Source organism: Microcebus murinus, chromosome 19, assembly GCF_040939455.1.
Source record: "Microcebus murinus isolate Inina chromosome 19, M.murinus_Inina_mat1.0, whole genome shotgun sequence".
NCBI lineage: Eukaryota > Metazoa > Chordata > Mammalia > Primates > Cheirogaleidae > Microcebus > Microcebus murinus.
This window is the reverse complement of record NC_134122.1, coordinates 25049107-25118320: the sequence shown is the minus strand read 5'-3', so window position 1 is coordinate 25118320 and position 69214 is coordinate 25049107. Positions and strand designations below refer to the sequence as shown.

The window sequence follows — 69214 nt, the reverse complement described above, 5'->3', positions numbered from 1 at the left end:
TGGTGACCCTGTGGGCTCAGAGAGGTTGAGTCACTTTCCAAGGACACCCAGTGGGTAAGTGGCAAAGCTGAATATACTTGACACAGGCGAGAAAGTGGCTCAGAGGAGGAAAGACTGGGATCCCCGAAAGACTGTTCGGGAGGTCTCACAGGGTAGGAAAGGTACCCTGCCCGTTCTTGGAGCACCCCACCTGCTCCGGGGCTGCACAGTGGAGACTGTGGCTTCATGAGCTAAGAGGGCCTGTGTGCCATTGGCTTGCTGTGAAGTCCCTCCAGGCCTCCCTGTCCTGGGTCACAGCCTCAGGCACGTCTGTGTGCCCCCACCACTGTCACCCCTGATGTCTGAGCAGCCCAGGTGGGCCCAGGGGCATATAATGGGGGTCCCAAGACTGGGTGTTGGTCATCCCTCCTGGCTGTTAGAGACCCCAGGTGGCCTAACTGCACAGCCAAAGTTACTGGGACCTGGGAACAGAGCAGGGCTCCCCCATGCTGGGGCAGGAGCCCCAGCTGCTGCCCGTGGCCCCACATTGGCAGGGGCCAACGTGCCAAGGAAAACCCCCACCCTGCCCCATCAAAACCCCAGCTCGAGAGGCCTCTGGCTGTCCCTGCTGACCTGAGCTGGGTTTGGGACTTTCTCTGGGCTGAAAGAGGACCAATCTCATGGGGTCAGAACTCTACAGCCCTGTGTCCCAGTGTATGCTGGGAGGGTCCCTCATGTCCCCAACAACTGGCATGAGGCCAGGCATGGGGGAGGCCTGGGGCAGCCGGGTTCCTGGCCAGCCCAACACAGCAGAGATTTCTGGCTGAGGAAAGCCTAGTTACGCCGAGTGGCCACGGCTGATCGAGTTTCCACTTGGGCGGGCCCCAGGACCCACGGCTGGAGGAGCTGGCATCAGCCGGAGTGCCCCATGTGGAGTCCCGTGTGCTCCCCAGGGCTGGGCAAGGCAGTCGAGTGCAGACGCAGAACCCAGCTCTGCCACTGCCCACTGGCCGCTCTGAGCCTCGCTTTTCCAAACCTCTCACCCTCAGTGGCCTCAGTTTGCTCATCTGAGAAATGGGGAGATGGCTGCTTGGACAGCAGAGGTGGGGAGGTCAGATACACCCAGTAGGCCCTCAGTGCCTTGGCCTTCCCTTCTCCTCTGGGAAGGTGGGGGGTTTGGGTGTGGAGGTGGAGGAGGGGGAAAGTGGGGGGAGGCCAGGCAGAGCAAGCTGAACCTCCAGACGGGTGAGCCAGAGGCCTTCTGAATCAGGCGCCCTGCCCACCCCTCTACCTTCTGGGACACTGCCTTTCTCTCACCCCTGAGGGCCCAGGTGATGAGGGGGTCGCCCCCAGCCTCCCTGCACCCACCAGGCTGTCTGGGAGGGTCTTTGGGGAAACAAAGATCTGCTCCCTCTCAGCACTTGGGGTGAGAGGGAGACTTGGGGTCTCTCAGGGCTGCTGCAGTTTCTCGTCTGGAGAAGGGGGACAATTAGCTGTCCTGGCAGGGGTCAGGGGTAGGAAGAAAGGGCTCAACCCATGTGCATGTGCGCGCACGTGCATGTGTGTGCGTGTGTGCGTGCGTGTGTGTGTGTGTGTGTGTGTGTGTGTGTGTGTGTGTGTAGGGGAAGCCCAGGGAACCTCATTCCTTTTCTGAATGATTCAATCAAATTACCAAGTCTGGGAACTCCCCGGGAGGGCTGGGTGGTTTCTCCAGATACCCTGGGGGGCAGGAGACAGAGGGTAGTTTTTAAGGATTTTTAAAAACTGTCCCAAGAAGTGTCAGAAGTTCCCACTTCCTCCAGGGCAGGGATCCCCCTTGTCCGGAGGACTCTGTCAGGGAGGAGGGGGAGGCCCAGGGAGGGGCTGCTGGAGGCTGATGACCCCTGGGGAGAGGCTGGGTCTGGAAGCCAGGTGTTCCTGGGGGCCAGGCCTCACTCAGCTGGCTGGTCACCTCCTCCGAGGAGCACTCCCTGACTGCCCTTTGAGAAAGGTGCTCCTGTTACGGAAGCCTGTTGCTATCCTTCCTGGCCCCACCAAACTTGTTCTCCGGCTCTTTCCTTTGTGGGCTGGCGCCAGGCTCGTGCCTGCTTTACCTACGGTGTTTTCCCCACTTCTCGACACAGCACTGGGCAAACCCCGCACGCAGGCCTGGCTGGTCAGTGCAGGCGTGTTGGATGCAGGAGCTTTGTGATCCAGGAGCTACTTCAGTGGAAAAGTCCTTCGGGTTTAGCTCCTGGCAGTGCCCTTGCTGGGTGATTCTGGCTGGGTCACTTTCCCCTCTCTCAGCAGGAAAGCTGCTGCTGCTATTAGCAGAGGACAGAGGAAGTCACAGCAGGCTTCCTGGAAAGGGCAGCTGAAGTGGGCCTTGAAGGCTGAGGAGAAGGCAAGCAGGAGGCAGAGGGATGCCACACACAGGGTGCCACACTCAGGAGCCCAGACCAGCCCAGGAGGAAGGCGGGGGTGGGGGGGGCAAAGAGCAGGCCTAGGGAGGCCCTGGGGACCCCCTGGTGTGTGGCTAAGGGCTGGTGGCTGTCCTCTCTGGGCCTCAGGAGATAAGAGCAGGGAGGTGGGGCCCAGGAATTCAGATTGCAGAACGGCTTTTGGACCCAGGCCCTGCAGACATTCCAAGGGCCACTTTACTCAGGGAGGAGCAGTGGGAGGTGCGGCTGGCGCCTAAGGGGACATTGAGCCTGGAGTCCTTCAGGCCCTGGGTGCTTTACCAGTCCTGCCTCAGTTTCCTCATCTGTAAAAAGGGTGTGTGTTCTCCAATGTTTCAGGCCCTCATTCATTCATTCATTCAGTTATGTCCTTATTGAGCACCTACTGTGCACAGGGCCCTGCCCTCCTAGGGTTCACTCAAGTCTAGAAGGGGCAGTCTCTCCTCGGTTTCGTCCTCTAGCAAGGGGAGCTTGGGGTGCCTCCTGGCAGGGCAGGGAGGGGCTTGAAAGCCCAGGGCAAAGGTGGCTGGGAGGTTGTTTAATGGAAGAGGGCCAGGGAGTGGTCCTTTGGTTTGGACTGTCAATGTCCCCTTGCCCAAGGCCTTGTAGGGTGGGGGAAGCACTGAGTGGAGGAGGCGTGGAAAGAAAAAGTCTCAGAGCAACAGGTGGACCCGCATTGGCTGCGCACAGCTGAGGGCTCTCTGTGGCTGGGTGCCTGCCCAAGTGACAGCTCCTCCGAAAACTCCCTGCAAGGGCAAAGTTCCCAAGCGAAGAAGAACCTGTTCACTTCCTCTCCTGCGGGCCCCACTCCCCCAACTGCACTTCCTCCTCCCTTGGTCCCCTACTGGCTTTCTCTCCCCAGCTTCCCCCTGCCCCCACCCAGGCAGTCACTTAAATCACTCAACAGAGGAAAGCCAGGGGTGGGTGTGGAAGGAGGAAGTGGGGGTGATGGACAGCCTCCAAGGGCTTGTAGTTTGGTGGGGGAGGATGAACTACAAATGCCAGCCCAGTGCCTTGGTCTGAAGTGGGGAGGAAGCTGTGCGTTGCAGATGCTAAAGGGCTCCCCCAAGGAGGGGCCTTCTGGGGTGGGCCTCAAAGGATGCATAGGAGAGCACCAGGAAATGGCCCACTGCAGACAGAGGGAACCACAAGCCAGCAGGAGTGTTCCAGCTTAAGGTCGGGTGGGGCTGGAGCTGCTCTCCCTTGGCCAGTCCCTGGCTGAGAAGAGCCAAAGTGGCAGTGCAGGTCCTGCTTGGGTATCAGGTCTGCTCTCACCCCACGAGCTACCTCGCCCTGCAGCCCCATCCCATGCTCCCCAGCACCCCCTGCCAGGTTCAGCAAATAGCCAGAAGCAGCCCTTTTCAACAGACAGCAAGAGGGTGACCCCACAATCCCTGGTGAATTGTAGGGCTGGCAGGTCCTAAGGCAGCTGGCAAGATGCCTGCAACTGAGAGCACAAGGCCAGGGACAGGGCAGTCCCATCTCCCGGAGGCAGGGAGTAGATAGGCTGGGAAAGTTCACTCTGGCCTAGGGCAGTGACAGGGAGCCCTGGCAAGTCTCTGGGAATGCTAGCCTGTGGCTTTGAATCTGAGGTCTCCACTGAGTGCTGGGTGATGGTCAGCATTTCCACCAGGTTATGACTTCTGCAACCTTCAAAGTGCCCTGCCACCAGGCTTGTACTGTGAACTGGACCAAGCTACCTCTTCCCTGGCTGCAGGTTCCACATCCATATATGGAAGAATCTTGACGGGTTTCAACACACTCATTCAAGAGCACCTACTACGTGCTGCAAAGCCCTGGGCCAGCCCTGGGTGGCTGCAGACAGACCAGTGGTGACAGGCCAGTGCCCCTACCTGGACCACCCCTCCCATTTTTCTTCATGTGAAAATCCGGCTTCCTGTCACTACCCCTAAGGAAGTGCATGTTCCTCTCGATTGAGCCAGATCCCCCTCTGGGGTCCCATGCTCCTGATCACTGTGTGGCCACCGTCTCGGTGTGGACTCTGCCTCTCCTGCCAGACGGGAGGCTCCTGGAGCAGAACACTCCTGGACACCCAGGTCTTGTCTGATGTTTGGTGGACAGACCTGGGGCAAGAAAGGGTGGCTCTCTTTGAGCTCCTGGGCCCACCTCACGCCCCAAGTCCTTTCTGGCACATTGAGTGTTGCTCCTTAGGGTCCCTGGCGGCCTCCAGATGGTCCAGGAGGGCAGTTCAGCTGTGAGCACACTTGACAGACAGACAACGGATGGTGGGCCCCAGGCCCAGAGCTGTGTGGAGCAGTCCCAGCCCTGCAGTGCCTGCAGCAGCTTGGGTCACCAGCTAATGGCCCAGGCCTGGTCTTGGCCGGGTGTGACCACACAGCCCTCAGCAGTAGCAGGCTCCGGGGGAAGAGTTTGCCCACTCTCTTCACAGGCCTGCAGCAGGGGAGGTTTGGAGCCTTCCTCACAGGCCACCTCCAGCTACTGGGACCCTGACGCCTGCCCCGTCCCAGGAGTGTGGCCACAAGTCCCCTGACTCCCCCACTCCACCTCATACTCTGCCCCTCAACCCCAGATCTCTCCAGTAACCCTTCCACACACTTAGCCCCCTGCTAAAGGCCCCCAGCCCAGGTTCTCCGGGCAGTTAAGCTAATGCTAGGTAGGGGGAATGACTCCCTGGCCATTCCGTGCCCACAAATGCTCCTTAAGCATGAGCCCATGGGACCCAGGGCCCCTGGCATCTTGCTGACCCTTAACCACCTGGCTGCGCACTGTTCGTGTGACACCCATACTCTGAGGGTCCCGGGGTTGGTGGGAGACACGAGAAACAGACAGGCCGGGTCCGGGCCTGGCCACGCGGGGCCGCACCAGGCACTGCCCCAGGGGCGGGGGCACGCGTGCACCCCCAGCCCATGGGCCCAGCACCCAAGGGCGGCCAACGCCAAAACTCTCTCCCTCCTCCTCTTCCTCAATCTCGCTCTCGCTCTCACCCTCTCTCGCTTTTTTTTTTTTGCAAAAGGAGGGGAGAGGGAGTAAAAAAAATGCTGCACTGTGCGGCGAGGCCGGTGAGTGAGCGGCGCGCGGCCAATCAGCGCCCGCCGTTCCGAAAGTTGCCTTTTATGGCTCGAGCGGCCACTGCCGCGCCCTATAAAACCCGGCGGCGCGACGCGCAGCCACCGCCGAGACCGCGTCCACCCCGCGAGCACAGACGCCTCGCCCTCGCCGCTCCGCCGCCGGTCCACACCCGCCACTCAGGTAAGACCGGCCGCGCAGCGCGCTGATCATCCGGCCCGGGCTCCGACCTCCTCCGGGCAGGCGGTGCCCGGGCACGGCCGTCCCAGACCACGGCCAAGTCGCCGGTGCAAAGCGCCCGGGCCGCGACGTTGGGTGCAGGGGGCCCCCAGGGCCGCGGCGCTGGGCCTGCGGGGAGCCCGCCCGAGCGGCGGCGCGTTCTCTCCCCGCTCCGGGGGCAGGGGTAGGGCTTGGGGAGTGTGCTCCGGGGCTGCTGCACTCGGTGCCGCGGCGGCCGGTGGGTCTTTGTCCGAGCCGGCCGCCTGCTTGGCTGGGCAGTGGGTGGGTGGGCGCGCTGCGGGGTCGGTCAGCCCCGTTGGGGGCTGGGGCTGGGCGGCACTGCGCGTGCGCTGAGCCCAGGGCTCCGCGGCCGGGCTGGGACGAGGGCGGGGCCGGCCGGCCGGAAGGGGTGGGGTCGCCGCGGCGCAGGGCGCATGCGTGCACTTCCTCCCCGCGCTGCCGGTCGCCCGAGGGTGTGGCTGCCGCGCGCGCCCGCCCTTCTGCTTGGCGGGCGCTGTTTGAACGGGGCGGGGGCGGGGCCAAAGCCCGGTGAAGAGGGGGCGGGGGCCTGGCTTCCTGCCGCGCGTCGCGGGGCCGCCTTCGACCAGTGTTTTCCTTTTATGGTAATAACGCGGCCGGCCGGGCTTCCTTTGTCCCCAATCTGGGCGCGCGCCGGCGCCCCCTGGCGGCCCGAGGCCGCGGCGCGCCGGAAGTGGGCAGGGCGGTGGCGGCCCCGCCCGGGACTCGGCTCACGGCTCGCTCTGCCCGCAGCTCGCCATGGATGACGATATTGCTGCGCTCGTCGTTGACAACGGCTCCGGCATGTGCAAGGCCGGCTTCGCGGGCGACGATGCTCCCCGGGCCGTCTTCCCTTCCATCGTGGGGCGCCCGCGGCACCAGGTAGGGTGGCCAGCCTCCTGTGGAACTTGGTGGGTGGGGCCTCGGGAGCGGGTGGGGCAGGGGGCCCCTCCTCCACGTGGGGGGCCTTATGGTTTCTGGGTAGGAGTGGCGGTGGTCCAGCCTTTGCTGAGGGTGCCTTGTCCCTCCCGTAGGGCGTGATGGTGGGCATGGGCCAGAAGGACTCCTACGTGGGCGACGAGGCCCAGAGCAAGAGAGGTATCCTGACCCTGAAGTACCCCATCGAGCACGGCATTGTTACCAACTGGGACGACATGGAGAAGATCTGGCACCACACGTTCTACAACGAGCTGCGTGTGGCTCCGGAGGAGCACCCTGTTCTGCTGACTGAGGCCCCCCTGAACCCCAAGGCCAACCGTGAGAAGATGACCCAGGTGAGTGGCCAGCTGCCTTCCCTGAGTGGCTGTTTCCATACTTTCTTGCACTTCTTTGCCACGCCCTTTCTCACTCGAGTTCTCTTCTGCCGTTCTCCATAGGACTTTCTTCTCTGAGCTGAGTCTCCTTTGGAATTCTGCAGGTTCTATTTGCTTTTCCCCAGATGAGGTCTTTTTTCTTGTGTTTGCATTTCTGACTAGGTGTTTAAAACATAAAGTGTTGTGGGTGTAGGTACTAACCCTGGCTCGTGTGACAAGTCAGTGAGGCTGGCATAAAGCAGCCTTGGAGTGTGTATTCAGTAGGTGCACATTAGGTCTGAACAGAACTCCCCATCCTGAGACCCCAGCACACTTGGCTGTGTTCCTTGCACTCTCTGCATGTTCCCTGTCTGGCCTGGCTACCCCTGGAGGCTTCCTGAGCATGACATGGCCCATCTTTCCTTGCAGATTATGTTTGAGACCTTCAACACCCCAGCCATGTACGTGGCCATCCAGGCTGTGCTGTCCCTGTACGCCTCTGGCCGTACCACTGGCATTGTGATGGACTCCGGTGACGGGGTCACCCACACTGTGCCCATCTACGAGGGGTACGCACTCCCCCATGCCATCCTGCGTCTGGACCTGGCTGGCCGGGACCTGACAGACTACCTCATGAAGATCCTCACGGAGCGTGGCTACAGCTTCACCACCACGGCCGAGCGGGAAATTGTGCGTGACATCAAGGAGAAGCTGTGCTATGTCGCCCTTGACTTCGAGCAGGAGATGGCCACAGCAGCCTCCAGCTCCTCCCTGGAGAAGAGCTACGAGCTGCCCGATGGTCAGGTGATCACCATTGGAAACGAGCGGTTCCGCTGCCCCGAGGCGCTCTTCCAGCCTTCCTTCCTGGGTGAGTTGAGAGTGCCCACCTCATCCCTGCCCTACACAAGGACCACCCTTGGGGCCACGCTGTGGAAATTAAGTCCGGCTTCCATTTCCCCTCAGGCATGGAATCCTGTGGCATCCACGAAACCACCTTCAACTCCATCATGAAGTGCGACGTGGACATCCGTAAGGACCTGTACGCCAACACAGTGCTGTCTGGTGGCACCACCATGTACCCTGGCATTGCCGACAGAATGCAGAAGGAGATCACTGCCCTGGCTCCCAGCACGATGAAGATCAAGGTGAGAGTCTACCTAGCCTGAGGTGGCCTAGTTACTTGAGCTGTTGGGATGGGAAGCTATTACATCCTGGGTCTTCAACAATTGTCCCTTTCCCTCCACAGATCATTGCTCCCCCTGAGCGCAAATACTCTGTGTGGATCGGCGGCTCCATCCTGGCCTCGCTGTCCACCTTCCAGCAGATGTGGATCAGCAAGCAGGAGTACGACGAGTCTGGCCCCTCCATCGTCCACCGCAAATGCTTCTAGGCGGACTGTTACTTAGTTGCGATATACCCTTTCTTGAAAAAACCTAACTTGCGCAAAAAACAAGATGAAATTGGCATGGCTTTATTTGTTTTTTTTTTGTTTTGTTTTGTTTTTTTTTGGCTTGACTCAGGATTTAAAAACTGGAACGGTGAAGGTGACAGCAGTTGGATCAAGCATCCCCAAAGTTCTACAATGTGGCAGAGGACTTTAATTGTACATTGTTCTTTTTTTTAATAGTCATTCCAAATATCGTGAGATGCATTGTTACAGGAAGTCCCTTGCCCTCCCAAAAGCCACCCCAGGTCTCTAAGGAGAATGGCCCAGTCCTCCCAAGTCCACACAGGGGAGGTGACAGCATTGCTTTTGTGTAAATTATGTAATGCAAAATTTTTTTAAACTTCGCCTTAATACTTTTTTATTTTGTTTTATTTTGAATGATCAGCCGTTGTGGCCCCCTTTTTGTCCCCCAACTTGAGATGTATGAAGGCTTTTGGTCTCCCTGGGAGCGGGTGGAGGTGTAGAGGCAGCCAGGGCTTACCTGTACACTGACTTGAGACCAGTTCAATAAAAGTGCACACCTTAAAAACAAGGCAAAGCGTGACTCTGTGGGTTTGCTTGGGGTGTTAGCAGGAAGTGGGTGCAGCCCAGGAAAGGTGGGGCTGTGGGGGGTGAACTGAGGTGCCTTGAGCAGTCTCAGGGGGAGAGGAGTTAGGACCTCTAGCTGCTTCTGTTGATCTGGCCCCCAGGTATCCCTATTTCTCTGGGCTCTGAGGGTCCACGTGCTTGAAGAGAGTGGGGAACTGGTGTGCAGCCCACCAATTCCCAGGTAGTCTGGTGGGCTGGCTCCATGCCTCTCACTGGCATTGGGTAGGTACCTCTCCACCGATGGTGAGTGGAGGCGCTTCCAGAGAAGGATCACTTTGAGCAAGGTACTCTCCTGAAATGGGGTGGGTAATTGGGTGTGCTTCTTGCCTTTATTTGTGGGACTTAGCCTGTTCCAGGGTCAGCAGCTGGGGGAGGGTCTGCGACCCATGCCTGCCAGGTCACCTTGGACTCAGCCTTGTGGCTTTGTGGGTACCTGTCCTGTGTCCTCTCAAATCCAGGCCCTGCCCTGGTAATCAGTCCCAAGGTGCAGTGGGGAAGCAGCCAGGCTACTGGAGGGCAGGGTCTGCCTGGTGGGGCAGGTTCTGTTCTGACTTGAAACCAAGCCTCCCTCCCCTGTGCTAGAAGAGAACTAAGGAAGGGAGCCAGGTGAGGCTCCCCATGGGGGATGCCTCTTAAAACACTACCAGGTGCATAGGGGTTGTTCCAGAAACCACCCTGTCGCCATGGGAACTCTGGACTGCCTGTCCCCTGTGCACCGCAGCTTCTGGCAGAGAGGAGGTGGTCCCTTCCCCCCTGTGCTGTCTTAGAGGTCCCCAGGAGGGTTTATTTCGGAAGGGCCTTCTAGGGACAGTTGCAGCTCTTGTTCTGATCTTGGAGCTGCAAAAAAGTTTCCACCTTGGGCCACTTAATCTTGTTACGCAGTTTAGTGAGTGCCCACTGTATGTGGTGGGCCTGAGGCTACCAAGATGACCTGGACAAATACCCTACCCTGAAGGATCTGCCAGTCTGGAAACAAGGGTCCTATTCATTTACTCATTTATTCATCCACCCATTCAACCACTTTGTGCCAGGTACTGGGGGTATGGCGGAGAACAAGCTAGATGGGTTCCCTGCCTTCCTGAGGCATCTGGTTTAATGGGAAAGATGAATATTTAGGCAAATGAGTATGCACTTAGCAGTTGAGATAAGAAAGAGCAGGTAATACAGGCTCATGGATGAACATCAGGTGATTATTATGTCAGTTGTGGTTTCACTGGTGTAGACATACACCAAAATTCATTGAATTGTGCTTTAGGAAAGCTGGAAAAACGAAGAAATACAGATTTTTTTGGTGTGTGGAGTGTTGTTCTATCACCCAGGCTGGAGTGCAGTGGCACAGTCAGTTCACTACAGCCTTGAACTGGCCTCCCAAAGTGCGAGAATTACAGGCGTGAGCCGCTGCGCCCGGCCCCAGCCCAGGTTTTTAATTTATGGTTTATTGGCACCAATGCTAAGGCCTTGGGTCCGCGGGGCTACGGTGGGTCCAGCCGATCCTTCCGCTGCTACTTCTGGATCTTCAGGTTCTCAGAACTTTTTGGGGCCACAGATCCAGAAGGCTTGTGCTTCTTGCCGTTGTAGAATTTCCTGAGCTTTCTTTCTGCCTCTGGTTAATGATGGTGAGAACACAGGCAATGGATTTGTAGACAACTTGGCAGTGGGAGAGCTTGGACACTGTCACTTTTGTGACATGCATCTGGGACAGATACATCCTCAGGTCATCCAGCTGTTTCAGCAGCTCCTTGCCACAAAAGTCCCCAGCCTTAACCTCGTCCATGGCTGCACAAGCTGTAGCCACCACCTGCACTAAAAGTCTTTTTTTTTAAATTAATTTGTTTGTTTCTTTTTCTTTTTTTAACCAATGAAAGTATGTGTTTTGCTGAATCTAAAAGTTTTTAAAGGGGAAGAGGTCCACCAGAAATACAGATTTTTAAAAAGTAATCATTTTGCCTTTTAGGGATCAAAAAAAGTAATAACGGATCATCGAACTGGGCAGACTTGGGATGGAGAGAGGGGAGTAGGCTTCCCCACAAGTCCTTGTCAGGGAAGGGTGCATGAGCTGGTCCCAGAGGCCAGAGGAGAGTCACCTGGACAGGTGGCGTGGCATGTGTGTCTCAGACAGAGGCATGGATGGATCAGTTGGCTCTTGAAGAAGAGACACAACCCTTCTTCCCCGGACAGAGTGAGATATGAAATGGTTGTCAGACATTTTATCTATGTGACCTTGGGAAGTTGCATCACTATCCATGTCCTCATCTGAGAAATGGGCACATCAATAACAACTGGAAGGGTGATTGTGAGCAGGTGTTTTGTTTTTGTTTTTTTTTTTTTTTTGAGACAGAGTCTCGCTTTTTTGCCCAGGCTAGAGTGAGTGCCGTGGCATCAGCCTAGCTCACAGCAACCTCAAACTCCTGGGCTCAAGTGATCCTTCTGCCTCAGCCTCCCGGGTAGCTGGGACTACAGGCATGCGCCACCATGCCCGGCTAATTTTTTATATATATATATCAGTTGGCCAATTAATTTCTTTCTATTTATAGTAGAGACGGGGTCTCGCTCTTGCTCAGGCTGGTTTTGAACTCCTGACCTTGAGCAATCCGCCCGCCTCGGCCTCCCAAGAGCTAGGATTACAGGCGTGAGCCACAGCGCCCGGCCTTGTGAGCAGGTGTTGAATCAATCTGTACCTCTAGAGGCTCCGGAAGTGCGGCCCGGAACACATTTTGCTTTGAGAATCCTTTGGCCCCACCCCTTCCCTCCCGGGGCCAGGCTGACCTGATGCCTGGCTTGGGGCAAAAGCCTGGCATCCCAGAACCCAGACAGACCTAAGTAATTTAAACAAAGAGAGAATGCCACACTCTCTCTCTTTCTCTCTCTCTCTCTCTCTCTTTTTAAGACAGAGTCTCACTCTGTCATCCAGGCTGGAGTGCAGTGGTGTCATCACAGCTCACTGCAACCCCAAACTCCTGGGCTCAAGCAATCCTCCTGCCTCAGCCTCCAGAGTAGCTGGGACTACAGGTGTGCCACCACATCTGGGTAATTTTTCTATTTTTAGTAGAGGTGGGGTCTCACTCTTGCTCAGGCTGGTCTCGAACTCCTGACCTTGAGCAATCCTCCCGCCTCAGCCTCTCAGAGTCCTAGAATTACAGGTGTGAACCACTGCATCTGGCCCACATTGCCTTTTGTCTTCCTCTCAGCACCTATGTGACAGGCTTGGAAACTGAAGCTTAGAGAGGGCAGGTGGCTGGCCCCAGGTTCCCCGCCTTGGCAGTGAAAAAAACTGGAGTTAACCGGTTTGTCTTTGACCCTATTCCTGTGAAGCTGGATCAACACCTCCCCAGACAGATCAATGGGCCAGACAAATCAAGGTTCACACCCTTGATTCTCTTGTTTTACAGAAATGCAGAAAGCTGTACACAGCCTGTACACTGACTTGTCTGCAAGGCCGAGGGACCCCTCTGCAGTAGGTTCAGCTCCTCCTGGGCTTGCTCTGCCCCTGGGACAGGAGCTCCCCCCTTTTTCAGGTGGCCGGGTCCCCCTGAGGCAGCTCTGAGGGTCAGCTTTCTTTCTTTCTTTTTTTTTGAGACAGAGTCTCGCTTTATTGCCCAGAGTAGAGTGAGTGCCGTGGTGTCAGCCTAGCTCACAGCAACCTCAAACTCCTGGGCTCAAGCAATCCTCCTGCCTCAGCCTCCCAAGTAGCTGGGACTACAGGCATGCGCCACCATGCCTAGCTAATTTTTTCTATGTATATTAGTTGTCCAATTAATTTCTCTCTATTTATAGTAGAGACAGGGTCTTGCTCTTGCTCAGGCTGGTTTCGAACTCCTGACCTGGAGCAATTTGCCCACCTCGGCCTCCCAGAGTGCTAGGATTACAGGTGTGAGCCACCACGCCTGGCCTGAAGGTCAGCTTTCTAATGAGCTGAAACCCACCTTGCTGGACTGTCCCTCTGCAAAGCATCTTGTCTGCACAGAACTGCAACCCCAGCACAAGCAGGGGCTCTGGAACTCTAGGCCGCCCCTTCCTCCTGACACCTCTTCATGGAGCCCAATTCAGAGCACTTCTGGTGTCAGGATTTGGACAAAGGACTTGGAGTGGGGTGGGCTGGAGACGTGGCCACACGGCAGATCCTCCCTTGTAGAAGGCACAGGGAAAAGGATATTCAACTGGCCTGAAATGACCCAAGGGAAATGGGGGCTGGAATCATTCAAAGCCCTATGCCATGGATCAGTCCCTTCATTCATTCATTTGTCATTCAATGTGTATTTTGAGCAGCCACACAGTGTTAGGTTCTAGGGGTATGGTATAGCAGTGACATAAAGACATTGTCAGGCCGGGCGCTGTGGCTCACGCCTGTAATCCTAGCTCTTGGGAGGCCGAGGCAGGCGGATTGCTCAAGGTCAGGAGTTCAAAACCAGCCTGAGCGAGACCCCGTCTCTACTATAAATAGAAAGAAATTAATTGGCCAACTGATATATATATATAAAAAAAAAAAATTAGCCGGGCATGGTGGCACATGCCTGTAGTCCCAGCTACCCGGGAGGCTGAGGCAGAAGGATCACTCGAGCCCAGGAGTTTGAGGTTGCTGTGAGCTAGGCTGACGCCACGGCACTCACCCTAGCCTGGGCAACAAAGCGAGACTCTGTCTCAAAAAAAAAAAAAAATAAAAAAAATAAAGACATTGTCCCTGTCCTCATGAAGCTTGCAGTTTTGCTGCCCTGTCCCATATGGGAGCCACTGGCTATCTCTGGCTATTTAAATTAATTTAAATTTAATAAATAAAATAATTTAAACCAATTACAATTAAGAAGTCAGTTTCTCAGTTACACAAGCCACATTTCAAGCGTTCAGTAGCCAGTGCCTGTAGATGATGGATATGGAACATTTCCATCATCCTGGGAGGACAGACGTTAACCAAAAACTCATACTGATGATGATTTAAATATCCACTGTGATAAATGCCACCTAGGGATATTCTGAGGGCTGGTGGCAGAGGATATGACAGAGGACTATGGCCCGGCCTGGGGAAGGGTAGGCTTTCTGCAGAAGGGATGTTGGGAGAGTGAAGAGAAATTAGCCAGCGTTGGGTGAGAGCCATCAGACAGAGACAATAGCATGTGCAAAGTCCCTGAGCAGGTGTGAGTGGGAGGACCTTTGGGAATGAGAAGGTCAGATAAGCAGTTTTCAAAAAAATTAATAGGCTTTATTTTTTAGAGTAGTTTTGGGTTCATAGAAAAATGGAACAGAAAGCACAGAGAGTTCCCAATTCCTCTCTGTGCCCACACACCCACAGCTGCCTCCTCTATCAACACGGGCACCAGAGTGCTACATTTGTTACAACTGATAAACTTACACTGACACATTAACACCGAGAGTCCACAGTTTGCTTTAGAGTTCATTCTTGCGGTTGTATGTTTCACAGCTTTGCACAAATCTATAAGGACATGTATCCACCATTATAACCCTATACATACACGGTGCTCTGCCTGGTCATCCTTCCCTTGCCCCTTAACCCTGACCACCACTGATCTCTTTATTATCTCTGTCGTTTTGCCTTTTCCAGAATGTTTTATAGTTGGAATCATACAGTATGTGGCCTTTTCAGTTTGGCTTCTTTCACTGAGTAATGCGCATGTCAGTTTCCTCCATGTCTCTTCCTGGCTTGAGGGCCCGTTTCTTTTCAGTGGAGGTAGCACAGTTTGTCCACTCGCCTACTGAAGGAGATCTTGGCTGCTTCCAGGTTTTGGCTATCAAAAATAAAGCTGCTATAAACATCCGTGTGTAAGTTATCGTGTGGACATAAATTTTTAACTCTAGTCGAAATGTAGTTTTAAGAGGTCATTGTGGATTTGGTGGGAAGAGCCTGGATCCTTGAAATATACTTCTGGGGTGAGGCTCTCTCTGAAGGTGGGGACAGGGGCTATGTGGGTGGTGGCCTGTGTCTGGCACAGGAAGAGTCAACCATGGACAGGTGTGGAGGTTCTCCCAGCAGGCCCCTTCGAAGACCCTGTCCCCAGCTCCACCAGGCTCCACCTACCTCTCACTGTTGCCCCTAAATACCTGGGAGGCCCCGCCCCCCACAATAGCTAAGGAGGCTGAATGGGAGAAGTTGCTCTGCTTCTCTTGGTGGGTACTTAAGTAGAGATGACATGAGCTCAAACCCACCTTCGCTACTCAATTGGACCTGAGTTCTTCTCTGCAAGATGGGTGATAGGACATACCACACTGGGGCTTGGTGATACTTAGAGTGCAATGCTACATGGAAAGTGTCAGTTACATGCAGAGGCTCATGAATGGTGGCTGTTGTCATTTTTATTAGGAAAGAGCTGCTTTCTCCAGACCCCACTGTAGATGAATTGGAAGGGGGGCAGGAAGGGAGAACCCCCTGCTATGGCCCAAGTTGTTTCCGGCCTCTACTGCAGGCTCTCAGGAAACTCATGTGGCCTAGTGGCCTAGCATTCAGCCCTGGCCTCAGGGTCTCCTTTGCCACCAGGGCCGGACAGGCAGGCACTGCAGGGGAGCTCTCAGACCATGAGCTATTGGGGATGCTGTGAGGAGTGCACTTGTGAGAGGGTGGTGGTTTCCATCTTAATTGTTTCTCAGAATTGGGGCCTTCCTTGAAATGTGGGACCCCTTCCTCACTAGAACTAATATTAGCAGTAGTGGTTACAGCTTCTGTTGATTGAATCGCTCCTCTGCACTGGAAACTTAGATGCATTATTTCATTTAATCAAGAATTTATTTGGCAAATATGTATCAAGGGCCTGCTACTGCCAAGCACTGTTCTAGTGGGGGACAGAGAAAAAACAAGTCAGCCACATGAAAAATATACCTAATGAAAAATTGTACGGGAAAAGAAGGAATGAGTCAGGGAGGCTAGGAAAGATCATTCCAGGGAAGACCTGCTGGGAGGATGTGACATTTGATTTATGATTGAAACCGTCAACCACCAGGAACAAAGCATTGCCCCAGAGAAAGAGCCTGTGCAATGAGTGAGTGTTTCACTGTCACAGGCCAGAGCAGCTGGTGCAGACGGGTGGAAGGAGGAGGAAGGGGGAGGACAGGTGGGGGCTGGGGCATTGCAGGAGAGTCCTGGGCCTCTGTGAAACTCCCCCAGATGCCTGCCTGGTCCAGAACTCTGCTCCTATGGGAAACAAGGGGAACTGCACTAAGGATCACTTTTGTTATGCTTGAAGTTGGACTTAACTGTCCAAAAAGCCATGAGCTCTTTGAGGGAAAGGACTGCCTTGCCCCTACTGCCATGATCCACAGTTGGTGCTCTTTAGAGGATTCTTTATACTCAGTAACTGGCTCAATCCTAGGAGGTGGGAGGGAAATGAGCCCTGGGGGACTATGATATGAAACCTGATGTACAGGGGTGAATAGTGTCCTCCAAACATTTGTGTCCACCTGGAACCTCAGAATGTGACCTTATTTGGAATAGGGTCTTTGCAGATGTGACTAGTTAAGGTCAGGTCATACTGGGTTAAGGTGGGCCCTTAAGTCCAACATGACTGGTGTCCTTATAACACACACAGACACAGCGGAGAGACCACCACAAGAAGACAGAAGAAGAACTTGGAGTTTTGCTGCTGCAAGCCAAGGAAGTCCAGGGATGGCTGGCAACCACCAAAAGCTAGGAAAAAGCAAGGCAGGATTCTTCCCTAGAGCCTTTGGAGGGAGCATGGCCCTGCCACCATCCTGATTTCAGATTGCTGGCCTCTAGAACTGAGAGAGAAGAAATCCCTGTTGTGTAAGCTACCCAGTTTGTGGCACTTTGTTAGGCCAGCCCTAGAAAACTAACACTTGCTCAGGGTCACCCAGAAGTCAGTATCTGTATGCAAACCCAGTTTTTCTGCTTCCAGAGCAGGAGATTTCCCCATGAATTTCTACTAATAAAGTGTTTTTAAATGCAAATGCTTCAGAGTAAGTGCACAGACATTCATTTACTCAGCAAATATTTATTCAGTGTCTACTACCCGCCGGGGGTAGTTCTAGGTTCTGGAAAATCCTGTTCCTGTTTACAACGTATTAGGGGGAGGACACTCCCCTCCCCCCGGAAAAAAAAGATACAGTAGGTCAGACGGTGCAAAGACCTATAGAGACACAGAACACGGGGTGAGGGGCGATTCAGATGCGTGTGTATGTGGGTGGGGAGGAGGAGCTGCTATTTTATACAAGGTGCTGGGGATCTTCTGACAGGTGGCTTTTGAAAGCGGCAGGCAGTGGGAATGGCAAATGCAAAGGCCTGGTGGCGGGGACGTGTTGGGCCTGCAGCAGGCCAGCGTGGCTGGAGAGGAGCGTGCAAAGGGCACAGAGCTTGGGGAACGAGCTCGAAGAGGAGGCGGAGGCCACAGAAGACCTGTAGGGTTCCTCCGTGCCCTGGCAGAGCCCCGTACGGCGCCACACCCAACATGGCGGCAACGCGGGGCCTGCCTGTGGGCGAGAGGAAGTGCGTGTCGGCAGGCGCCGGAAGTGGCTAGAGGTCCCGCCCCTTGCTGGGGTCTCTGTAGAGCCGCGGCCGCGCCGGCATCGAGCATCCCTGGCCCGGCAGGCTGGAGGCCCCGGGGCTGCGGCTCCGGCAGCCGCGGCACGGCCCGCCCGCGACATGGCCAGCTCCGGAGAGGTACATCCCGCGTCTTTCTCCGCTCTGCTCCTGCCTCGGCGGCCTCGGCCCCCCAGGTTCTTCTCGTCTCAACACCGGTCCCCATGCGTTCTTTCTGTCCCGACCCCTACCCCACTCCGTCCTCCGATCCGGACCCTAGCCTTGCATCCTTGCCCAATCCTGACCCCCAGGCCCTCGCCCTGCCTCCCAAGGCACACACTGTTTCCCTCCTTGGCTTTCCATCCCTTTTCCAGCCCCACATTCCTGACCGCCAGAGTTGCTCCCCGCCTCTCTGCCCTCTGAGTTTCCGGGCCCTTTCTCCCTGCCCCTTTTCCTCGGCTTAGTGCTTGCAGCTCTAGGACGTTCCTCTCTGTGTCCACTTCCCACCCTGTCTTCTGTCTCTGGATGCTCAGTTTCAGTCCAGCCCACTTGTCTCTGGAGCCTGCTTGTTGACTTCGGTGGGGGGGGGGGTGGTGGTAGAGGAAAAGACATTTCACCTGGGGTACTTACATCTTATCTGGAATTCATTTCCCAGCGTTCCACAAATCTGGGGCCGATGGAGAATCCCACCGCGTCTGCCGTTATGTGGTGCAAGGTGTTTTCTCTGCACACAAGGGTATAGGGGGACTGGAGTTGGACTACTGGCTTCCCTTTTGTTGCTTCCTGCCTACCTGGGTATCTGTCATCTTCCAGGACTCAAACTGTTGGGCACACTTCTAAGTTTTAGGAGGTTGCCTGGGTTCTAGAGAACAAGTGTGAGAGGTTCAAGTCTTTTCCGCAGAGTGGATGGGACATGAGTATGTGGAAGGAGGCCTGGGCTTGCTGACTGTTCTCCAGCCCCAGTGGCTCCTTGATTGACAGGGAAGGGTGTGTGCCCAATTGCAGACTGACGATAGAATTGAAGGGCCAGACAACTCCAGCTCCCTGAGGAAGAGTTCTGGGGTAGCCTGGCTGTGTTAGCAGATTGCAGTTAGTTGTATGTACCTTGCAGAGTGGGTGGGTCTGGTACCTTGGTCTTACGGAGTCCTGGCTCAAAGGCCCCTCTGTCCTGTGAAGCACTTGGGAGTGACCTGGCTGTTGAGGCCTGCTTCTTTTTGAGACAGAGTCTCACTTTGTTGGCCAGGTTAGAGTGAGTGCCATGGTCAGCCTAGCTCACGGCAACCTCAAACTCCTGGGCTTAAGCAATCCTTCTGCCTCAGTCTCCTGAGTAGCTGGGACTACAAGCATGTGCCACCATGCCCGGCTAATTTTTTCTATATATATTATTTGGCCAATTAATTTATTTCTATTTATAGTAGAGATGGGGTCTCGCCCTTGCTCAGGCTGGTTTCGAACTCCTGACCTGGAGCAAACAGCCTGCCCGGCCTCCCAGAGTGCTAGGATTATAGGCGTGAACCGCTGCGCCTGGCCGAGGCCTGCTTCTTGTTGGCATTGCAGACACCTTTTAGGCTGAGAAGGAGAGAGGTGAGTGTGGATATCAAGGTCTCTTTTTCTGGGAGAGTCAAATTATTTATTTATTGAGATATAATTCACATACTACAGGCTAGGCATGGTGGCTCTTGCCTGTAATCTTAGCACTCTGGGAGGCCGAGGTGGGAGAATAGATCAAGGTCAGGAGTTCAAAACCAGCCTGAGCAAGAGTGAGACCCCGTCTCTACTAAAATAGAAAGAAATTAATTGGCAAACTAAAAATATATAGAGAAAATTAGCCGGGCATGGTGGCGCATGCCTGTAGTCCCAGCTACTTGGGAGGCTGAGGCAGAAGGATTGCTTGAGCCCAGGAGTTGGAGGTTGCTGTGAGCTAGGCTGACGCCACAACACTCTAGCCCAGACAACAGAGCCAGACTTTGTCTCAAAAAAAAAAAAAAAAAAAATTCACATACTACGAAATTCACACTTTTTTTTTTTTTTTTTTTTGAGACAGAGTCTTGCTTTGTTGCCCAGGCTAGAGTGAGTGCCGTGGCGTCAGCCTAGCTCACAGCAACCTCAAAGTCCTGAGCTCAAGCAATCCTTCTGGCTCAGCCCCCCGAGTAGCTGGGACTACAGGCATATGCCACCATGCCTGGCTAATTTTTTCTATATGTTTTTAGTTGGCCAATTAATTTCTTTCTATTTATAGTAGAGATGGGGTCTCACTCTTGCTCAAGCTGGTTTCGAACTCCTGACCTCGAGCAATCCACCCACCTTGGCCTCCCAGAGTGCTAGGATTACAGGCGTGAGCCACCGCGCCCGGCCGAAATTCACACTTTTAAAGTGTACAATTCAGTGATTTTTTTTGTTGTTGTTGTTTTTTTTTAAGAAAACTATATTCACCAAGGTTGTGCAACCATCCCCTCTCTTTGATTCCAGAATGGGGTGTCTGATTTTGAAAGTCATTGCTGACTTTAAAATTAATGAGTTTAATGAATAACTAAACTCTTTAAACCACTTTCATGTCATCATTATAGCCAGGTGGCTCCCAGTGTGCCTGATAAGGATCACTTGGACCTGTTACAAGCACATTCTAGGGCCTGTTTCTCACCCCTGAATTGGAATTTCAAGAGGCTCCAGAAATTCGGTGTCTGGTCAGGACCTCTCAGGAGGCCCCAGCCTCTCTTTCCTGGTGCTGGAGAGAAGGACAGTTCCTGGCTCCGCACATCGGGCCCTGCTTTCTGCATTGATTGCCCTCTGACCTTGGGTTAGTTACCTGGGTTTTTTTTTAAGATGGAGGATGAGTCTGCCTCAGTTTCCCCTGTGGCTAACAACATATTGTCTCAGAGATAGATGGAAACAAGTATGAATTTATTTGGGTATGTGTGGAGGTAGGCATATTTGGGCCACGTTTTTATTTCACAGATTAAGAAACTTGGGCTGAGTATGGTGGCTCTTGCTTGTAATTCCAGCACTTTGGGAGGCTGAGGCAGGAGGGTAACTTGAGGCCAGGAGTTGGAGACCAGCCTTGGTAACATATAGAGACCCCATCTCTACAAAAAAATAGAAAAATAACTAGGCGCAGTGGCCCATGCCTGCAGTCCCAGCTATTGGGGAGGCTGAGGCAGGAGGATTGCTTAACGCCAAGAGTTTAAGGCTGCAGGGAGCTATGATGATGCCACTGTACTCTGTCCTGGGTGACAGAGCAAGACCCTGTCTCAACAGCAACAATAAGAAAAGGAACTCGGAGGCCCATTCGCTCCCTCTTGTCATCCTGGTGGACACCTCTGGTTTGTTCTTGCTTCTCCAGAGCTTGCAACCTTTTCTGGGTGCCAAGGGTAGATTTACCAAAGTTGTCTAAGAAAACTAAGTTCCAGAGAAATGACTCAGTTGTTGCAAACCCAGCAGCCACCTCCCAGGATTAGCTGGCCAGAGATTCAGGGGGTGGGGGGGCCATCATGAGCTGTTGCCCCGCCCAGCCTGTGTGCTGCTGGCCTTGCCACAGCATTTGGGGTCTGGCCTGAGATGAAATTTTTCTTTTATTTGAGGCACAGCATGTGGAAAAAATGATCCTGTGGAATGTGCTGAGGCTGGATAGAGGGAGCTGGGACTTAATTCTTGGTGCATTCTCTCTTTCTTTCTTTTTTTTTTTTTTAATTCTTGTGATTTCTAGGTAGTTTTAAGAAAAATTCAGCATAGTAGCATAGCTGGAAATTATATGATGCTGGAGTTTTTTATAGTGTTTTGCTCTTGTTCTTCCTCTTACCCATGAGAGCACACCAGTGGCAGTCTTTTTTTTTTTTTTTTTTTTGAGACAGAGTCTCACTTTGTTGCGCAGGCTAGAGTGCCGTAGCATCAGCTTAGCTCACAGCAACCTCAAACTCCTGGGCTCAGGTGATCCTCCTGCCTCAGCCTCCTGAGTAGCTGGGACTACAGGTATGTGCCACCATGCCTGGCTAATGTTTTCTATATAGTTTTAGTTGTCCAATTAATTCTTTTCTATTTTTTTTAGTAGAGACGGGGTCTTGCTCTTGCTTAGACTGGTCTCGAACTTCTGACCTCAAGCGATCCTCCTGCCTCGGGCTCCCAGCCTCCCAAGAGTGCTAGAATTACAGGCGTGAACCACCGTGACTGGCCTCCAGTGGCATTCTTACTTCATAAATCTACAAATTAGGGATGGGGTAGTGGGGCTCAGGCCATTCAAAATAGAAGTAAACCCAGTCTTGTGATTTCATAGCCCCAAGTCCTCTGCAGAGCCCTATTTGCCAAGGCCTCCTGATAGGGGTTGTCCCTGGTTTTGGTAGAAATTATCCCTGGTTCTGACAAGGATAGTCCCTGGTTCAGGAGCTTGTCCCTTGGGGATGGATTCCACAGGTCTAGGTTGGGAATCCAATTGTTATGAGGTACCTGAGTGATCCCCTTGACTGTTCTCTGGGAAATACTATGTGACGGGAAAGTCATCGGACCCAGAATACGACACAGCACAGCTGTGGACTTGGGTCTGAGGGCTGCGTTCTGCCCTTGTGACAGAGGAAGCAAGGAGGCAGGCTGGGGGGCAGGGGAGGGCAGATGAAGAAGGGCAGGGGGAAGAGTCGAAGCCGTCGAGATAAGCTTGACTCTCTGACCCTCGTGATAAATACACTATCTGAGTTGGCCATGTTCTTTGGTGTTCCTTGTAGCTTTCTTTTGGAGGATGGAGGAATATTCTTTAAACATCCCTGGACACCTGTCTTGGGCCTGGCAGGACAGGAGCCCACTGGAACAGGGTGAAAGGGCTGCACAGTCAGCGTTCCCAGGAAACCCCTGACGCCTGCGTGGGGTGTGCAGATAGGCTCTTCCCCTACGGCCCTCATGGTTGCCATGGCAGCAGCAGAGCTTTCCAAAACTCAAAGTTTCTATCCATGCACATATGTACGGGAAGCAGGGTGGAAGACAGGAGGCTGGAGGTGAGGGCCGTGTAGACACAGTTGCTGGAGAGGCAGCAGGGGTGGTTCTGGGCGCTGTCTCCTGGGTGCCTAGAGAGAGGAGCACCCTGGAGGAGGCAGGAGGAGCCTGAGGCGGGAGTGGGGCGTTGCAGGGACTCATCCTCCACGAACCCTGCTTAGTAAAGTCTTGTGTATTCCTCTGTTCTTTTTTTTTTTTTTTTTTTTTTTTTTTGAGACAGAGTCTCGCTTTGTTGTCCAGGCTAGAGTGAGTGCCGTGGCGTCAGGCTAGCTCACAGCAACCTCAAACTCCTGGGCTCGAGCGATCCTTCTGCCTCAGCCTCCCGAGTAGCTGGGACTACAGGCATGCGCCACCATGCCCGGCTAATTTTTTATATACATATCAGTTGGCCAATTAATTTCTTTCTATTTATAGTAGAGACGGGGTCTCGCTCTTGCTCAGGCTGGTTTTGAACTCCTGACCTTGAGCAATCCGCCCGCCTCGGCCTCCCAGAGAGCTAGGATTACAGGTGTGAGCCACCACGCCCGGCCATATTCCTCTGTTCTTGATTTGGGGATTTTATATCACATTAGCGTGGGTCCAGCCCTTCTCCCTCTTGATTGTACAAGTCAAAAGGGCATTGAGGCCGGTCGCGGTGGCTCACGCCTGTAATCCTAGCTCTTGGGAGGCCGAGGCGGGCGGATTGCTCAAGGTCAGGAGTTCAAAACCAGCCTGAGCAAGAGCGAGACCCTGTCTCTACTATAAATAGAAAGAAATTAATTGGCCAATTGATATATATATAAAAAAAAATTAGCCGGGCATGGTGGCGCATGCCTGTAGTCCCAGCTACTCGGGAGGCTGAGGCAGAAGGATCGCTCGAGCCCAGGAGTTTGAGGTTGCTGTGAGCTAGGCTGACGCCATGGCACTCACTCTAGCCTGGACAACAAAGGGAGACTCTGTCTCAAAAAAAAAAAAAAAAAAAAAAAGGGCATTGAGGCCGGTCGCGGTGGCTCACGCCTGTAATCCTAGCACTCTGGGAGGCCGAGGCGGGCGGATTGCTCGAGCTCAGGAGTTCGAAACCAGCCTGAGCAAGAGCGAGACCCAGTCTCTACTATAAATAGAAAGAAATTAATTGGCCAACTAATATATATAGAAAAAATTAGCCGGGCATGGTGGCGCATGCCTGTAGTCCCAGCTACTCGGGAGGCTGAGGCAGCAGGATTGCTGGAGCCTAGGAGATTGAGGTTGCTGTGAGCTAGGCTGACGCCATGGCACTCACTCTAGCCTGGGCAGCAAAGTGAGACTCTGTCTCAAAAAAAAAAAAAAAAAAAAAAAAGGCATTGAGCATTTGGACCAAAGCTCACGTTAGGAAAGAACACCTGGTAGCTTGCTGGATAGCTACAGCACAGCAAATGAGATCTACACATATCTTATTGGAAATGCCAACATGAGTCTCTAACCAGAAAATATGAAAAATGGAGATAAATTGTGTCCCTATTATTTAATACTGATTTTAAGATTTGAAAACCTCATTAGTCTAGTAGATACTGTCTTCTTTATAAGGACTTGTGTAGTTTTATTCTCAATGGTGGTTCCTCTACTTTTGCTTAATGGCAATGCTGAAATAGCTGTTGTTGTCAGACATTGTTCTAAGGATGTGATGTGTGATAACTCATTTAGCTGTTAAGGCAGCCCTGCGAGGTGAAGACAGTGTTATTGTCCTCATTAACTAACTAACTAACTAACTAACTAACTAACTAACTGACTGACTGACTAACTAACTTCCTTCCTCCCTTCCTCCCTCCCTCCCTCCCTCCCTCCCTCCCTCCCTCCCTCCCTGGCTCAAGTGATCCTCCTGCTCCAAGCTCCTGAGCAGCTGGGACTACAGGTGTACACCACTGCACTTGGCTTTCAATAAGTTTCTTTTTTTTTTTTTTTTGAGACAGAGTCTCGCTTTGTTGCCCAGGCTAGAGTGAGTGCCGTGGCATCAGCCTAGCTCACAGCAACCTCAAACTCCTGGGCTCAAGTGATCCTTCTGCCTCAGCCTCCCGGGTAGCTGGGACTACAGGCATGCGCCACCATGCCCGGCTAATTTTTTTTATATATATATCAGTTGGCCAATTAATTTCTTTCTATTTATAGTAGAGACGGGGTCTCGCTCTTGCTCAGGCTGGTTTTGAACTCCTGACCTTGAGCAATCCGCCCGCCTCGGCCTCCCAAGAGCTAGGATTACAGGCGTGAGCCACAGCGCCCGGCCCTCAATAAGTTTCTTGATAGCATTCTCCTACTGAAGGGTTTTCAAGAATATATGAATAGTTTGACGTCTGGGACAGAGTCAGGGAATAGTGGCTTTCAACAGTGGAGAACCTTGGTGCATGGTTACATTGTTGAGCCTAAAATTGTGCCACAGTTGACCGGTGGCCTTTAGTAGGAAAAACTTCTTTTAAATGCATAATGATCTTTTTACTAATCTTTTACTTTTGAAGAGAGATTATGGTTTGCAGATCTAAAAAGGAGTTTTGAAGCTTTTCATGAATTCTTTGCTATGCAGTTAAGGTTTTTCATGAAAGCACCTTCTTTCCCCTGGACCATGGTGAGGGCTTCTCTTAGCTTCTCTCCCTGGCTGGGGAGGCCAGGCCGATGGCTGCCTTTGGGGATCCTGTAGGAAATTGGTGTCCCCCTTATTTTCAGGACATGTCCAACGATGATGACACACACTCTGCTGGGATGGCGGGTGGCGCCCACCTCCTGGGGTTCTCTGACGAGATCCTACTGCACATCCTCAGCCACGTCCCCAGCACAGACCTGATTTTGAATGTCCGGTGCACCTGCCGGAAGCTCGCAGCCCTGTGCCTTGACAAGAGCCTCGTGCACACCGTGTTGCTGCAGAAGGACTATCAGGTGAGGTGGGTGAGGGGACGGGAGATTGGAAACAACCTAGATGTTGTCTTTGAGGACTGGCATAGCCCTGCTGTGCAGCTGACAAAGAAGGGGTCTTGACTGGAGCAGTCTTCAGGATGGACCAAGTGACAAAAGCAAGGGCAGAACAGTGTGGATGATACGACACCTGGGGAGGAGAGTGCAGGTATATGTTGACCTTGTTCTGGGAGGAAACCTAGGGCCTCAGGCCTGGAGGGCGTAGGAGAGTTACTTGCCCATAGACACCTAAGGAGTGGCACTGCTGGGTCACAGGATAGGTTTGGAAGTTTCTTGTAAAGGAAAATGCATTGCCCTCCAGAGGCACAGTGTGAGGACACCATCTTACACCCCACCAGCAGTGGGCGAGAGTTCCAGTTGCTCTGTATCCTCACCAACATTCAGAGGTGTCAGTTTTTTAAGTTTTGGCCATTCTAGTGGGTGGGACATGGTATCTCATTGTGGTTTTAACTCACGGTTTAACTGATGAAGGATGCTGCCTGTCATGTTTTGTGAAGTGTATGGGCCATTTTCAGAAGTGTCTGTTCAAGTCTTTTGCCCAGTTTTTACAGAGTTGTGTTTTCCTTAGTAAGTTGTGGGGTTCTGTATATCTTTTGGGTACCCATCCTTTGTTAGATATATGTGTTGTGACTTATCTCCCTGGTTTTTTTCCCAGTCTGGCTTGGTGTTTCATTTTTTAACTGTCTTTTGAAAGGCATAGATATTAACTTTTGGTGAAGTACGATTTATTAATTTTTTTTTTTTTTTTACCTATTGTTCGTGAATATATATTTTTTTTATTTTTTATTTTTATTTATTTTTTTATTTTTTTAATTTTTTTTAATTTTTAATTTTTTTTAATTTTTTTATTATTTTTATTTTATTTTTTTTACGATTTATTAATTTTGAATGTGTGCTTTTTGTGTTGTTTTGAAGAAATCTTTTGTTAAACCTGAGATCATGAAGATTTTCTCCTGTGTCTAGAAGTTTTATAATTTTTCTTTTTTTTTTTTTTGGAGAGACAAGGTCTTGCTCTGTTTCCCAGTTCTTGAGTGCAGTGGGATGATCGTAGTTCATTGTATCCTTGACTATGCCTCAGGCACACACCACCACGCCTGGCTAATTTTTCTATTCATTACAGAGATGGGGTAGATATGGGGTCTTGCTATGTTCCCCAGGCTGGTCTCAGACCCCTGGGCTCAAGCGATCCTTCCACCTCAGCCTCCCAAGTAGCTGGCTGTGTTTAAAATATGCCTCTCCTTTGAGTGCGCAGTCCTGTGTGTAGACCTTTCCTGCAGAGAAGAAATCCTGTGTGCTGAAGCCTGTTGTATGTGGATACTCGAAGCAGCGTTGCTCACCACAGGGTTATGCTGGAAACAGCCACAGCGTGCGGCTGTAGGTAACTGGCTGCTGTGCTCTCCCCACTGAGTATTTCATGGTTCACCTAAGCCAGTCCCAGCTAGATTCATGAGCAAAATGTAAGAATGTGAAAACAGCTTCGTAGGGCACGATTCCAGCTCTGCAGCGTGTGTCAGAGAGAGGGGCCATGCCCAGGCAGCCCTCTTGTGCAGTCTGCCGCGGGAGGCTTTTGCGGGTGGTCAGGCTCCTCAGCTAAGGACCCTTCTTCTTTTTTTTATACGCTTTATTGAGATATGATTCACATGCCATACAATTGACTCATTTATTTAAAGTGTACAATTTGATGTTTTTTGTTTTTATTTATTTATTTAATTTTTTTTTTGAGACAGAGTCTCGCTTTGTTGCCCAGGCTAGAGTGAGTGCCGTGGCATCAGCCTAGCTCACAGCAACCTCAAACTCCTGGGCTCAAGCAATCCTTTAGCCTCCTGAGTGCTGGGACTACAGGCATGCGCCACCATGCCTGGCTAATTTTTTCTATATATATTAGTTGGCCAATTAATTACTTTCTATTTATAGTAGGGACGGGGTCTCGCTCTTGCGCAGGCTGGTTTTGAACTCCTGAGCTTGAGCAATCCGCCCGCCTCGGCCTCCCAGAGTGCTAGGATTACAGGCGTGAGCCACCTCGCCCAGCCTGATGTTTTTTAGTATATTACATTATTAATTTTATTGAATTGTGGTAAAATATATATGATATAAAATTTGTCGTTTTAACCATTTTAAAAATTGTGACTGAAAATAAAATTTACTGTCTTAATCATTTTTAAGTGTGCAGTTCAGTGACTGTAAGCACATTTCACAATGTTGTGTAACTGTCACCACCATCTATCTCTGGAACTTTTTCACCATCTGAAAGTGGAACCATTAAGTAATAACTTCCCACTGTCCTCTCCCTTGGCCCCTGGTAGCTTCTATTCTACCATCTGTTTCTGCGGATTTGCCTGTCGTAGGCGTTTCGTGTCAGTGGAGTCGTGCACATTGACCTTTTGTGCCTGGCTTCTCTCACCGAGAGTCATGTTTAAGTTCATCCATGTTGTCGCAGGTGTTGGAACTTTGTTCCTTTCTGTGGTTGAAAGGTATTTATTCCATTGTATGGATAGACTGCATTTTTTCATCCATTCTTCTATTAATGTATGTTTGGGTGGTTTCTGCCTTTGGGTTATTGTGGATCACAGGTGAGTGGGTATCTGTGTGACTCCCAGTCTCAGTTCCTTTGGTTGTATACCTAGGAGTGGCATTGCCCTGTCATGTGGTTCTTCTGCTGCCCACTGCCCCATGGCAGGGTGGTCTTGACTGTTGGCTTGAGCTAAGCGTGTGGGAAGGGGTAGGGTTGGCTTCCTCTCCTGGCCGGAGGCATGCCTCTGCAGGGCCTGCGCGGCTCCCTGATTGTCGTGGGGGAGCATGGGGGGAGCGTGCATGCTTAGGGGTGAAGGAGATGCCCAGCTGCTTTCAGCTCCTTTCCCTCCTCTCCCTGCTCTGCCCTGTCCTGCAGGCCAATGAGGACAAGGTGAAGCAGCTGGTGAAGGAGATCGGCCGGGACATCCAGCAGCTGAGCTTGGCCGGCTGCTACTGGCTGTCAGGCTCCACTGTGGAGCACGTGGCCCGCTGCCGCAGCCTCGTGAAGGTGAACCTCTCGGGCTGCCACCTCACCTCCCTGCGCCTCTCCAAGATGCTGTCGGCCCTGCAGCACCTGCGCTCCCTGGCCATCGATGTGAGCCCTGGCTTCGACGCCAGCCAGCTGAGTGGCGAGTGCAAGGCCACACTGAGCCGCGTCCGAGAGCTCAAGCAGACGCTGTTCACGCCCTCCTATGGCGTGGTGCCCTGCTGCACCAGCCTCGAGAAGCTGCTGCTCTACTTCGAGATCCTGGACCGCACGCGTGAGGGGGCCATCCTCTCGGGCCAGCTCATGGTGGGCCAGAGCAACGTGCCCCACTACCAGAACCTGCGGGTCTTCTACGCCCGCCTGGCCCCGGGCTACATCAACCAGGAGGTGGTGCGGCTGTACCTGGCTGTGCTCAGCGACCGCACGCCTGAGAACCTCCACGCCTTCCTCATCTCTGTCCCTGGCAGCTTTGCTGAGAGTGGGGCCACCAAGAACCTCTTAGATTCCATGGCCCGCAATGTCGCCTTGGATGCCCTGCAGCTGCCCAAGTCCTGGCTGAACGGCTCGTCCCTCCTCCAGCACATGAAGTTCAACAACCCGTTTTACTTCAGCTTCAGCCGGTGCACCCTGTCTGGTGGCCACCTGATCCAGCGGGTTATCAATGGCGGCAAGGACCTCCGGAGCCTGGCCAGCCTGAACCTCAGCGGCTGTGTCCACTGCCTCTCCCCGGACTCCCTGCTCCGCAAGGCAGAGGACGATATTGACAGCAGCATCCTGGAGACATTGGTGGTGTCCTGCTGCAACCTTCGGCACCTGAACCTCTCAGCCGCCCACCACCACAGCTCCGAGGGCCTGGGCAGGCACCTCTGCCAGCTCCTGGCCCGGCTGCGCCACCTGCGCTCCCTCTCCCTGCCTGTCTGCTCTGTTGCGGACTCGGCACCTCGGGCCGACCGGGTACCCGCCCAGCCCGTCATGCACGCTGTGCCCCGCGGCTTTGGCAAGAAGGTGCGCATAGGCGTGCAGTCCTGCCCCAACCCCTTCTCGGGCCAGACGGTCCCCCAGCCTTCCTCTGTGTTCTGGTCTCTGCTGAAGAACTTGCCCTTTTTGGAACACCTTGAGCTGATTGGGTCCAACTTCTCCTCTGCCATGCCGCGCAATGAGCCTGCCATCCGCAACTCCCTCCCTCCCTGCAGCCGGGCGCAGAACGTTGGGGACTCGGAGGTGGCCGCCATTGGCCAGCTGGCCTTCCTGCGGCACCTGACGCTGGCCCAGCTACCCAGTGTGCTGACAGGCTCTGGGCTGGTCAGTATCGGCCTGCAGTGCCAGCAGCTCCAGTCCCTCTCACTGGCCAACCTGGGCATGATGGGGAAGGTGGTCTACATGCCCGCCCTCTCGGACATGCTGAAACACTGCAAGCGGCTGAAGGACCTCAGGTGAGGGGCCTGGTCGGTGTCTCCCTGGCCTCTGCTGGCTCTCCCCCTAGAGGCTGGCAGAGGGGAAGTGAGTAGCACTTGTTGTTTGCAGACCTGCTGTGGGCCTGCCAGGTGTGGAGCTCAAAGATGGATGTGACACAGGCCTGTCCTCTTGGAGCCCAGATGCTTGTGGTCAGAGCATCGCTGTGTACAAGACGGGGTTCAGGGGCAATCTGGGGAATATGGCAATCTGATGGAGCTCCCGTGGAGTGCAGGGGGCAGACATCTGAGCTTAATGTCGTCGTCTTTATTTCTTATGGTTATTTAAGTGACTGCTATGTACAATACTGCTGTTGTACATAATCTCATTTAATCCTTGTAATAATCCTTGAAGGTGGGTAATAATTGTTCCTATATAGCAGAGCTGGTAAGGGCAGAGTCAGGATTTGAACCCACAACCTTCTTGCTCAACTTTTTGGTTTTTGAAGGCTGTGTAGGAGTTAGCCAGGGATGCAGGGCCAAGGCTTTCTGGAGTAGTAAGTAGCATGTGCAGGGGCCCAAGAGGCTTAAAATATGCCAGAGGCCAATGGGTTCAGCATGCACAGGCAGAGTGGGGAGGTGGGAGGGAGGAGGTGGTGAGGTGGGCGGGGCAGGCAGGTGGAGGTGCTGCAAGACGTCTGCCAGGGGGGTCCTTGGCATCCCCGTGGACTGGAGGGACAAGATGGAGAAGACAGGGATTGGTTTGGGGTCAGGGTGTGGTCTCCTGGGGTGGGTAGGACCGGGGCTGGGGTAGCAGGACCCGTCTGAGGGAGCAGAAGGAGGTGGAACCCACGGGCCTCAGAGGCTGTTGTCAGGGAGAACCAAGCAGAGATGGATTTACACTGAATTATGGCTCGGGGAAAGCATGTTCTTTTGAGGTCCTAGTATTTAAAGGATAAGAATTCGTTAACTTAAGATATCTTTGAAATCTTGACACATAGATCTGATCTTGAAAAATTACCCCAAATGTAGTGAAGGCATCGACCCAGCGCCCTGAGGGACTCAGGTCAGGGAGCCAGGAAGGAGGTGTTGGAAGGTCGCTTTCTGTGAGTTCCTCGCTGGGTGAGCGCATGTGAGGCAGCCGTGGGAGCATGAAGCCTGTCTCAGCGGAAGGGGCACTTGGGCACATGTGTCACTGTCCCAGAGTAGTTAGTGTTCACTTAGTGCCTCTGCCGTGGGCCAGGCCTCTGAGCCAGTCATCCTCACAACCGTCCCCTGAGCCAGGTGCACCGATGCTCCCATTTCACAGGTGAGGCTGTGGAAGCTCAGAGGAGCAACTGTGTCTCACCCAGAGCTTGACCTTCGCCCTCGAGCCAAGGTCAGAGTAGAGATAAGTGTGTCCTGTGTGAATCTCCCCGATTCCCCCTGGAAGGCTTGGGCACCACAGGAAGCAGCCAGACCCGAGTGGAGGCGGCAGAATGCTTTGCTGCTCACACCCTGGAGCCTTCCAGAGTGGCTCAGCCAGGCCGGGTGCCTCCCTTGAGGCCTCTGAGTGCAGCAGTGCTGGGACTCCCTGCTGGCATCGGGGCAAGAAGCCAGGGACCAAACCCAGGCCTCCCAAATGGCAGAGCAGATTGCTCGAAGCCTCTTTTTTCTGCCCTGTTGAGTCAGCGTGTCTGGGTCTGGGGAGGGGCAGCCTCATGCTTGCTCCAAGAGCCGGGCTGCCGGCTTTTCAGCATCCCCTGGTTTAGATGTTTGAGTCTAAGTTCATGTCAATTTTGGGCTAAATTGTTACGTTTGGGGAGAACATTGTCACCACGTGTAGCTGAACGTGTCACCTCTGACCACAGCAGTCAATCCCCTTCACCACCTCCATTTTGAAGCCTTTCTGACCTCGGAGGATGCCTTCCTCCTCCTCCTCCTCCTCGGAGTCTCTGCAGCCCCCCACAGCCCCTGTCTCTCACTGGCTCATCTCTCTCCAGTGGCTTCTCCCACCCCATCTCCTCCTGGCTTTCCCCAAGGCTGTGGTGAGGAGCTGCAGGTGGGCCTTGAAGGACATTCAGCATCCAGAGCCCCTGGGGTCTGCTCTCTGTCACCCTGTTCGTGCCTTGTGATTGGGAATCGAAAGTTTCCTAACGCAGACAGCCCAACCGGCCCAGACTCTGGGCTGAGCTCTGTCTGGGTCTGCCAGTCTGGCTGCTGGATTTTTGCTTTCTCACCAACCCATAAAAGCTGGAGCTTCTCATAGCTGAGTGGTTGATAAAAACAGAAACCAAGGAAAAAAGAAGAAAGTCCTACATTCTTATAGTTTAACATGCCAGAGCACTGGAAGGTCGAGATGCCGCAGGCCGGGCCCCAAGTGTCCCCAGAGCGGCTATGCGCAGCCTCCCAGCGGGCAGGCCTGAGCGAGAGTCAGGGCTGCTCTGGAGTCCTCGGCTCATCGGTGGCTTTTGGCCTTGGAGCCAGAGGAACCCCCAGATGGGCCAGGGAGGGTACTTGGCGAGAATTGGTCAGGAAGAGGAACAAGAATTGTGAAGGAGGGCTGGGCGAGGTGGCTCATGCCTGTAATCTTAGCACTCTGGGAAGCCGAGAAGGGCGGATTGCTTGAGGTCAGGAGTTCGAAACCAGCCTGAGCAAGAGCAAGACCCCATCTCTACTATAAATAGAAATAAATTAATTGGCCAACTAATATATATAGAAAAAATTAGCTGGGCATGGTGGCACATGCCTGTAGTCCCAGCTACTCGGGAGGCTGAGGCAGCAGGATTGCTTGATCCCAGGAGTTTGAGGTTGCTGTGAGCTAGTCTGATGCCATGACACTCACTCTAGCCCGGGCAACAAAGTGAGACTCTGTCTCAAAAACAAAAAAACAAACAAACAAAAAAGATTTGCGAAGGAGGTGCTTGGGGGGGGTGCGTTCTGGAAGACAGAGGAGGAGGTGACTGTGGTATGTGTACCTTTGAACTTAAGTGCTGTCAGCCAGCTACTTCACCTCTTTCATGTGCTCATAGGTCTTGACCCCTTTGATATTCTCAACAACCCCATGAGTGTAGACCGTGTCACCCGCTTTACAAGGCCCTGAGTGTCAGTGAACTTGCCCGGGTCACACAGCTGGTCCGCACATGTAGCCGGGAGTGTTTCCTGCCTCACAGGGCAACCGGGCATTGAATGGGGCAACGTGGCAGCATTTAGTGGTTACCGAGTGACCTCCAGGGTTTGGGACATGGTCCTTGTGGCTAAGTGTCTTCCCCAGGACCAAGGTCCTGCGTGCAACCTGGGGAGGCCTGCACGACTCAAGATGAATGGGTTTTGTGGGCTGGCCTGAGAACCTGCCCGCCACTCATAATGGCATCTCTGTGCACAAACTCAAGCCTGTGCCCAGCAGCCGCTGAGAACCACGTCTGCTCTGAGTTGGGTACTGCCTGTTCAGAACAAACTCCAGTTTCTAAAACGTGGCCAAATGGCCCTGTTCCTCTGGATGCCTGCCTTCTGCGGCAGGGGAGCCCAGGGAAGCTGGAGCGAAAGGAGCAGGTGGCGCTTGCTTGCCTGTGGGCAGGAGCTGCACAGAAGAAATGGTGTCCGGGGCTCAGGGGAGGCTGGCACACCACTCCTGGGGCTGCCAGGGCAGCCGGGGCCCTGCACTTCCCTGGGATGTTCCTGAGATGGCAGCCCCCGGCAGTCCCAGGCGACTGGCCACTGCACCCCCCACCATTGTGACCCAGAGCACTGTGCCTTCCTGGCTCCTGGTAGGGAGGAGGTGGTCAGGGACAAGTTGTTCTGGTCCAGGCCTCACACAGCTTAGGATTCATAACACACCTCCCTAGCAAGAGGTCTCCAAGTTGGGCGGAAGAGGGCACCTTCTCTCCGCAGACTGATTAAGCCCTGCCTTGCGGTGGAGGGAGGGGGAGAGCATTACTCTGAGTCACCTTGGGCTGCTGTGACCTCGGAACCAGGGCAGCATCTGGGCGGAAGCAAGAGCCATTTCAGAGCCAGGCCCTGGCATGCTGTCCCAGGGATACCTTGGAGGCTTGGGCATCGTTCATGGGACCTGTGATCTGAGTGCCTTTTCGTGCCCACAGAGCCACAGGGAGACCCAAGGCCCACTGGGGAGTGGGATTTGGAGACCAGATCCTCCATGGTTGGAAGGTTGAGGGACGGCTGGAAGGGAAAGGGCCACAGCCCCCCTAAGGTGAGGCCGGGCACAGTGGAGACCTCTTTCACACCCCCTGCCCTCCCTGTAGATGCTGCTGGGCACTTGTGGTGGGTCAGCTCTGTCACCGTCCTGGGCTGCCTGCCCCAGGAGCTGGGAGGAGGTTTGGACATGCAGTCCCCGCCCATCCAGGCCTCTGAGGGAGCAGGAGTGGACAGGACATTCCCCTATGGGCCCATCCCTGTCCAGAACTCCTGTGAATGGTGACTCCTCTGGGGTGGAAGAAGCTGGAAGTGGCTGTTCAGTTGAAAAAAGATTAAACCCTGTACACACACACACACACACACACACACACACACACACACACACCCCACACACAGAGCAGGCACACACGTGCGCTCTGCCGGTTGGTTTGTAACCCCAAAGGCTCTGCTTGGAGAGGTCTTGGGCTGGTGATGTAGACCCGCATCGCCACCTAGTGACCAAGGCCACCACAGCCGTCCTCTCTGTGCCATCCTCGCCCCTGCTGTCAGGAGCCTCGCTGCTGCTTCCAGAAACTCCGCACCATCCCAGCTCCTGCTTTCAGGTCTGCAGAGGGATGCTTGCTTAGGGCTTTTGCTTGTTTGGTCTCTACAATGTATTTTAATGAAAGCACTTCCTGACCATCTTTAAATTAAAATGATTTTCATAGTTTACCAAAACAAAACAGATTTGCATTTCTTAATCTGAAGCTGCTCTGCTGGGGCTAGGACTTAATTGCTTCCTGCTCCACAGGTTTCAGATGCCACCGCACCTCAGGTCCCCAGTGCTCTGGAGTCCTTGTGGCAGCATCAGGGGCATGATTCTTAGCAATTTTTTTTTAAATCATTATTATTTTTTTTTTGTTTTTTTTTTTGTTTGTTTGTTTTGTTTTTTTTTGTGTGTGTTTTTTTTGAGACAGAGTCTCGCTTTGTTGCCCAGGCTAGAGTGAGTGCCGTGGCATCAGCCTAGCTCACAGCAACCTCAAACTCCTGGGCTCAAGCAATCCTGCTGCCTCAGCCTCTCAAGTTGCTGAGACTACAGGCATGTGCCACCATGCCCGGCTAATTTTTTCTATATATATTAGTTGGCCAATTAGTTTCTTTCTATTTATAGTAGAGACTGGGTCTCGCTCTTGCTCAGGCTGGTTTCGAACTCCTGACCTCGAGCAATCCGCCCGCCTCGGCCTCCCAGAGAGCTAGGATTACAGGCGTGAGCCACCACGCCCGGCCCATTATTATTTTTTAAATCCATGAAGACATTATTATTTTTTTGAGACAGGGCCTCACTCCGTTGTCTAGGCTGGAGTGTGGTGGCATCATCAGAGCTCACTGCAATCTCCAACTCCTGGGCTTAAGTGATCCTCCTGCCTCAGCCTCCCCAGCAGCTGGGACTATAGGTACATGCCACCATGCTGGCTTATTTTTTGTAGAAATGGGGTCTTGCTATGTTGCCCAGGCTGGTCTCAAACTCCTGACAAGTGATCCTCCTGCCTTGGCCTCCCAGAGCACTGGCATTATAGGCCTCAGCTGCCACACCCAGCTGTATCAGAGGTTTAATGGGCCACTTTCAGTTTTGCTTTCACTGAAGGGATATTCTTGTGAACCTGAAGGATGTGTGTTTTTTCTAATCCAGGCATCTTTAATTATATCTTTTTCCCTGTGTGGATGGCTGTTTGTACTTTTTATTCTGGTAACAATATGTGGTTTATGCAGCTGTAAGGGATCCTCGCTATAGTTTTCATGGTCTGCAGGTGAAGGCTGAAACACTTTGCCTGGGATTCTTTTTTTTTATTTTTGAGACAGAGTGTCACTTTGTTCCCCAGGCTAGAATGAGTGCCATGGCATCAGCCTAGCTCACATCAACCTCAAACTCCTGGGCTCAAGCGATCCTCCTGCCTCAGCCTCCCGAGTAGCTGGGACTACAGGCATGCGCCACCATGCCCTGCTAATTTTTTCTCTATATATTAGTTGGCCAATTAATTTCTTTCTATTTATAGTAGAGACGGGGTCTCGCTTTTGCTCAGGCTGGTTTCGAACTCCTGACCTTGAGCAATCTGCCTGCCTCAGCCTTCCAGAGTGCTAGGATTACAGGCGTGAGCCACCACACCGGGCCTGCCTGTGATTTTTGACTTGGTAAATTTGTGATAAGTCCCCCTGTACATGTGGGGGACTCCACCCCTCTCGTCACTGTCTGTGGTCTGCCTAGGGGCCTCTCAGTTACTGAGCTCAAAATCCTTGCCATGATGTCTCAGTTGTTCTCTTTAGGGGCAGCGTCTGCTAAATATTTAGCCTGAGCTCACCTTAGGACTTAAAAAAAAAATGTTCTTAAAAGATATGTTCATGCCTATAATGCTAGCACTTTGGGAGGCCCAGGTGGGAGGATTGCTTGAGACCAGAAGTTGGGAGACCAGCTTGAGTAAGAGCGAGACCCCGGTCTCTACAAAAAATAGGGAAAGTTAGCTGGGTGTTATGTGACATGCCTGTGGTCACAGCTACTTGGGAGCATGCTGCCTCTCCCAACACCTCGTGCTGGCACTGGGCAGTGGGCACCGCAGCTTTTCACAGTCACACCCCAGGAGGACCTGCATTTCCCCCATAATCTCAGCATTAGGAGCATCACAGAATTTCTACTTAAATTGATTAAAATGAAAACCAGCTTCACTAGCTGCATTTCAGGTGTTCAGTAGCCATGTGTGACTGACCGGTGGCTCCCGTGTGGGACAGCTCAGAACAGTGCCGCCTGTTGCCTCCAGCCCCATTTCTGCTCAGCATCTGTGCTGGTATCCCAAGTCTGTCGTAACAATTGACCGCAGACTGGGTGGCTTAAAGAAGCAGAAGTTTATCGTCTTGTGATTCTGGAGGCCGGAAGTCCCAAGTCAAGGTGCGGGGAGAGTCGGTTCCTTCTGAAAGGTGTTAGGGAGAGTCCGTCCCAGGCCTCCCTCCCAGCTGCTGGCGACCCCGGCAGCACTTGGTGCTCCTTGGCCTGTAGACGCATCACTCTGGTCTCTGCCTGTGTTGACATAGGGCTGTTGTCCCTCTGTCTTCTCTGTGTCTTCACTTGGCCTTATAAAGAGCGAGTCGTGTGGTTTAGAGCCCACCCTGATCCAGTGTGGCTGCATCTTGACTCCATCTGCAAAGACCCTGGGGTTAGGACTCTGCGTACCTTGTTGGGGACATGGTTCAGCCCACACCAGCCTCCCCCAACCCCCTGGCTCTTAGCCTGTCCCTCCAGTTGCTCCTCCCCTGACACCAGGTGCTCCTGGCAGCCCCTGAAGTCCCTTGAGTTCTCCTCCATCCCTCTCCGCTCCCGTTGCTCATTTCTTTTTTTTTTTTTCCTCCCTCCCCGCCCGTTTCTCATTTCTGAGGGGCTCATTGCACCCATGTCCCGCCATGGCCCAGGCATCTCCCAGGTCCTACAACCATGTTCCCAACCATGTTCCCAGCTGTAGCTTCTCAGCAGCGGCGTGTCCCTGCGTCTGTCACTGCACCCTCAGAGCCTGCTCTGTCCCTCTGCTTCCTTTTCTGGTAGACAGACTCTGAAGGAAGGATCTGGAATGTTGTCCCCTATTCCCATTCCCAAACCCTGCCCTTCCCCTGGGTTCTCCCCTGTGCTTCCCTGCAGCCATAGCTTCCTGGGGTCTCCTTCCTGCCTGATGGCTCCGGTCCATCTTCCTGAAAACAGGTGCCACCCGAGTACACACCTGCAGCTCTTCCTGTCGTCTGCAGGCTGCATGTCAACTACTTAGCTCACCCCACTCACCCTCAGCATCCCTCTGGCCTTGGAGCCATCCAGTGCCGTCCACTCTTCCTGTCGTGGCTAGAGTGGTCCCCGCCTGGCTGAGGCACCTCCCCCACCAGAACCCCAGCCTCCCACCCTCTCCTGTGGTTTGTGCATCATCTGTCTCCTCCATCACGGTGATTCCCTGAGGGCAGGGACCTCATGTGAGTTCCTCTCTGCACCCCCCACCCAGCACGTCAGTGTCTGAGGGAGGGTGGGGTGCTAGGGGGTCAGTTGGGTGCACCAAACAGGCAGCACAGGGAACGCAGGCAGCTGTGCGCACCGAAGCCTGATGGCCTTGAGCCAGTGACTCTTAGTCTAGGTCTGTAGACAGTGGCTGGCGGGTCCCCCCGCATCAGGATCGCCAAGGAAGAAACTAGGGGTCTGAGTCCTCACCCAGTGCTCCATGGGACTGTGGTGTAGACAAGGGAGGGAGCAGCTGGGCTGGGCTCTAGGCCAAGAGGCCCGGCTCCCAGCACATCCAGGACCCTGTGGCATGGCCTGGTGGGCCCGTGCTGTGGAGTCTCACGCTGTCCTCTCTCCCGCAGGCTGGAGCAGCCCTACTTCAGCGCCAACGCCCAGTTCTTCCAGGCGCTCAGCCAGTGCCCCTCGCTGCAGCGCCTGTGCCTGGTCTCCCGCAGTGGCACCCTCCAGCCCGATGCGGTGCTGGCCTTCATGGCCCGCTGTCTGCACGTCGTCGTGTGCCACATGTTCACCGGGGAGTCCCTGGCCACTTGCAAGAGCCTGCAACAGTCGCTTCTCCGCAGGTGAGTATTGTGGGTGTGGCCGGGGGTGGGGGGGTGGGCAGGAGGCCTCTGCACTCGGTCCCAGGACCTGGTCCCTGGCCTTTGCTGAGTGCTCACAAATGACTTCATGGAATTAGAGGACACAAGGCAGTGATGGAGTGAGAACAGAGGGCTTGGTCTCCTGTAGCCTGCTTTACCTCCCCAGGTGTTCTCTTGGCCACATGGTGAATTTTCTAGATAGTCCAAGTCCCTCTCTCCCCCAAGTACAAAAGTATTCTTTTTTTTTTTCTTCTTTGAGACTGAGTCTCGCTCTGTTGCCCGGGCTAGAGTGAGTGTCATGGCATCAGCCTAGCTCACAGCAACCTCAAACTCCCAGGCTTAAGCAATCCGTCTGCCTCAGCCTCCCTAGTAGCTGGGACTATGGGCATGCACCACCATGCCCGGCTCATTTTTTCTATATATTTTTAGTTGTCCAACTAATTTCTTTCCATTTTTTTTTTTTTTTTTTAGTAGAGATGGGGTCTCGCTCTTGCTCAGGCTGGTCTCAAACTCCTGAGCTCAAAGGATTCGCCCATCTTGGCCTCCCAGAGTGCTAGGATTACAGGCATGAGCCACTGCGCCCAGCCAAAAGTATTCTTTTTCTTAGTACATTCCAGAGAAGGAATGAGTCGACCCCAAGAGTGGAGGAGATCCCAAAGTATTCTTTATTCACTTTTTGTCATTAGTGTTTCTGTGGTGTATAAAACACACACTCCTGAATTCTTTCTCCTCTTTTTATTTTAAGATAACTTCAGGCTGGGTGTGGTGGCTCACACCTATAATCCCAGCAGTTTGGGAGGCCAAGGCAGGAGGATCACTTTAGGCCAGGAGTTTGAGACCAGCCTGGGCAACATAGACCCCACCTCTACAAAAAAAGAATAATTTTAGAAAAGTTGCTCCCCAGAAAGAGTTCTCACATACCCTTAGCCCAGCTCCCCCTAATGTAACTTCATGTGACCCTCAGGACAGTTACCAAAACAAGGACATTAGCAGGGCAGTACCCATCCATGATCCAGTCCACTGACCTTTGAATTTCATAGTTTCCCACTAAAATCCCTTTTCTCTCTCAGGATCCGATTCGGGATCTGACTCAGAGCCCCCTGTGTTGCGTGGTCAGTCTGTTCAGCCTGCTGGTGTGTGGCAGCTCCTCAGTCTGCCATCCCTTCACACCCTTGACGCTTTTGAAGAGCACTGGGAGGTTGTTTAGTAGAATGTCCCTCAGTTGGGTCTGATGTTTTCTTATGATCAGATTGAGGTTTTGCACTTTTGGCAAGAATACCACAGAGGCGACACCGTGTCCTTCTCAGTGTATGTTGTAATATCACTGATGACGTTAACCTTGATCGCTGGTTAGGGTGGTGCCTGCCAGGTTTCTCCACTGTGAAGTGGCTAAGTTCCCTCTCTAATTAATAAGTATCTTGTGGGGAAGTACTTCAAGAGTATGCAAATACGCTGTTTCTGGTTTTTCTTTTTCTTTTTCTTTTGTTGGAGACAGGGTCTCATTCTGTCTCCTGGGCTAAAGTGCAGTGGAAGGAACCCAGCTCATTGCAACCTCAAACACTTGGCCTCAAATAATCCTCCTGCCTCAGCCTCCCAGAGTGCTGGTATTACAGGCATGAGCTCGGCCACAAATACCCTGTTTATGATCCTATTCTGCCGACTAATTTTAGCATCCATTGGTGGATCTTGCCTTAGTCTGCTCAGGCTACTATAACAAGAATACACAGACTGGGTGCCTTAAACAATAGACATTGATTTCTCACAGTTCTGGAGGCTGGGAAGTCTCAGGACATGGGGTATGATGAGGGCTCACTACCTTCTTGCTGTGTCCTCATATGGTGGGGAGAGAACTCTTGTCTCTTTATCTTTTTTTTTTTTGAGACAGAGTCTCACTTTATTGCCCAGGCTAGAGTGAGCGCCATGGCGTCAGTGTAGCTCACAGCAACCTCAAACTCCTGGGCTCAAGTGATCCTCCTGGCTCAGCCTCCCGAGTAGCTGGGACTACAGGCATGCACCACCATGCCCGGCTAATTTTTTCTATGTATATTAGTTGACCAATTAATTTCTTTTTTATTTATAGTAGAGATGGGGTCTCGCTCTTGCTCAGGCTGGTTTCGAACTCCTGACCTTGAGCAATCCGCCCGCCTCGGCCTCCCAGAGTGCTAGGATTACAGGCGTGAGCCACCGCTGCCGGCCTCTTTATCTTCTTAAAGGGCCCTAATGGCATCCTGGGGCCCCACCCTCATGACCTTGCCTAACTTTAATCACCTCCCAAAGGCCCCACCTCCTAATACCATCCTGTTGGGGGTCAGGGCTTGAACATATGAATTTGGGGGGCGCAGACATGCTGTCCATAGCAAACAGTTGTCACTGTGATGCTTGGCTAGTGAAGATTTTCTATTTCCTTCAGTCCTTTTACATCTAGTAATTAGAGCTCTACCGTGAGAAAGATGTGTCCCTTCTCCCGTTTATTTGTTTATTCAGTTATTTATTTATAATAGATATCAGTATGGACCCAAGGATGATTCCTTTAGTGGATTGTGGTCCCCTACGCTTATGATTTATATCATTCAGATTGTCCCAGATTTGGCTATTGGGCGTCCTTAAACATTCCCTTCTTTCTTTCTTTCTTTTTTGAGTCAGAGTCTCACTCTGTTGCCCGGACTAGAGTGCCATGGCGTCAGCCTAGCTCACAGCAACCTCAAACGCCTGGGCTCAGGCGATCCTACTACCTCAGCCTCCTGAGTAGCTGGGACTACAGGCATGCGCCACCATGCCCGGCTAATTTTTTGTATATATATTTTTAGTTGGTCAATTAATTTCTTTCTATTTTTAGTAGAGACAGGGTCTTGCTCTTGCTCAGGCTGGTTTCGAACTCCTGACCATGAGCGATCCTCCCACCTCGGCCTCCCAGAGTGCTAGGATTACAGGCATGAGCCACTGCACCTGGCCCCCTTCTTTCTGTTGAGCACTTCTTTACTTTCTAGCGCTACCAAGTGTTTCAGGCTCATCTTGTACTTTCCCTGCCCCGGCCCTGAAATCAGCCATTTCTCCAAGAATCTGGTTCTGTTTCTTGGACAGTGGTGTTTAGAAACCAAGGTCTGGCCACCAGGTGTGCTTGTTGCTGCTGGAGCATCACTGCTTGAAGGTCTTCCTTCAAGGTGGACAGAGACAGGAAATATCTTTTTGTTTTTTTAAATTTTTTTTAGAGACAGAGTCTCACTTTGTTGCCCAGGCTAGAGTGAGTACTGTGGCATCAGCCTAGCTCACAGCAACCTCAAACTCCTGGGCTCAAGCGATCCTCCTGCCTCAGCCTCCCGAGTAGTTGGGACTACAGGCATGCGCCACCATGCCTGGCTAATTTTTTTGTATGTATATTTTTAGTTGGTCAATTAATTTCTTTCTATTTTTAGTAGAGACGGGGTCTCGCTCAGGCTGGTTTAGAGCTCCTGATCTCAAGCAATCCGCCCTCCTCGACCTCCCAGAGTGCTAGGATTACAGGCGTGAGACACCACACCTGGCCGAGACAGGAAATATCTATGTATATTAACACACACACCTGTACTTATATTTCTATATTTATTCATTTGCATTTATATTAAAAACAAGAAGTTAATACTGATTTCTCTGATTTCAACCCAATATTGCAGGGCTCTCTCTAGCCTTCCCTTTTCCTTCTGGTAACTTCTTCTCCAGCAGTGAAGCACCTGGCTCTCATTATACCCATGTGTTTACCGATTTGTTCAATCTTGGTACAACTAAAGCTGTTTCAGAATTGTTCACCCACATCCCTGTGAGAAACCAATTTACTAATTAGTGTGTACAGTTTTTAGTCTGTAGCCTCACAATATCCCTTCCAAATACTGTTTTCCAAAGTTACTCAGGATCCTTCTTTTCTTCCCCACCGCCTTCAGGGTGGTCATATTGTTCGTAATACATGTCGTTTGTAATAGGTTCATTTGTTACTGTTTAATATTCCATTTTGCATTCACCCCTTGTCCTGGTTGGCTTTACTCATTTGTTTTTTGGTATGTGAAGCCTTGCGGTGTGAAGCTGTGAGTCAGCGCTGCATAGAGGGCGTGGGTGGGGAAGGGTGGGGAAGTATCGCTCCCGCTGTCCCACTCCCCCCTCGTCCTGCCCGAGGTACCGGACTCCTTAGTTCTCCTCTGTCCTTTGTGTTTCTTTTGCACAGGTGAGACCCATGAGTGTGTTCTCCACTGCCCTTCTTTCCCACATGCACTTTGTTTTTTTACTTAATAATTTATCTTGGAAATTACTCATCAGTTCATACAGCTCTTGCGCATGCCTTTTACAGCTCTTTGCTCTTTTTTTTTCAATTGTGGCAAAATACATAGAGCATAAAATGTACCATCTTAACCGTTTTTCAGTGCACATTCCAGTAGCATTATGCATTGTCACAGTGTTGTGCAACCGTCACCTCTGTCCATGTCCAGAAGTTTTTTATCTTCCCAAACTGAAACTCTGTCGCCATTCAACAACTCCTCCTCCCACCCCACGGCCCCCACCCCTGCCACCCGCCGTTCTACTTTCTGTCTCTATGGATTTGACTACTCTAAGGACCTCATATAAGTGAAATCATACAGTGTTTGTCCTTTTCTCTGTGGCTTATTCTGCATTTTTAAAAAATATTCAAACAGAAATGAAATGTATTCTTTTTGAAATTTATTTTAATGAGCTTAAAAAATGGAAATTAAGGAACATCATATATTAATTGAAATAAAGTCCCTTTGACTCCCTGAACCCGCCGGTATGAGTGTGCTTTTTTAAAATTTGTTTTACTTTATTTTATTTTTTTAAATGTCTTCCAACTATTCAGTGAGTTTTCTTTTTCTTTTTTGAGACAGACTCTCACTCTGTTGCCCGGGCTAGAGTGAGTGCCATGGCGTCAGCCTAGCTCACAGCAACCTCAAACGCCTGGGCTCAAGTGATCCTTCTGCCTCAGCCTCCTGAGTAGCTGGGGCTACAGGCATGCGCCACCATGCCCAGCTAATTTTTTTTATATATTTTTAGTTGGCCAATTAATTTCTTTCTATTTTTAGTAGAGACGGGGTCTTGCTCTTGCTCAGACTGGTTTCGAATGCCTGACCTTGAGCGATCCTCCTACCTCTGCCTCCCAGAGTGCTAGGATTACAGGCATGAGCCACCGTGTCTGGCCTGAGTTTGCTTTTTAAATCCTTGAAATACATCCAAGTATCCATGAGAAACACCGAATTTGTTTCTGTGTGTCTGTAACATCTGCAAATGTATAATACTGTGCATGGGTGTGCAACTTGCGCCTGCCATTCAACGTGGTATGAGATCTATTGGTGTCACTCATGTGGCATTGAGTTCATTCCCCCCATTTTTTTTTTTTTTTGAGACAGAGTCTTGCTCTGTCATCTGGGTTAGAGTGCTGTAGCATCAGCCTAGCTCTCAGCAACCTCAACCTCTTGGGCTCAAACCATCCTCCTACCTCAGCCTCCCAAGTAGCTAGGACTACAGGCATGCCTGGCTAATTTTTTCTACTTTTGGTAGGGACAGGTCTTGCTCTTGCTTAGGCAGGTCTTGAATTCCTGACCTCAAGTGAGGTTAGGCCTCCCACCTTGGCCTCCTGGTGCTAGGATTATAGGCATGAGCACCGTGCCCGGCCATCAGCCCATTCCTTTTGAATGCTGAATCATCAATGAATAAGTCACATTTGACATTTCTGTTCTGTTCATGGACATTCTAGTGCTTTCCAGCTTCTTCTTTGTCCCAGTGAATATCCTCGTGTGGGTTTCCCTGGGTACAGGTATACAGGTTCTTAGAAACAGCATATGAGAGTGTTTTGAGAAACTGCCAGATTGGTTTGCAAAGCAGTTCTCCCAAGCTCCCTTTCCCTAGCTGGGTGTGAGAGTTCTTTGCCCGCATCCCTGCCCCACCCCACAATGTTGTCAGACTTGCAGTTTTTTCTGGTTTCATGGGGGAGAATGTCCTCACATTGACCTCAAGTCTTGTCTGCTCCCAGGGAGCGTCATCTGATGTGTTTGTTGGCAGTTCACGTCTCCTCATTTGTGAATGTCTCTTCAGATCTCTCAGGGACTTTTCTAGTGGTTTTCTTTCTTTTTTTAAACAGAGTCTCACTCTGTTGCCCAGGCTAGAGTGCCTTGGTGTCAGCCTAGCTCACAGCAACCTCAAACTCCTGGGCTCAAGCGATCCTTCTGCCTCAGCTTCCCAAGTCGCTGGGACTACAGGCATGCGCCACCATACTCAGCTAATTTTTTCTATATATATTAGTTGGCCAGTTAATTTCTTTCTATTTTTAGTAGAGACAGGGTCTCGCTCTTGCTCAGACTGGTCTTGAACTCCTGACCTCGAGCGATCCACCCGCTTCAGCCTCCCAGAGTGCTAGGATTATAGGTGTGAGCCACCACGCCCAGCCACTAGTGGGTTTCTTTAGAAAGAGAGAGAAAAGGAAAGCATGGGCCAGCCCACCTGTCCCACTACACACCCAGCAATTCCATTGATTGATTGATTGATTGATTGATTGACAGGGTCTCACTCTGTTGCCCAGGCTGGGATACACTGTCTTGATCATAGCTTACTGCAGCATCAAATTCCTGAGCTCAGGTGATCCTTCTGCCTCAGCCTCCTGAGTATCTGGGACTATAGGCATGCACAACCATGCCCAGATAATTAAAACAAAATTTTTTTTGTCTGTGAGAACTGCTAAAAAAAATTTTTTTTGTAGAGGTAGGGGCCGATTGTGTTGCTCAGGCTGGTATCGAACTCCTGCCCTGAAGTGATCCTCTCCTCGGCCTTCCAAAGTACTGGGATTACAGACCCGAGCCACTGAGCCTGACTAGAGATCAGATTTCAACCTGCGATTTGGAGGGGACAAACATTCAAACTGTATCAGTCTCAAAATAATTGCCTGCATTAACTTAATGTTAGGTCATTCACTGCTGCTGTCTTCGGTTGACCTAAAATGGCTTATCTGGTCAGAGCCTTTGCCCAAGATAGAAGAGAAAAAATTTTTATCAGCATTCTTTACCTTTCTCATTTTTTCTTTTTTATCTATGCTGAAGTCCTTTGACATGCAACAATTTCTTTTAAATGAGAGAGGAAAGTATTTTTATTTATTTATAATGTGTTTTTTTTTTGAGACAGAGTCTCACTTTGTTGCCCAGGCTGGAGTGAGTGCCGTGGCATCAGCCTAGCTCACAGCAACCTCGATTTCCTAGGCTCAAGCAATCCTGCTGCCTCAGCCTCCCGAGTAGCTGGGACTACAGGCATGCACCACCATGCCCGGCTAATTTTTTGTGTATATATTTTTAGTTGGCCAATTAATTTCTTTCTATTTTTAGTAGAGACGGGGTCTCGCTCAGGCTGGTTTTGAACTCCTGACCTCTAGTAATCTGCCCACTTCGGCCTCCCAGAGTGCTAGGATTACAGGTGTGAGCCACCACACCCGGCCTATTTTTTAATTTTAAAAACTTTTATACATTTAACCTAAAATTTGTCATTTTGACCATTTTAAGTTCAGTGACATTAAGCACATTCACAATGTTGTGCAACTATCAGAACTTCTTCATCTTCCTAAATAAAAACTCTGCCCCTATTCGGCAAGAACTCGCCATTCCTCCCTCCCCAGCTCCTGGCAACCACCATTCTTCTTCCTCTTTTCTGAATTGATGCAAAGATCTTTTAACCATGAGGGTTTCATGTCTCTGCATTTTGTTTAGATTTACAAGCAGTGGTTATGTGCACGGCTGTGGATAAAGGTGGCAGATTGAACAGTGATCCTTCTTTCTCTCGGGCCTGGTCCTCTGCTGCCAGACCCTTTGTCGAAGGCCCAGGTCCTCTTCCCAGCTGTTCCCTTAACCAGCGCCACCTCCTTGCCTCACATCCCGGAGTCTGGTGCTCTGCTGTGGAGCAGGGACTTAGGTGAGCACCCAGAATTTGAATGCAAATCCGAAGGAATGATTCTTGGAGAGAATGTGACCTGTGCAGGTTATTTGGGGAAGGGAAGCATTTCAAGACCTTGGGGGAGGACGCACCCCTGACGGTGGCAGTGAGTAGGTCCTGAGAGGTGTGAGCACAGCCAGGGGCTGTGGCTCCCTTCCCTGGTTTTCTGTGTCCCTGCAGGTAGGGAGTGGCGACAGGAGGGAGGCCCTAGCTGTTCACAGAGTTATAAGAAGAGCCATTAGCCACAAGGCTCCGACAGCCCTGCCGGCCAGACTTCAGGGTTGGCTGTTGGATTTCTCAGGAATGATCCTACTTGAGGTTTTTCCCTTCCTGTTTGTAAAAACAATATGTATTTATAATATATTTTTAAAAATTTAGACTATGTGTCAACTTGTTTTTCCACGAAAATTCCCCAAGATTCCACCAACCAGAGGTCATCGTGGCCAGCAGACTCAAGGTTGAGTTCTCAGACTGTTTTGTGATTTGCGTCTTCTTTGTTTAACATGACACTGGATGTCTTTTTGTGTCAGTAAACGAAGCCACGGTGATTACTTCGAATGCCTGTCTGGTACATGACATGGGTGTCATGGTGAGTTCTGGTTTGCGGCTGTTCTAGATAACCCTGTTGCTGTGTCACTGACTGTTCTTCCCTTTGGACCTTGCATTTGCCAGCTGTGGAACCTCGGGGAGGCCCTGGTGTTGGTCTTCACTGCTGCACACCTGGGTGGCCTCGTGCTGTGAGCTGGAGCCGGTGCCCACGGTGTGTCCAGTTTTAGGAGGGCTGGATGGATCACAGGCTTCACAGCTCTCAGCTGGGTAGGCTTGGGGACAGACGGTCGCTGCTGGAGCTGGAGGTCTCTGCCAGCTGGTGTAAGCAAAGGCAAAGGCTAGTTATCTCGGTTGTGGCAGATACAGGCAGCTTTGCACCCAGCGCTGGCCTTTCAAGAGGAGTTCGGTGCTTTCTCCCCCCACCACCTGCAGCTGGTCTGCAGTCACCGGCGCTCCAGGCTGGGAGGCTGTGGCCGTGTGACTCGAGCTGACACCTGCCCGGTGGGTGTTTTCTGCCCAAGGGGCTTTGGACCGGCCCAGTGGCTCCCTCCTATTGCCTAGGAGTCGGGGCTTTAACACAGCCCACGTGTGGGGACATTGTCAACCATGAAGGGGTGACTTTTCCCGCAGAGATGGGGCTGCTCTGGGAGTTGCAGTTTTCTCACTGTGTGTTCATACTAGAGCCTTCTCCAAGGCAGAATGTCCAGGGTCACCAAGCAGTTCAGAAGAGCTGTGCTGGTGACAGGGCAGCGGACAGGGCCACGAGGGTCTGAATGGCCCTCCTCCCTCGCAGGCGTCCCGAGCTGATGAACCTGCTTTTCCTTCTCAGAATCCTTGACACAGTGCTCTGGGCCAGTGGACTGGACTTGGCACTGGATGCCAAGAAAGCGCTCTGAGCTGCTTTCTCCCTCTGGTCACGGTGCCAGCTGAGTTCCACCTCCTGCTGGCTGGGAGCTCCCCCCTGTGGCAGCGCCCGTACCTTCCTTCGGGAACATAGCACCTCCCACTAGATGTTGTTTACCTTCTTTTCTTTTTCTGAGACAGAGCCTCGCTCTGTCACCCTGGCTAGAGTGCTGTGGCGTCAGTATAGCTCACAGCAGCCTCAAATTCCTGGGCTCAAGCAAACCTTCTGCCTCAGCCTCCTGAGTAGCTAGGACTACAGGCATGAGCCACCATGCCCAGCTAATTTTTCTTCTTTTAGTAGAGATGGGGTCTTGCTCTTGTTCAGGCTGGTCTAAAACTCCGGAGTGCTGGGATTATAGGTGTGAGCCACTGCGTCCAGCTGTTGTTAGGTTCTTTGCATCCCCCTTTAGAGATTAGTTTTGGGGTATGGCATTCAGGAGCGCCCCTTTCTTTATGTATTTTTGTGCCTCCCAAGCACAAGCCTGGCCCAGTGCTGGGCTCGTGGGCAGCCCCGTGGGTGCTGGTCACAGGTGGACACTGGGAGGGCTGTTGATTGCTGATGCTTGGGGCACAGTGTTAGAGGCCAGGCCCAAGCCCTCCTGGACGTCCTGAGCAGAAATTCCTGGCAGTCCTTAGGTTTCCCACCCACCTCCTCCCCCTGCCTGTGTCCCCACACCTGGCACTGTGTGTGGGCCCGTGGCAGGTCCCCCAGAGCACCAGCTGCCCACTGAGAGACAGGGGTGAGGGGTTAAGGGCACCCTCCAACTTGAGTGTCCCCTTATGGACCCCCTCGTGTGCTCCTCCAGATGCAGGGCATACTGCCAGCCCTCACTGAGCACTCCCTCCTTGTTGTCTAAACCTCACTAAAGCCCAGGTGAGGTAAGTGCTCCCAGCCCCTGTTTACAGATGGGGAAACTGAGGCTCCGAGAGGTGCAGGGGGCTTGGCGCCGGGAACCCACACTGAAAGGATGGGAATTGCGGTTTTCTCCCGCATGTGTCTGTGTGCCGCCGTGTGCGGGCTGTCAGGCCTACCTGCGTGGGACCACCCTCACCCTGAGCCCCCACGTTCTGCGCCTGACAGGCTCACGGGGGTGCTGGATTCCGACCACGTCTGCCGAAAGCCTTTCTCTTCCAGTCGCGCTGGCGGTTGGCAAGGCTGAGGCACAGCCCCAAATACAGGCAGAAGAGAAGAGGCCCTTCCTCAGATGTCTGCGCCCCGTCTTTCTGGTGGCCTCGCCGCCTGCACCTGGCTCTCCTCTGGCCCCGTCATCTGCAGCACGGTCCCCGCTGCAGTCCTGGCCCTACTGCACGGTCTGCACCGGCCTATCCAGGCTGGCTGTCCTGGGCCCAGGGCACTGCACAGCCTTGTCACAGCGTCATTGCCACTGCATCATTGCCACAGCGCCAGGCCTGGGGCCCTGAGCCGGCGGCTGTGCCTGAGTGCATTTCTGCAGGTCCCCAGCAGATGGCACCGCAGCTCGCGGCAGCCAGCCCACCCCGCCTCCTCCAGGCCTGCCTTCGTCCAAGGGGAAACTGGGAAGAGGAAAAAGCTGGAATTTGTTGTCACCTTTGCTAATGCTCTTCCTTTTCTCACCCTTTCCCTGCCTTCAGAGCTCAGAGAGTACTGAGTGGCGTGGAAGGCTCACCTGTTTCTCACCCTTATCCGTGACTCTGCCAGTGGGGCTGCTGTCCCCTCTGCGGTCCTATTTGTTGCTGACTCCTTTCACCATCAACTACTTCCTGTCTGCTGATGGGGGGCTTACCCTCACACACCTCAGCTGGGGGTCGTCGTGCCTTTGGGGGTTTGGCGCCATGACCTATGGCTTTGGCCCTGCTGCCACCTGGGTTTGGATCCGGCCCCAGCTCATGGCTGCCCTCAGGGGCTTACCCTGTTTCCGCGTTTTCGAGGCTGGTTTGAGACAGACCCCGGGTGGTCGTAGATGGGAAATGACCTGTGTAAATCCCTGACCACAGCATCTTGAGTGATGTATATTCTCTACTTTTTATCTTCTGTATGTTTTTTGGGGGGGGACAGGGTCCCTCTTGTCACCTGGGCTGGAGAACTGTGGCATCATCACAGCTCACTGCAGCTCACTCCTGGCTCAAGGGATCCTCCTGCCTCAGCCTCCCAAGTAGCTGGGACCACAGGCATGTGCCGTCATGCCCAGCTAAATTTTAAATTTTCTGTAGAGGTGGGGTCTTGCTGTGTTGCCCAGGCTGGTCTCGAACTCCTAGGCTCAAGTAGTCGTCCCACCTCAGCCTCCCAATGTGCTGGGCTTACAGGCATGAGCCATGGCACCTGGCCTATCTTCTGTATCTTGACTTTGCTCTTTCAAATTTGAAACTTAACTCTCTGGCCCTTTCTCCAGCTGGTTGTGGCATTTGACTCTGCTCGATCTTGCTGGGCTTTCTTCGGCTTATCCCTCCCTCTTTGGTTGGGCCTCTTTGGTGGCCCCAGTGCTTCTCTGGATTTAGAGCTTGGAAAATAGGGCTGGGTGCGGTGGCTTACGCCTATAATCCTAGCACTCTGGGAGGCTGAGGCGGGCGGATTGCTCAAGGTCAGGATTTCGAAACTAGCCTGAGCAAGAGCGAGACCCCGCTTCTACTATAAATAGAAAGAAATTAATTGGCCAACTAATATATGTATATATATATAAAATTAGCCGGGCATGGTGGCGCATGCCTGTAGTCCCAGCTACTCGGGAGGCTGAGGCAGCAGGATTGCTTGAGCCCAGGAGTTTGAGGTTGCTGTGAGCTGGGCTGATGCCATGGCACTCACTCTAGCCTGGGCAACAAAGTGAGACTCTGTCTCAAAAAAAAAAAAAAAAAAAAGAAAATGCCTCGGGGAGCAGCAAGTCTTTGTGGGCACTGGAGGGTCTCATGGCCTCTTGGCTGAAGTGAAGCTTCCCCGCATCCTCCTGCCAGAGAAACATGCCAGATCCCTTGACTTGGGGTGTTTGTCCCCACCTCCCTTTTGGCCTCAGGGACACCCTGCCTGGTGGCCACAGCCATCCTCCTGTCTGTCCCATATCCTGTCTCCTATTCCTGGCCGAGTTGATAATGCAGGTGCCTTGCCTATTTGCACTGGCCGTGATGGGCTGAGGGTGCTGTCTGGGCCCAGGTCAGCCCACAGCTTGGGCAGTGCCAGGAGCCGGAGCCCGTGGCCCTCTGTCGAGGTTATTCCTTTCAGCACTGCCCACTCCACCATCCTCCAGCCGCTGTACTATGTGGCAAGCCCCTCCAAGGCGAGGTTCAAAGGCTCCTGGTGTTCTTGGACTCTCCCATTTGGAAACGCTTCCTGCCAGGCCTTATAGCATCTGGGGCTAGGAAGGGCACTGTGTCACCAGCCCCGGGTCTCTAGGTTTCCTGTGTTGAGTGACAACGGCTTGAGACTCTTTGGTCTATGCAGTGTCCTGCTGAGGTCAAACTATTCTCCTGTCCTCAAAGCCCACCTGCTGGGCTCACAGTCCAGCACCTTCACTCACTGGTTCTGTGACTCTGAGCAAGTCACTTTGCTCTCTGAGCTGTGGTTTCTTCCCTGTGAAACTGCAGCTGTTTCCAGTTGTTGCTGTGACCCTGTGGTGCTGTGACCCTCTGGTGGTAGAGTCGGCACCAGCTCTCTGCGCCTGCCCTGGTAAATGGTAACATGGATGCGTCCCCCAGCCATTCTGTGGTGGCAGTGCCTTCTCCCACTTTTTTTTTTGTTTTTGAGACAGAGTCTCACTTTGTTACCTAGGCTAGAGTAAGTGCCATGGCATCAGCCTAGCTCACAGCAACCTCAAACTCCTGGGCTCAAGCAATCCTGCTGCCTCAACCTCCCGAGTACCTGGGACTACAGGTAGCATGCACCACCATGCCCGGCTAGTTTTTCTATATATATTAGTTGGCCAATTAATTTCTTTCTATTTATAGTAGAGATGGGGTCTCGCTCTTGCTCAGGCTGATTTCGAACTCCTGACCTTGAGCAATCTGCCCGCCTCGGCCTCCCAGAGTGCTAGGATTACAGGCGTGAGCCACCGCGCCCGGCCTTCTCCCATGTTTTGAGAAATGTTAGTGATTGCCATGGTTGTGAGTAAGTGGCAGGCACTGGAGCTGGCACGGCCCATCCTGCCACTGTCTGCTGCTTCCCGCAGTGCCCTGTTGAGGGGAGAGGCAGTTCCTTCCTTGAGTGAAGCAGAAAAGGCTGTGCCAGCCACTTCCAGGTCTGGACAGCAATGTCCAGGCTGGGGCTCGGGGAAGGGGCGCTGCAGCGGTGGCCTCTGTGGCAGGGACTTGGGGTCTCTGACAGCCCTGTCCTGCTTCTAGGGTATTCTGCTTCTTCAGAGCCTGCGAAGGGAGCCCGAGGCGGAGAGCACATGTTCCTGGCCCGGAGCTTCCCCTGCCGGTAGCAGCGCCGTCCAGGGTGAGGATGTGCCGCCTCTGAGGCTGGATAGTGCTTCCCGGGCCAGCATCTACGGGGTGTCTGTCCCCTTCCTGGCACTTCCAGGCCACCAGAACTACTGACCTTCCTACAGAGCACTCAAGAGCCCTGTCCAGCAAGTGAGAGAGGCATGGTCCTCCCGCTCCCGACAGGCTGGTGTGACTCAGCTCTAACGTCCCTCCACAGGGGTCCTGTGGGACTTCCTTCCCCAAGTCAGCCTGGAGCGTGTTCCCCTGGCCCTGCGCATGTGGTGGCTGCAGGTTCCTGGTTTGTGGCACTGGGTGATGTGGCTCCTGACACGCTGGTGTGTCCCTGGCAAGCTCCAAGGGCCTCCTGCTCAGGGGCCAGGAGATGCCAGGAGAACTCTGAGGATGTCGTCTGTGTCTGTTCTGCAAACAGGGCTAGAAGCGAGTAAGTTTACAGAGAGAGCAACAAATTGTTTAAGTCTGAGCACCACTGAGAGCTTTAGAATTGAAGGTAGCTTCAAAAAAATGGAATTAGTGCTATTTTGTATCCTTAATTGCTGCCAAAGGAGGCAGTTGAAGTCCATGGTGAATTGCTTGGCTCACTGTTGTGTGGTGGTCTCTAGGGTTGTTTCTTCGGGGAATGCTGGGGCCAACAGGGTTTCACATCTGCAGGTTCAACTGGGAGAGATGGTGGCCTGGACTCAGAGCTCCATGGCTGGTGAGTTCTGGCTCCGTAGAGGATGCCTGTGAGGCTGGGTCTGGGGGCTGGCAGGCCTTGGACCAGCAGTCAGGTGCTGTGGGCCTCACTATAGTGACTGCAGAGCGTGAGGATCGAGAAGGGACATCAGGGCCTGGATCGTGGCCCCTGGTTACTGCTGAGCTAGTGGGAGATGTTTACTGATAACATCTATGGTCAAGGTTGTCTGTGCCACCGGAGGAGACCCCATGGTGGGCTGTGGCTGTGTCTGGTAGGAGACCTTCTCCTGCCACCAAGGAGTCTGTCTCTGGCCATTTGGGAGTTGAGTAGCCAATGGGTGGCCTGGGAATCCTTCCATCGTCCCTGGAGCCCTCGTTCTGCAGGTACAGAACTGGGGGTCCTGATCACACCATAGCACAGTGAGCAGCGAGCCGGGGTTGGGCCCAAGGGCTCCTGGTCCACAGCCAGACCCCACCCTGGTGCTCAGGCCACAGCAGCAGATAGCGGGGGACCTGCTGGGGCTGGTGGGTGCTCTTTCAGGCCTGACCCAGGGGAGCAGCTGTCTTCTCGTGTGCCTAGAAAGCAGCGTTGTTCGTCGTCCACACTGCAGTCTGCGCCTCCCTCTTCTCAGGGGTCTCTTGGAAGGATGACCTGGGAACAGTTGGTGGGGGGTTGCCAGATTTGGGGCTCCAGAGGCTGGAGACGAGTCCTTAGTGGGTGGTGTTAGCTCTGTGGGCGGTGAGGGGTGGAGAGGGTCAGGCAGTGCCCGCCACCAGGGTTAGTGATGGATGTCACACCCCCACCCCAATTTCTCTGTAAATTGAGATGCTTTAATATGGATGGTAAGATACTTACCATTTTAACTATTTGTAAGTGTACAATTCAGTGGCATTAAATACATTCACAGTGTTGTGTTCCCATCACCACCGTCCATACGCAAACCCTTCTCATCCCCAAAAGAAACTCCATAGTCCTTAAACAGCTCCCCTTCCCCATCCCCAGCCTGTGGCGCCCACCATCATACTTTCTGTCTCTATGAATTTGACTACTCTAGGAGTCTTGTATGAGTGCAATCACATGGTATTTGTCCTGTTGTGACGAGCTTATTTCTCCGAGCATAATATCCTCTAGGTTCATCCATGTGGTAATATGTGTCAGCATTTCCTTCCTTTCTAAGGCTGAGTAATATGCCATTGTGTGGCTGGACCACATTTTGTTTATCTGTTTATTAGCCGGCAGATACTTGGGCTACTTCTCCTATCTGATTTTTTTTTTTTTTTTTTTTTTGAGACAAAGTCTCTCTTTGTTGCCCAGGCTAAAGTGAGTGCCGTGGCATCAGCCTAGCTCACAGCAACCTCAAACTCCTGGGCTCAAGCAATCCTGCTGCCTCAGCCTCCCGAGTAGCTGGGACTACAGGCATGCGCCACCATGCCTGGCTCATTTTTTCTATATATATATAGTTCTTTCTATTTATAGTAGAGACAGGGTCTCGCTCTTGCTCAGACTGGTTTCGAACTCCTGACCTTGAGCAATCTGCCCGCCTTGGCCTCCCAGAGTGCTAGGATTACAGGCGTGAGCCACCACACCCGGCCCCCCTGGCTGATTTTTAAAATACTTTTTTAGAGGCTGGGTATGATGGCTCATGCCTGTAATCCCAGCACTTTGGAAGGCCAAGGTGGGAGGATTGTTTGATGCCAGGAGTTTGAGACCAGCCTGAGCAAGAACAAGACCCTGTTTCTACTAAAAATAGAAATATTAGCCCGTTGTGGTGGTCCATGCCTGTAGTCCCAGCTACTCGGGAGGCTGAGGCAGGAGGATCACTTGGGCCCAGGAGTTTGAGGTGCAGTGAGCTATGATAACGCCACTGCACTCTAGCCTAGGTGACACAGTGCACAGCTGTGAATACTGACCAAGGCAGCATGTGTGGGCACCCTGAGAACCAGGGAGGTGCTGTACAAAGAAAAGATAAAAAGTTGTGGGTTTGCTCTCCAGAGTTTTGTCCAAGTCACAGTTGATACAGGTGTGAACTAGAGCTGGCGCCCTCAGAAGGAAGCAGTTGAACCCTGGTGGTGGCGCCTCCACCTGTGGCCCAGGGACCTCTGGGGAGTGCTGTTCCCTCTTGGCCAACCGGGACAGCTGCAACTCATGCCTGCCCTGAACTCATGGAAGGAGCAGGCCTCGGCTCTGCCCTCCTTGCTCATGGTGAGAAGTGAACCACCTGCCCTATCTGGACAGCAGCTCCGTAAGAGCCTTGGGTGACACCAGATCCTTTGCATGCACGTGGGGGAGGTTTTGTTTTACATTAAGTAATTGCATGATGGGTATGCAGGCAAAGCGTCTGCGGTGAGGCCTGTGAGGTTCACGGTCATAGACGCTGCTGCCAGCGAGCGGACACTGCACAGAACCTGGAGGTGTTTCTTAGCATCTTTATTGCCAAAGCATCAGAGTCTATGAGTGCCCTTCTGCACTGACCTTGCATATGGGCAGGGGCCACGGCCTTCCTCCTTTAAGCTGGTGCTGGTGCCACAGGGGACTTGCCCTAGTTTTGGCAAATGGCAAGGCTTTCTATCATGGGCACCTTCCTGCCTTGTGCCCTCTGAGACCCTCAGATGGAAGTTTCTAGATGTTTTCTGTCACCCTCCATGGGCACTGCTGTGTTCTTTCTTTTGCCTTGAGTTCCCAGGGCCAGCACGTGGGTTTTCTTTACATTGCATTTTGGCCCAGTGGGTGGCAGCGTGGACGTGGCTGGCTCTGACTGGGAAGGGTCCTGCTCTGCCCCTGACCAGCTGAGAGACTGAGGCCAGCTCCGTGGGGTTGTGGAGAGGGTGAAATGGGGTCATGTCTGGTAAGCTCAGCACAGTGCCTGGCACACGGTGACGCTCCATGGACATTGTACATAAGCTTCCTGTGCACAGTATGGCAGGGAAGCTGGTCCCCGTGGGGTTAGGGGTGAGCAGGGAAGGTTGTCTGCCAGCTATTTGTCACACATCCAGAAAACATGCGCAGTTCCAGAATAGAGCCCATGTTGCTGCCTCACCTGACTTGGGGATTGAACCCTCTCAAGGGTGGCTCGTGCCCAGCTGTGTGGGTTTGACCACCTGTCCCTTCCCTCCATCCTTGCCGTGGGGCCTCTGGTGGCCAGAGGTATCGGCTCTGTAGCTCCCTTGCGGTAGCTGCCCGGGCCAGCGCTCCTGTCTGCAGAGCAGGGCTGGCCTCCCTCGGCCTCTGATTCCTGTGCCTGGTGCGGAGTGGGTGCCTCCTCCTGGCAGGCTCCCTCCTCCCCGCCGCCTCCTGATCCTTGCCCGTCCCCTCTGGCTCTGGCTGCCACCAGGGTGACTCTCATGCAGGACTGGGGTCTCAGGGAGATGCAGGTGAGCCCATGTGGGGAGGGCAGGTGCAAGCGTCTCTCAGGCTTCTCCTGCAGGTGGCCTCTGCTCTGCTCCGTGGGCCTGGGACGCTCTGCTAACGCCTTATCTCTGATTCAGCTTCCAGGCCGAGCGTCCTGCGTTGAACGTCGTCATCTTCCCTCTGCTCCACGAGGGCCTAACCGACGTGATCCGGGATGTCCCCATGGTGCACCTGGATGAGATCACCTTATTTAAAAGCAGAGTGGCTGAGGAACCACCTAACCTGTGGTGGTGAGGGACGGGCCCAGCACCGCGCCAAGCCCCTGCCTATCGTCTAAGTCGCCATGAGATGCCACTGCTGCTCCCCGCCTTCCTGCAGCCCCCAGGAGCCTGTGGACACCAGGGATTCATGGGTTTGCCACAGGAGGACAAGAGCTGTCTCTCCTGGTGGCTCCTGGGGCTCTGGGTGTCTCCTCCGGCTTTCTCTCGTGAGGACTGTTGCTCAGTAAAGTTTGGGATGAGGGGACACACTCAGGTTGCCAGAGGGGAATCAGGTGGGCTGTCGACGTGGGGGGCCTGGCTGGGGTGTTCTCGCACAGAGACTCAATGCTGGGGGCCTGCCGCAGCCCCAGAGTGCAAGGGTAAAGGCTGTGGCCCTGGAGAGTGTCCCGTGGCGGTTCGTGGCCACCTGCCATCCGGACTCCAAGTGCGGGTGGCTGAGCCCTTGCGTGTGGGTGGGCGTGTGCGGACAGCCATGCTGCTCGCTGCAGGTGCTCCTTGTGCAGTCGAGCCGGCTGGGTGACCCCTAGGGCGCTCCTTCCCATGAAGACACATCGTAACCCACTTACGTCTTGGGATGGCTGAGTAGGGCCTCCCTGGGGTTGTTGGGCCCTCGGAGCAGGGCCTGTCCCTCACAGAGGCCACCTCACCCCCACACCCAATTTGTGGCATTCCGCTCCAGAAACTCCAGCTCCCCATGAAGGTCCGCCTGCCTTTCTAGGGAGGTCTATATATACACATTTGCCTTTGTTAGAATAACTTGATACATTAAAATCCAGAAAAGATGTTTAAGGCTGGAGTAGTGATCAAATTACCCTGTTTCAGATATTTTTATTTAATAGTTAAATACTCAATATTCTGAAAACAAGAGATGACCTTCAGTCTCCAGGGCCTCACCCTGTGCACTGAGCTGGTTACCTCTGCCTCCCTCAAACTTGAGACTCTCCTGGAGCCGTGGTCCCCTGGGCCGGTGGCTTCTGGAGGGGAGGCTGAGGTTGCGTCCTGTCCCGCTGGGCCCGGCCCTGGTCCTTCTTGGTACTGGGCCCTGGCAGGCTGTGGGCATCGCCTGGGCACTTTGGTGTCTGCAGGGGCCGTCCTGGCCCCTGTGGGTCAGGCCTGCGGAGCCTCCTTGGCCTTGGCTGCCCTCCTCACACTCTGACCTCTCGTCCTGCGGATGTCTCTCAGCTCCGACTGGGTCTCCGCCCTGCTCCAGTGGCTCTGCTCCTTTGCTCGGGGGACCTATGCGGGGGGAGGGAAGTTTCCTCCCTCTTCACCCCATCTTCCTTATGTGAGTGGGTTGTCTCCCCCTCTCTGGAGCATGGGGCATCCTCTTCCCACTCCATGCTGCAGCTGGCGGAGGGATTTTGCTTCCTGGCCAGAGGGACCCATGTGCAGGCTGAGCCAGGGAGTGCCCCACTGCAGGACCCCGCTAGACAGCGCCTTTGCCCTCCTGACGCAGCCTCTGAGAGCCATGAAGCTGGGTCCCGTCTCCTCCTGGCATGCAGGCCACAGGACAGGCTGCCCAGGGCCGCAGGAGGCAGGGCCAACTCCCACCCAGCTATAGATGAGGGTCCTCCCTGTGCCCCGGTTTCTGGGCATTTCTTTAGAGCTTTGAAATGGCACCTGGAGACCACCATCGAGGGGGATCAAATCAGGTGGGGTGGAGCCACCAGGGCTGACTGCTCTTGTGCTCAAAGCAAGGTGCTGTGGCTGGTCGCAGCCTGACAGGTGGGCAGCCCCAAGAGGGAGGCAGCTGGCCTGGGATGTTCTGGACCTGCAGGGGCCTGTGTGGCTCTGGGTGCTGTGGCTTTTGTGCCTGTCTCCTTTCCTCCAGAGCAACCCCCACTTGGAATTTATCCTGGTGTTTTTACGATCACACCCTGATGGCCTGTTCTCATGAGCAAGCAGTTTTCACTGGCAATGTGGTTTGTGCTCGTAAATGAGGCTGGGGCTGCAAACGGCCTTGGAAAGCAACCCTCAGACGGTAGCCTTGTATTTTTAGTGTCCCCTGCAACAATCCTTTGACTTAGAGCAAGAATTTCCGCTGCTTCTACACCCCACCAGATGTTAATAACGTGCTTATTTTCGCTAAGTGCTATTTTGGCACCGGTGTTAATTGCAATTTATATTCTGCAGCATTTTACACTGGGAAAAGAACCCACCCTAATGGCCCCCAATTGGCAGGACGAGGCTGTTAAGCGGTGGACCATATGCTGCCTGCCGGGAGGCGCCTGGTCAGCATGTGGCCCCGTGCCTGCATGTGCACATGTGTCTGTGTGCATGTGTGTACATGTGTGTCCTGTGTGCCCATGTCTGTGTGCATGTGTATATGCCTGTGCACGTGTGCCTTGTGTATGCACGTCTGTGTGCATGCATGTGCATCCGTGCACATGTGCCCTGTGTGTGCAAATGTGTGTGCTTGTGTCTGTGTGCGCTCTTGTGCTGTGTGCATGTGCACATGTGTGTGCACGAGCACATGTGAGAGAGAGACTTGGGGGGTGGGAAGGAAGGTGGAGGAGGCAGGGCTTTTGTCCCTTCTGTCTGTCCCACACCCAGCTGTCCCTTCCTCCCTGGTCCTCAGAGGCCCTGAGTCCTGCCACCTGCGGCCCCACGGCCTGCTCCCCATCGCCAAGCAACACTGGGCCCCCTCCCCCAGGCTTCTGCAGGTGTCCCCAGGGAAGGCATCGAGCCTGAGGGAACCAGAGAAAAGGCGCATTTCTGGGCCTTCAGGTCCTCTCTTCTTGCTGGGAGGTGGCTTTTCTCAATTCTACTGGCAAGTCATTTTATTGTCCCTGCTTCACACAGTAGAGGGGCAGGTCTGTCCCTGCCTGTCAGCTGCCTACCAGAGGCCCTATGCGGACACAGGCCTGAGAGGTCACTTCTCGGTGAGGCCATCTGTGGGCCTGCGTGTGCACACACGGGGAGGCGCTCCCCGCTCTGGCCCAGGATGGCAGCCAGGACAGGCTGAGCTCCTCTGGCACCGGAAACAGACCTAGGGTGCCACTGTGCCCCCTACCCTCCCGCCAGCTCGGCAGCACCCTCCTTAGTGGCTTCCTTCACGGGGACCCAGTGCCGCAGGCCACTTGGGCCCAGGAGACCAAAGTTGGGTGTGTGCCTGGGCCTGGAGGGGCGGAGGCAGCCACAGCCTAGGCCCCTGTTGGCGGATGAGGGTCCCAGAGCAGCACCTGCTGTGGGCTGTGCCTTGGCGAGGGCAGCCACCCTCACGTCCCCACCGGGCAGCGCTGGGGTGGCCTCCTGCCTCCTCCTCCCCTTGTTATTTGCTCCTTTTAGGATCTGAGAGCTGCAGAGCTCTTGTTAGAAACAATAATGAGAGAATGTAGTGGACAGGGCATGACGGCGCATGGCTGTTGCCGTGAGACCTGAGGCGCCTGGTGTTCTCAGTGGCCTCTACCTCGACACAGGGTGCTTGAGGTCATCGGTCTCATTTGCATGTGGGGGTACAGAAGTTTCTAGAATCTACTGGGCTTGGTGATCAAGTAGCCCACAGAGACTTCAGATAGCCAGCGGTGGCTCTAACACAGGCTAGCAGTGTTGTCCAAATTACTTTCTAATTCTTTTCCCAGGCATATAGAAGGGTGGGGAAGAGGGTGACCCAGGGCTGCTGCTCGGCTGTGGCGGTTGTGAGGGGTTTTTGACGCTGCTGCCACCAGGCTCAGCACAGCCTCTCCCTGAACAGAAAGTGAGTTGGATGTGTGCTGTGGCTGGGACCACCATGGATGTCCATGGAGCTGGGCGACCGTGTGACGATGTGCATGCAGGGGTGTGTGTATGCGTGCACGTGCGTGGCTGTCACCTGCAGCCATTGGTGGCGTGTCCCCCTAGCCCTGTGCCACCACCCTGCTGACTGTTGCCTGTCCATGTGTGACTTTGCCCAGAAACGGCAGACAGAGCTCAGTGTGTTTTTAGGGCGAGAACTATCCCTGGCCGGAATCTCGCTGTATCTTGAGAGCAGGTGCTAAATGACCATACATGTGTCACCTGCCTTTTGATGACCGACCTCCCTGTCTCTGTCCAGTTGAATTGCCCATGTGCGGCGTCTCATGGTGATGCCCGCGTCTGAACTTGGTGTTCCCTGTAGCGAGCTACATCCCGAATGGGAATTTTCATGTAAATTTGTGGCATGTGGAGAATTTCCAATAAAATGGAAATTGATTTAGAAAGCCAGGCAGCCTTGTGGTCTTTCCAGCAGGGACACTTTCACTTTTCACCTGTGACCCTCTCCTTGGGGCCCAGGCCAGTGGCTCCATCTGCTGCAGGTGGGGGAGGGTGGGTGCTGTGCTTGGTGGGGTGGGGGGTTCGAAACAGGTACATGGATGGTGACATGAGACAAATAGCGGGGACCAGACACTGCCTGGGGAGTGTCAGGGAGAATGGGTGAGTCAGCCGCAGCAGGCAGGGGGCCAAGGGTAGGAGAGGCTGCGCAGGTCAGCCTGGGGCTGGCCGTGGGCGCACGGGGACGCCGGTGTGGCCGTGCAGGCTGTACACTGCACGAAGGCTCCCTGTGCCTGGCGGCAGCTCAGACAATAAGAATGGGAGCTGCTGAGAGCAGGGACAGCCGAGTCAGCTTAGGTGTTCCTTGGGGACCTGGGGACAGCACTGGCATTATTGTTACTAAATATGTATTTGTTGTAGTAAAATGTACATGACAGAAACTTGACATCACAACCATCTTGAGGTGTGCAGTTCAGGCATTAAGCATGTTCAGTTGTTGTGCAGCCGCCACCACCACCCATCTCCAGAACTTTCTCATCTTCCCAAACTGAAACTCGGTCCTCACTAAACACTAACCCCCACCCCGCTGCCCAGCCCCTGGCACCCTCCCTTCGACTTTCTGTCTCTATGAGTTTGACTCCGTCAGGTGCCTCCAGGAAGTGGGAGCTACAGTCGGGATCCTTTTGAGACCGTTGTACTTGCAGCGTCAGTTAGCAGCGGAAGCCCCTTCCCCAGACCTGGGCTTTGGGAAGAGGCTCCGGCCGCGTGTGGTGGGAGGTGGGAGGTGGAGGACAGGTGGGGGTGGGGGCTGCAGGCACAGGCTGGGCTCCAGGGCTGCTGCAGGGCAGTCACCAGGACGGGCATCTTGGGCAGGCTGAGGACCTGTGAGGCTTCCTTTCGGTCTGAGCCAGTCACCTGCAGCTTGCCATGTACCCATGGGGCCTCCACGACATCTCACCCAGGGGCTGGTGCTGGAAAGTTGAGCAGAGGGTGGGTGTCTGGCCCTCTGTGCTGCTGACCCAGAGGCAAGAGCAGGGGAGAAGCCTGGAACGTGTGCAGGTGAGAGGAAACCCGACAGCTTTTCCTTTAGAGGCACACATGTGACTGTCATCACAGCAACAGGTAAACAGCCAGAAATATGCCCTCTCTGAGTAACCAACCATCCCCAAGTTCATGGTGCAAACAGCCATTTTGAGGTACTCGCAGTCCTGCAGGGCAGGTGTTCAGACGGAACAGCACGATGGCTTGCCTGTGTCTGGAGCCTCTGCTGGGGCTGAGTTGACAGTTGAAGGCTGGTATCTTCTGGAAGCATCTTCACCCAGGTCTGCTTGTTGATACTGGTGCTGACCAAGACCTTAGCTGGGCCTGTGACCAGGACATCTATATGTGGCTTCTCCATATGGTCTTTCCACATGGGCTAGTTGGGCTTCCTCACAGCGTGGTGGCTGGGTCTTAAGAGTGAGTGTCTCAAAAAAACCAGGAGGACATGCCCTAGCCGTGGATGTCACATAGGGTCACTTCCATACAACCTGTTGACTGAGGCAGTCAGAGGTCTGCTACGTTCTTAGGGTGGGGCACGGATCCCCCACTTGCCAGGAGGTGTGTTGAGCTCCCATTGCAGACCTCATGGGGTGGGAGGTGTGTTGTGGTCATTTGTAGAAGGTGCGTCATGGCCAGGGAAGCTTGTCTACCCCAGGGCAGTCGTCCAGCCTGAGACAAGGTCCCGGCCCGTTGACCTCAGCTCTGCCCGGGGCCTTGCCATGGGGTGCGGTGGGGGTGGAGGTCCAGGTCTGGGGAGCGTGTGTTTCCCCCCACGTGTCTCCTGAGCAGATGCCCCTGTTCTGTGGGGCCGGGCCGGGGAGGCCAAGATCACGTGAAGAGCCCTGAGAGGGCCAAGGGTCTGCACTTGGAGTTTACTGAGAGTGCGAAGCCGCCTGGCCTTTGTCCATAGGCTGAGGCTTTAAGAAAGAAATCAAACGGCCGCCAGTAAAGCCTTTCTTTGTAGTGGAGATGAAAAAGCCAAGGCCTGGGTGTTTTGAGGGTTTGCATTGGGTACCTCAGGAGTCGAGGCTGGAGGGCAGCGAGCCTGAGCGCTTTGATTGTCCCTGGGAGCTCTGCGCAGCGTTTATTTATCGCGCATTTGACTTTCTGGGATGGTGCAGGAAGCTTCGCAGAATCCTAATTTCAGAGCCATGGTCTGCTGTGACCCCTCGTTTTGCAGATGAAAGGATGATGCTTGGGGTCCGCTCCCTGCCCAAGGCCACACGTGCCTTGTGGTCACAGGGCCCACGGAAGCCACATGCTGGCCCACCACCCCATGGACAGGAAGGAAGGGCATTGCTCAGTGACACCATTGGTGGCAAGGACTCAGGGACGCCTCTCATGTGGCTGGAGTGCCTGGGAACCTGACAGGCCTGTCCCTGCCACCTCTGTCTCCAGGCCCTGGGTGAAGGGGGCAGAGTTCCTGGCCAGCCAGGCTGGGAGAGTAAAAGATGTCAACTGTGTCCCTTCACAGGCTCAGCAAGGAGGCATGGCTGGGAGGGGCAGGGCAGGGGCACGGCACGAGGTGGCAGTCTGGTGGGGGTCAGGGGTCTTGTCTCTCCTCAGATGGGACCTTTGTCTTGTTTGGGGGGGGTCTTGTGTCTGCCCAGCTGGACATGGTGGCACTTGGGCAGTTGGGGCAGTGACATGCTGGCCAGGTGCTTCCCTGCAGCGTCCTCTGTGCGGCTCAGAGCCTAGGTTTTCCCGGGGCTCGTGGCCTCTGTGCTCGGCTGGAGCTCAGGCGCCCACAGGTGCGAGAGGAGGGCCTAGGAGCAGGCCGCTGCCCCGAGCCCGTGCAGGGCGCACTGTGACATGCGCACGCTCACTCTCACACACTCTTGCACACATGCCTGGCACCCGCACACTCGTGCCCACACTCGCGGACACCAGCACTCACCCGCACACTCACACTCAGGATCACAGACACCCTCCCGCGTCACACTCCTATCACTTGCTCACACATCTGCTGACTTGCACACGCCATTTACACAGACACTCATACACTCCACCTCGCGCACGCTCACGTCCACACGTCCACCTTCATGTACTCACCACTCCCACACTTGCGTTCACACCCACAAGCATCACACTCACACCACGTTAACACACACACGCAGGGACTGGATTAATTTGACACACCTAGTAGTGAACACAACCAGTTTGATTAAAAGTAAACTTCATTCTATTATATTCTTTCCAGAAACTGTGAAAAATTCAGAGAAGTAGAACAAAGGGGAAAAGAAATTCAGACCCACATCTCAGCAGCCCGCGAGCGCGACCACTAGTATTTTCCTCTTTGTTCCAGGCATCTAAAAAATGTTGGTAACTGCGATCTCCAGGTTTAGGGACCTGCCTTCCGCCACCACAGTGACAGCGGTTGCTCAGGCTCTTCCATCGCTTTAATGACATGGCTTTGCTGTCACACACCCGCTCGCCCCATTCGTGGACAATTAGGCTGCCTCTAATTAGTCACTCTTCTAAGGAAAGCTGCGCCGAATATCCTTGTGCCAGGGCGTTTGTCTATATTTAGGATTATTTCCTTGGAAGAGACTCTCATTAGTAAAATCGCTGGGGCTAAGGAGGGCCGTGTTCAGGGCTGGGAGGAGCGTTTGGAGCTGTGTTTGGGGCATGGCCAGGCCTATGTCTCAGCCCTTGGCTGCAGGCCGGCGAGGCCACCTCCCAACTGCTCCCCGAACGGGTATTTTTACTTGCTAAGTTCCCCGATTTCAAAGTTACTAATTACTCAGGAAATCAATGATTATTAAGGCGTACAAATTAGGAAATATAGTTAAACCAAAATAAATAAATTTCAGTTGATAGAAATCGTGTTGGACGGTCACACCCGCTAAGTTTGGTTTTGTGCCAGGAAGGGTGGTGACCTCCAGTCAGCTGCTTCCAGGGTTGAGGAGGGTGGTCTTAGCTCTGACCCCCACCTGCCTCCTGCACAGGCATCTGCAGGTCCGGGCAGCGTCGCGTGCGCGTGCGTGGCCATCTCTGGAGGCAGAGTAATGGCCCCAGAGATGTCCACACCGAGTCCCCAGATCCTGTGACTGTTAGGTTATGCCACAAAGGGGAATTAAGGTTGCCAATCAGCCAGCCTTGAGATGGGGCGATTCTCTGGGATCATCTGGTGGCCCCCAGGGCCCTTGGTGGGGTAGGGAGCACAGAGAGAGGGTGGCATGAGAAGGACTCAGCTACCTTGCTGGAGGATGGACCCCCCCAGCCAAGGAATGCCTGCAGATTCTAGAAACCGGACTCCTCCCCCAGCCAGAGCTTCCACAAGGAAATCGGCCCTGTAGACACCTTGATTTTAGCCCAGGGAGACAGTGTCAGACTTCCAACCCCCAGGACCCTGAGACATTTAATTTGGATTTCTTTAGGGCACTATGTTTGTGGTAGGACGTTTGTACCCAATAGCCTGTTGCAAAGTGTGGAGGTGACAGGTGAGGCACACAGGTAAGCCACAGAGAGGCAGGGGGGACTCACAGGCCACCCTTTCCCCCAGATGCAAGGATTACTGGGAACCTCTTTTTTTGTTTTAATTTTTCATTCCTCTATTGTCTTTTTCCAGATTTTTTACAATGGGCATGGATGAACTGAATTCTGAAATGTTAAAAATCCCAATTCCCAAAACTCCAAACCTCAAACATGCATACACATAAAAACAGAGTGCATAAAAATGATGTTAAAAATGTGCTCTAGTTACAAAAGACTTAGGATTATGAAAAAAATGTGATAGCATGGAGCTTTTAAAAAATAGGTCATATCTGTCCTAGATCTAGTAAAACAAAAAATTATTCACAGTATATTGATCCCAAAGACAAGTTGCAGAACACTATATAAGATATGGTCATTTATTTTGGTTAGAAAGTAGGCTTAAGGCCAGGCACGGTGGTTCATGCCTGTAATCCTAGCACTCTGGGAGGAGTAGGTGGGAGGATCGCTTGAGGCCAGGAGTTTAAGACCAGCCTGGGCAACATGGCAAGACCCCATCTCTACAAAAAAATGTAAAAAAATTAACTGGGCATGGTGGTGTGTGCCTGTAGTCCCAGCTTCTGGGGAGGCTGAGTCGAGAGCATTGCTTAAGGCCAGGACATAGAGGCTGCAGTGAGCTCTGATCACACCACTGCACTCCAGCCGTGGCAACAGAGCAAGACCCTGTCTCAAAAAAAAAACAGTTCATATTGGTATAAGTTAATGGAGAGCAGGATGTGGACGCATATCTGTATACACTAGCCAGTACCAGGCTGGGGGGCCTGGGCAGACTGGGCTGCCCAAAGTGAAGCTGGACCCGACTCTGGGAGCCGGTGAGAAGCCAAGTTTGTGCAGTGGAGCGTGTGCTAGAGGTGGAATCAGAACCCTCCTTTAATAAGGTGGAATGAGGAGAGCCAGAGCCAGTCCTGGGTGGGTCCCAATATTCCTTCCTGGGCTGTTGGGGGCAGGGGCATCTCACAAAGGCTCAGTGGCCTTTGAGGAAATTCCTCAAAGGCCGAGGCTGGTTTTCAGCAAGAGAGAGCCCAGGAGGTTTGCGGAGTCATTTCCTGGGTTCCCCAGAGCAAACCCAGAGGCTAAGCCCCCCTCTGCCCACGGAGGGCCACAGCTTGCCCACCCGGCCACCTGCTCCGGGCCCCACACCTGGGGACACTCAGGGAAGCTCCAAGCCTCAAAGCACATAGCCTAAAATTCACCATTTTAAAGTGTACAGTGGTTTTCAGAATATTCTCAAGGTTTTACAGCCATTAGCCACTGCCTAATTCCAGAACATCTTTATCGTTGCAAAAAGAAACCCTGTGCTCCTAGTAGTCACTCCTCATCCCCCTCCCCCAACCCTTAGCAACCGCTAACCTGCTGTCTCTATGGATTTGCCTTTTTTGGATATTTCATATAAATAGAATCACAACTGTGTCTGGCTTCTCTCACTTAGCATGGTGTTTGTAAGGTTCATCCATGCTCTAGCGTGGATGTCGTGTGAGTTACCCAGTCTGTGGTCATTCGTTATGGCAGCCCTAGCAAACTAATACTGGGTGAAAACTAATGTATCTTCCACTCCACGGATGAGATGTCTTTGCATTTATTTCGGTCTTCTTTTTGTTTGTTTTTGAGACAGAGTCTTGCTCTGTTGCCCTGGGTAGAGAGCAGTGGAGTCAACCTCCAACTCCTGGGCTCAAGAAACTCTCCTGCCTTAGCCTCCTGAGTAGCTGGGACCACCCGGCTAATTTTTCTATTCTTAGTAGAGACAGGGTTCAAGCTGATCTCAGACTCCTGGGCTCAAGCGATCCTCTTGCCTCAGCTTCCCAAGTAGCTGGGACTACAATTGTGTGCCACCACACCTGGCTAATTTTTCTTATTTTTTGTAGAGACAGAGTCTTGCTATATTACCTAGGCTGGTCTTGAACTCCTGGCCTCAAGCCATCTGCCCACCTCAGCCTCCCGAAGTGCTGGGATTGCAGGTGTGAGCCCCCACACCCAGCCCCTTTAAAAAATTTTAGTGACATCCAATTTACTGATTTTTAAAAATTAATTTGTGCTTTTTATGTTGCTTTGGAGAAATCTTTGCCAAACCCAAAGTCATTAAGATTTTTCTCTGATGTTTTCTTCAAGAAATTGTATAGCTTTAATGCTTGCGTTTAGGCCTGTGATCTGTTCTTTTTTGTCGTGGTTTTAGTTAAGCACATTCACAGTGTTGTGCAGCTGTCACCACCAGCCACCTCCAGCATTCTTTCATCCTCCCAAATGAAAACTCAGTCCCCGTTAAACACTCCCCCTCCCCCTCCCCTAGCCCTTGGCACCCACCGTGCTACTTTCGGTCTCTGTGACTGTGACCACACTCGGGACCGCACATAGTGGAATCACACGGCAGGAAGGCTGAGGTCTCCTACCCACAGCCATCAGAGCGAACCACCTTGGAGTTCCAGCCCAGTGACACCTTTGGGGACTGAAGCCCCCTCCGGCAGCCTGACTGCAACCTTGGAACCTCCCAGCAAAAGCACCCCTGGTGCCCCGCCTACCTAAACGGCATGGGATCACACGTGCTCATTGTTTCAGCTAAGTTTGGGGGTCATTTATCGCCAGCAACAAACAGCTCATGCAGAAATCTACACACATAACCATCCCAAGGCAGGGAGTGCCATGACCACTGAAATGGGACAAAAAAAAAAAATGGGATTCCAGAAGAGGGGGAGGTATTTCCACAGAAGGGAATCACAAAAGAGGCAAAAATGAATAATAATAAATGTTATGAATTTAAGCATCCTTTAGGAAGGGGGAGGATTGCCATCCATGTGTCTTTAGCTACTGGCCTTTTTATTTGAAGGGTGTTCTTATGATTATATTTAAAAATCTCTAAAAATTAATAGCAGCTCCTCTTTCTGGATCACTCACTCTGTCCTGTGCTGTTTGAAGCCCTCTCACTCTGTACGGACTCATTCACCTTCATAGCTATGAGGTGGGTGCCACTATGTTCCCACTTTAACCAGCGGGCCACCAGCTCTCATAGCAACCCAGTCCCTGGGCATCGTGGCTGTTGGCCACGTGCCGTTGGAAGCCCTGCAGGGTTTGCTGTGGTTTTGTTGGGGGTAGTGGTGACATGAAATGTCTTCTGACCTTCCCACCTTTTTAGCTGTGAGTCTGATCAGGTGACTTCTATGCCTTTGTGCCAATTTTTTTTTATTTCAGCATATTATGGGGGTACAAATGTTAAGGTTACGTATATTGCCCATGCCTCCCCCTCCCCCCCGTGCCAATTATCGATTAATCAGTGGCCCCGGGCTGGGCCAAGGCCAGAGCCCTGTGGCCCATCTCTGCAGATCTGTCTGCAGAAGGTCGCTGGTGGCCGCTAGTGAAATCCTCCCCCAGTCCGAGTTCTCAGGTCGATGTGCACTGGCCTTCCCACCCTGCAGCCGGCGTTGGCATTGCCACTCCATCAAGACGTTGTCTCTTCATTTCTGCACGGGCGAGCTCCTCTCCCGGCCCCCAGATACTTGTGGGTGGAACCTCCCTCAAAGGAGGGGGCCCCGGGAGCCACCTTCTTGGGGAGCCGCGTGTTGCCCGGCAACTGGCTGCTCCTTGTCAGCTCCCACACGCTCCAGCCAAATCCTGGAACGGCTGCACCATGTTACAGTTTGTGGTTTAGGGTTTTTTTTATTTTTTATTTTTTATTTTAGGAAGTGAAATGAACAACACTCACTCTGGAAGGCGAAGATAAGACTCGAATCTGCCAGAGCGATGTCTGCTGGAAAGAAATCTCTTTTAACTCGTGGGCAGTTTTCCAGCTCGGCTCGGGTGGCGAGGAAGCTGGCAGCGCACTCTCAGAGAG

General features: G+C 53.1%; 2 protein-coding genes across 3 annotated transcripts; both read left to right on the top strand.

Moving 5' to 3' along the window:
* The first annotated feature begins 5548 nt into the window (after positions 1-5548).
* ACTB (actin beta) lies at positions 5549-8973 on the top strand. The gene is made up of 6 exons (XM_012758953.2): positions 5549-5648; positions 6456-6584; positions 6737-6976; positions 7424-7862; positions 7958-8139; positions 8241-8973. Exons 2-6 carry the CDS (start codon positions 6462-6464, stop codon positions 8382-8384), a joined length of 1128 nt encoding a protein of 375 aa, XP_012614407.1. The 5' UTR covers positions 5549-5648; positions 6456-6461; the 3' UTR covers positions 8385-8973.
* Positions 8974-17503: 8530 nt separating this feature from the next.
* On the top strand, positions 17504-57417 carry FBXL18 (F-box and leucine rich repeat protein 18). Of its 2 annotated transcripts, XM_012758956.3 has the most exons (5): positions 17504-17646; positions 25150-25359; positions 28283-29826; positions 38281-38499; positions 56485-57417. In XM_012758956.3, exons 1-5 carry the CDS (start codon positions 17629-17631, stop codon positions 56639-56641), a joined length of 2148 nt encoding a protein of 715 aa, XP_012614410.1. In that variant the 5' UTR covers positions 17504-17628; the 3' UTR covers positions 56642-57417. The 2 variants fall into 2 exon arrangements, with proteins under 2 accessions (XP_012614410.1, XP_075851380.1); XM_075995265.1 differs by lacking the exon at positions 17504-17646 and having other exon boundaries at positions 24524-25359.
* The last annotated feature ends 11797 nt before the right edge of the window (positions 57418-69214 follow it).

Bases quoted from the DNA above. Each gene is read 5' to 3' on its own strand.
- ACTB (XM_012758953.2), top strand. From the start codon at position 6,462: ATGGATGACGATATTGCTGCGCTCGTCGTTGACAACGGCTCCGGCATG. The intron at 6,585-6,736 runs GTAGGGTGGCCA...TCCCTCCCGTAG, and splicing joins TGGGGCGCCCGCGGCACCAG to GGCGTGATGGTGGGCATGGG. The intron at 7,863-7,957 runs GTGAGTTGAGAG...ATTTCCCCTCAG, and splicing joins CTTCCAGCCTTCCTTCCTGG to GCATGGAATCCTGTGGCATC.
- FBXL18 (XM_075995265.1), top strand. From the start codon at position 25,099: ATGGCTGCCTTTGGGGATCCTGTAGGAAATTGGTGTCCCCCTTATTTT. The intron at 29,827-38,280 runs GTGAGGGGCCTG...TCTCTCCCGCAG, and splicing joins AAGCGGCTGAAGGACCTCAG to GCTGGAGCAGCCCTACTTCA. The intron at 38,500-56,484 runs GTGAGTATTGTG...TCTCTGATTCAG, and splicing joins CAACAGTCGCTTCTCCGCAG to CTTCCAGGCCGAGCGTCCTG.